Raw genomic sequence first — 72,089 nt, 5'->3', positions numbered from 1 at the left:
AGGTCTGTATTACGTCTAAAAGCTATAATATAGAAAATAAAATTTTAATATAACCATTCTATACTGAAAGTCATCAAATGCCTAGGCTCTAAGGAATTATTTGGAAATCCTTTACAAAAGTCATAAAACATTAGGAGCCTTAAGGAAGACCTAAATCAGAGGAGGAATACACAATGTTCAAATACAGAAAGACTGAAAATTGTGAAGATCTCAAACCTCTCCAAATCAATTTATGGTCTTAAAGCAATGTGATTTAAAATGCTAGTAACTTTTATCATGGATTTTGACAAAATTATTCTAAAATGTTCAAGATGCAAAGGGAAAAGTGTATCTAAGACACTCTTGAAGAATAACAAGAAATAACGATTTAGTCTCTCAGAAACCAAGAAGTATTTTAAAGCTGTTTGAATGAATACAGAATGAAATTGGATGAATATCAATAAGGGCAATGGAATAGAATAGACCCACACATATGGATACTTGATTTATGACAAGATGGATATTGGATAATATTAAAGGAAAGATGTTTTCTATTAAAAGGTTTGGATGAATTGCATCCCCTTGAAATAAATGGAACTTGACCTTTATTCTCATACTATCAACAAAAATCTGTTTCCTGTTGATTGTATATATAATATACAAAAGGCCCAACATTAAAGCTCTTAGAATATAGTAAAAAAAAATCTTTATAAATTTAGGATAAGTAAACAGCACACAATAGTCTTGAATATAAAAAACATTAAGTTGGATAATACTGTGTTTATAAAGTGGCCCATTAAAGGAATGGAAAAATAAAGCTCCAGAGAAGAAAATACTTCAAGAAATAGAACCTACAAATGGTCTATATCCAGAAACTGTACATAACTGCTATGCATCACTATTGAAAAGACAGACAACCTAATAGAAAATTTACAAAAGGCAAAGAATCACCAAAAACTGGCATCTAAGTATTCAATAATGTTTAAAAACTAATCAAGTATTAATAATGGAAAAATATAAGTAAACATGACAATGAGATATTCTAACAATAGGACTAAAACTAAAGGAACCACCACTACATTCGGCATGGTTTTACCTCAAAGCTAATGTTGAGTAAAAAGTCAGACCTAAGTACGAATATTGCGGGACTCCATTTGTAAAATTAAAATAGGCAGTTTGGGAGGGTATATCGTTTTAAAGATTTTATTTTTAAGCAATCTCATCTCCAACATGGGCTAGAACCTACAACCACACAATCAAGAGTCTCATAGAATTTTAAAAAGGAGGAAGACCAAGAAGAGGGACTTAGACGAAGAGAAAGTTTGCCACACTTTTACAGATTTATGTGAAGAAATTTTAAAAGGTCTGCATAATTCTCAGTGTATTAAAATCAAGAGAAGCTCTCAAATACTTCAAGACTGAAGAGGACTACAAGGTCAGCTCCAAAGAAAGTTGAGACCTGTTTTTTCTTTTTCTTTTTTTTTTTTATCAACTTTGAATTGTAGAAAAGCAGAATAAGCTCAAATTTCTAAGGGAAAATTATATTCAACCTGGAATTCTACAATGAAACAAACTGTCTCATTATAGATGCAAAATACATTTTCACAAATGACAGCACCTTCAACAAAGCAATGAAACCCTGGGACAATGGTTGTGTAGCAGGCTTTGTGTCTTACATTGTTTGGGTTACTAGAGCAGAATGTAATAGACTGAGTGGCTTGGCTTATCAATAACAAAAATTTGTTTTCCAGAGTTCTGGAGTTTGGGAAGTCCAAACACCAAAGTACTAGCAGATTCAGAGTCTGGTGAGAGCCTACTTCCCAATTTATTGATAGCCATCTTTTCATTGTAACTTCATGTGGCAGAATGTGCAAAGGGCTCTTAGAAATCTCTTTTATAAGGGCACTAATCACATGTCTGAGAGTGGACCTAATCAACTTCCAAAGGCCCAACTTCCAACTACCATCACATTGGGGGAAAAGGTTTCAGCATATGAATTTGAGGAGAGACACAAATATTCAGTCTGTAGAACTTTAAAAGTAGTTCTATTAGGACTGAACTTCAGTGGCTCCAGAATGGTTATTTAAAAAGACATTGGGTAGTAGACATGTTATTGAATGAAGAAAAAAAAAAAAGGGGGGGGGGAGATTTTGTCATCCATACAATGAATTGTCTTTTATTATTATTATTATTATTATTATTACAAGATAGAAGAATTTACAATTAGGAAATTAAGGAAAACCAATTTGAAACAAAAAAATTCAAGTATTAGAAAGTCAAGGAATACATATGAGCCAAAGTAAAATATGTCATTATTTGGAACAATTAATGGAATATAATTTGTCCTTGATGTTAGAAACATTTTCCTACGTTTTTTGTCCTTACATAGGACCTTAGAGAAACTAAAAGTGTTTTTCATTTCTGTATATTTTGCAATGAAAAGTATTTTGTCAGATTCACGTAAATTCTTAGTTATTCTTAAAAAAAAATTACCCTGAGAAATTACCCTGGGAAACTACAAATGTTAAAAAATGAAGTGGGGAATGGTGTGGAAATGTGGAGCTGTTACAGGTATGTTAATATTCATACCTGGTCAGTAATTAAGAGAGAATGAGGGAAAGGAATCCAAATGGTGGTATAGAAAGACCATGAACTCACCATCTCCATAGACACACTGAATTTACAATTACAGAGCAATTCCTCCTGAGGAAGGGCTGAACAGCTGACTACACAAGGATAGAGGGATGCACAGAGAACTGGAGGCCAGACACAAAACGTGGTAATGACAGGACCACCACCTTCAACACTGCGAACTGCAGTAGGGATGATAGCACAGAGGGACCATGAGTCCATTTGCTTACCCTGAGGCATAGGGAAAAAAGCTGTGATTTAAAGGGCAACTAGACTGGAAGTGAACTAATTCTAAAGTATCTGCTAAATGACAGGGGAACGGCTGTAACATTCTCCAGGGTTGAAGGTGCTAGTAAATGGTATTGTATACATTTCCCTGGGATCTAAGCAACCATTTCCCCAAAGCAGGTTCCCCCACCCATTCCCAAAGTCCAGCCATCCTACCAGAGGCTCTAGTGTGGCATGCACCAGGACACCCCCAAACCAAGCCCATTACAGCTTCAGCTGTCTCAGCAAGGTGGCAGAGATACAAAGCACCCTGGGATACCTCAGTCCAGCACCCACCTTACTTCCATGTGACTAGCCAGGACAACCCTGCAGAGAGCTCATACCTGCTACAGCTCCAGCTGTCCTGCAATGGCACCCCCTGTACAGAGCACCCCAGAACCCCTCCAGCCAGTGCCAAGTTCAGCTTTAGCCAGGGGTCTATCCAAAAAGAGGATAGAACAGTAGTAAATACCTATGCATTCAACATAGGGGCACATAAATTATATAAAGCAAGTATTAAAGACAAAGGGAGAAATCGATAGTAATACATTAATAGTAGACTTTAATACCCCACTTACATCAATGGATAGATCATTCAGACAGAAAATCAAAAAGGAAACATTGGCTTTGAATGAAACATTAGTCCAAATGGACTTAACAGATATTTATAGAACATCCCATCCAGAAACAATACAGTAGTACATTCTTTAAGTACATAGGAAACAGTCCCCAAGAGAAATCACACGTTAGGCCACAAAAACAAGTCTCCATAAATTTAAGGCCAAAATGTATGAGGCATCTTTTCTGACCACAACTGTATGAAACTACATGTTACAAGAAAGTGGAAGAAACAGGCTAAGCATGTAACTAAGTAACCAATGGGTCACAGAAATCAAAGAGGAAATAATAAAATACATGGTGACAAAAATAGAAATAATGACCTAACGTCTTTGAGACACAAGGAAAAATAAGATGGAAGTTTAGGGTGATAAGTCCTGCTTAAACAAATTTCACTTAAACAATCTAACCATACCTCTCAAGGAGCTAGAAAAGAACAAAGCCCAAAGTTAGTAGAAGGAAGGAAATAATAAAGATCAAAGCAGAGTAACTGAAATAGGGACTAAAAACAAAAACAAAAAAGATGAATGAAACCAAGAGCTGGTTCTTTGAAAAGATAATCAAAATGGAGTAACCTTTAACCAGACTCATCAAGGGGAAAAAACAAAAGAAAGGACCCTGAGGGGGGCCTGGGTGGCTCAGTTAGGTCATGATCTCACAGTTCCTGAGTTTGAGCCCAGCATCAGCCTCTGTATTGACAACACAGAGTCTGCTTGGGATTCTGTCTCCCTCTCTTTGCCCCTCTCTCTCACCTATTCTCTCTCAAAAGTAAACACTTAAAAAATATTTTAAAAAATGAGGCGCCTGGGTGGCTCAGTTGGTTAAGCATCCGACTTACATTCAAGTCATGATCTCATGGTTCATGACTTCCAGCCCTGCATCGGGGTCTCTGCTGACAGCTCAGAGCTTGGGGACTGCTTCAGATTCTGTGTCTCCCACTCTCTCTGACCTTCCCCCACTCTCTCGTTCTCAAAAATAAACATTAAAAAATTAAAATTAAACAAAAAGAGGATTCAAAATCAGAAAACAGAACACCACAGAAATACAAAGGATTGTAAGAGACAAAATGTGTATACTAACAAATTGAACATCCTAGAAGAAATGGTTAAGTTCCTAAAAACATACAATCTTCCAAGACTGAGTTTGGAAGAAATAGAAAATCTGAACAGACTGATTGCAAGTAATGAAATCGAAGGGGTAATCAAAAAACTGAAGAAAAGTCTAGCATCAAATGGACTTACAGGTGACTACTATCAAACATTTAAAAAAGTTAATACCAGTCTTTCTCAAACGACTCCCAAAATAGAAGAGGAAGGAATGCATCCAAATTCATTCTATGAGGCCAATATTACCCTGATACCAAAAGCAAAAACACTACATAACAAACACTACAGGCCAATATCCCTGATGAATATAGATGCAAAAATCTAACAAAATATTAGCAAGCAAATTCAACCATATATTAGAAGCATCATCCATCATGATCAAGTAGGAGTATTTTGGGGATAAAGGATGGGTCAATATCAATAAGTGAACATGATATGCCACATTAACACAATAAAGGATAAAACTATAGAATCATCTCAACAGATGCAGAAAAAGCACTTGTAAAACTATTAGTTCATGATAAAAGCTCCCAACCAAGTGGGTTTAGAGGAAACATACCTCAGCGTACTAAAGGTCATATATGCAAATGCTAACATCAGCTAACATTACACTTGGTGGTGAAAAATTGAAAGCACTTCCAAGATAACAAGACAAAGATGTCCACTCTCACCACTTTTATTCAACATAATATCTTAAGTCCTAGCTTCAGAAGGCAAGAAATAAAAGGCATTCAAATTGACAAAGGAGAAAACTTCCACTATTTATAGGTGACATTCTATACAGAAAACCCTAAAGCCTCCATCCAGAAACTATTAGAATAAATCAATTCAGTAAAGTTTCAGGAAAAATCAATATACAGAAATCCATTGCACTTCTGTACAATAAAGTAGAAGAGAAATTAAGAAAATAATCCCATTTACAAATGCATCAAAAAGAATAAAGTGCCTAAGAGTAAATTTAAAAAAGGAGATGAAAAACTGGTACACTTAAAACTAAGACAATGGTGAAAAAAATAGAAAAGGACAAAAATGCAAAGATATACCATGCTCATGGATCCCAAGAATATTGTTACAATGTCCATGTTACCCAAAACAACCTAGAGATTCAGTGCAATCCTGATCAACAAGCCAGCAATATTTTTCACAGATCTAGAATAATACTAAAATCCGTATGGAAATACAGAAGGTCCAAGTAGACAAAATGATTTTAAGAAAAACAAAATTGGCAGTGTCACAATACCAGATTTCAATGTATGCTACAAATTTATAGTAATCAAAATGGTATGGTATCAGCACAAAAATAGACACATAGAACAGTGGAACAGGAAAGGAAGGCAAGAAGTAAACCCACGTTAATATGGTCAATTAGTCTGTGACAAAGGCAGCAAAAACATAGGATGTGGGAAAGATTCTCTTCAGTAAATGGTGTTTGGATAACAAACAGCTACATGCAAAAGGATGAAACTAGACCACTTTATTTTAATACCGTACACAAAAATAAACTCAAAATGGATTAAAGACCTAAATATAAGATCCGAAACCATTAAATTCCTAAAAACATCTACACAGGCTGTAATCTTTTGGACATCAGCCTTAGCAACATTTTTCTAGATAGGTATCTTCAAGCAAGGGAAACCAAAGCAAAAATTAAAAAGTTTCTGCACAGTGAAGGAAAGCATCAAGACCAAAAGGCAGCCTACTAAATGGAAGAGAAATGCAAAGGATATATCTAATAAAAGATTAATATCCAAAAACATAGGAGCTAGAACTCACCCCCACCCCCCAATAACGCAATCAAAAAATGGGCACAGATGCCTAGGTGGCTCAGTTAAGTGTCCGACTTCAGCTTCAGGTAATGATCATGAGGTTCACGAGTGTAAGCCCCACATTGGGCTCTGTGCTGATAACTTGGAGCCTGGAGCCTGCTTCAGATTCTGAGTCTCATTCTCTCTCTGCCCCTCCCCTGCTCATGCTATGTCTCTCTCAAAAATAAAAGTATTTAAAAATTTTTTAAGTTTAAAAAAAATGAAAAGATCTGAAAAGACATTTTCAAAGACAACATGCAGATTGACAGCAGACACAGGAAAAGATGTTTATTGGTTATTAGGAAATACAAATCAAAACTACATTCTCTCACACCAGTAAGAGACTACCTTTATGAAATGTGAAAACAGCAAGTGTTGGTGAGAATGTGGAGAAAAAAGGGAACCCTTGTGTATGGTTGGTGAAAATGTCAATTGGTAGAACCACTGTGGCAAACAATACAGAGATTCCTCAGAAAATAGAAATACCCTACTATTTAACAATTCTGCTAGATATTTACTCAAAATAGAAATGCTACTTAAAAAATATATATGCCCTTATTTATTGCAGCATATATTGTATAATAGCCAAGATATAGATTCTACAGAAATGTCCGTGGATAGATGAATGGCTTAGATGTGATAGAAATAGTACTCGGCCACAAAATGGAATGAAATCTTGCCATCCATAGCAACGTGGAAGGATCTAGAGGATATTGTGCTAGGGAAAGTCAGAGAAAGAGAAATACTGTATGATTTCACTTATATCTGGATCCTAAAAAGCAAAATGGGAAAAATAGACTCATAATTACAGGGAAATTGGAGGTTGCCAAAAGGAAGAAGGGTAGGTGATGAATGAAATAAGTGAAGTGGATTAAGAGGTACTTTTGGTCATAAACTAAGCGAGATGGAAACACATCACAGAGAACACAGTAAGAACTGTTGCAATGTTGTATGGTGACAGATGGTAACTAAGCTTGGTGAGCATTTGGGTAATGTATAGAATTGTTGAATCACTATGTTGCATACCTAAAATATAACACTGTCAACTAAACGTAAATACAAAGGATGTCTAAAGGGAGATTAAACTAGAAACAGAATACGTATCATTTACATTTACAAACAAATCAATCGAAACCCTAAAAGTGATTTTGGTTGAGTGGGTATGAGGCAAGAAGCCAAGTGGCAAATAAAGAGTTTCACCCTTAACTTTCATAGGAGTCAAAAACAATGTACAAAATTATGAAAGAGCTCTATATGCATATATTTTTAAAATAAGGCCATTACCATCAGAGTAACCAATAACAGATATGGTTAAATGACACTGCCTCTGGGTACTCAAAGTTATAAAGGGAGTGGGAACTACAGATTTTCCATGTAAATTCTTGGATACTCTTATTTTACATACTAAAAATATTTAAGTTTGTCTGTGTTCTCTTTAATTGGAATCATTTAATAGTACCTCAAATAATCCTGTCTTTTTCTGTTTTTATTTTCTCCGAAATTACCAATTTTCACTCTTAGGGTGGTAACAAGATCAGGTCCTTGGCTGATCTTAAGATCAGCCAAGGACATGACCCCAAACTCCTTCAATTCCCTCTCCAAATTAGCTAATCATCTTCATGCTTTAGGAAAATTGTGCCATCCTCCTTGGTAGTTTTATGAATGGCCTTTTGGCTCAATTAGCACCTCTATCCTCCCTTAGTCCCCATTGGGGGGTAGAGGAGAATTAAAGTCAAAAGCTAAGACCTCTGAGTTTGCCAATTCTTGTTTCAACCAAATGATTATGATTTGATTCTCTGCTTCCAGCTGCTGTGATGGCCCTTTTTACTAAATTTAATCAGTCAGACCTATCAATTAGTAGTTGATGTGAAAACGGAAACTGAAAGGAATCATTTGAGATCCACTAAAGCTAAACTCCTGTTCATTATAAGCTGCTTCTTCCTCAGTATGAGCTGGCATTCCACAAAGCAATAAATGACCTGTTTCTTCTGTTTCACCAGTCAAGAATGATTTGTCTATAAATTTCCAGTAAATAAGTTGCAGTTTAGAAGAAACCAGGTAGAATTTATAGTTCTAAGAATAAAATATATGCAGCAGCTTACCACATGAGTGCCTGGTAGATCCAAAGGATAAGACAACACCATTTACTAAAATGGTTGCTTTCCTTTATGTATCAGGAGATGTTACATTGGCATATTGCTTCAAAGATAATGACACTTTCTCAATGAAGGAGCCATTTTTTAATAACATGGATTTTACTTAAAACTTTTACAGGTCATCTGTTTTGCTTGCTGCAGAGGTAATTCTTGGGGTCAAACACAGTGTGATAGTGATCAATGGCATTTTCAACTAATGTTGTAAAGTGCATTTCTGACACATTTCCAGTTGTTTCCATTTCATATAATAGCATCATGCACATTCAGCATCAGAACAGATTGCTCATTAAATGGGCTATCAATCTTTGGTTAGGTACATTTAAAAGATGTTGAGGAAATTGCATCCATAATGATGTAATTTCTCAACTGTTACTTTTCCTCATCCTTGTAGCGCTACTAGTATTGAAATTGGCAGAGTATTTGCATTGTCCACACATCCCATAAGATAGGACCCCTCAAATTGAAGAAATCACACCTAACATGTTTATAAACTGATGCAGGACTCAAGGAGAGAATTCAACGTTTACTATTAATGTGCATTTTACCAAACTCCATTAAGGTGTCACAATGCAACATAAAGCAGCCCAACTTATTAGAGCTAAACAATTCATTGAAAAATGGATAGACTTTAAACTATGTAGTTCCAGTTATTCATTTATTGAGCTTAATTCATTCATAGCATAATGGTTAATAGAAATGACTTGTCTAAAGGTATCTGGGTTTGAATATTGGCTCTGAATTACTAACAGTGTGGGCACTCAGTTGGTATCACCTGTAATAAGGAGATAATTTACCTATGTCACAGGTTTTAATATTAATATGTAACACCAGGTAAACCATGTAGAATAGCACATAAGCACACGCTCTTATTCTTTCTTCATTCATGCTTTCAAGTAGTTATTGTGAATCTACCATTCAATGATTTATAAAAATTTCAGACATTTCAAGAACTTCAAGACATGCTTGAGAACATTAGATTTAAGAAATAACCGTGACAGCTGTGTATAAAAACAGGTATTTCAGGTATGTAAAGATGTGGAAGATGTACTGTGAAACAAAATATTGCTGTATCATGTAAGTGAATAGAAATATAGCAAATGTGAAAAGAGGTTAAGGGGGAGAAAGCAACACACTACAGGGGTATTTAAATAAGGTAATAATGACTTAGTTGATTCTATGTCTCATTTCACCATTTTTCAAATGACTTATCCACTGTGTCTTTAGTGAAGATTCCCACGAACCTGGAAAAAAATTGGATAAATTCCTAGAAACATAACCTACTAAATCATGAATAGAAATCTGAACAGACTAATAACTAATAAGGGGATTGAATCAGTAATAGAAGACATCCCAAAAGTCCAGGACCAGACGGTTTCACTGGTGAATTCTACCATGCTTTTTAAGAAGAATGCTAATCTTAAATGTTCCTTAAAATATATATTTAAGAGGGAACACTTCCATATTCATTTCACAAGGCCAGTACTAGCCTGATACCAAAATCAGACAAAGACACCACAAGAAAATTATAAGCCAGTGTCCATAATGAACACGCCAAGATCTTCAATTATCAAAATGAACTTAACCACAGATTAAAAGAATTATACACTATAATAAATGGGATTAATTTCAGGGATAAAATGATCCACAAAATCAAATTGATACACATTTACAAGAGGAAGGATTAAAAATGATAGCAAATGATTTTTCTGCATCTATGGAGATTCTAACATTCAACATCCATTTATGATAGAAAAAATTCTCAACATATGTATAGAGGGAATGTACTCCAACATAATAATGGCCATATATGACAAGCACACAGCTAATGCATACTTAACCATGAAAAGCTGAAAGCTTTTTCTCTAAGATCAGGAACAAGAAAAGGATCCTAACTTCCACCACTTTTATCTAGCATAGTACTGGAAGTTCTAGCCAGAGCAATTAGGCAAGAAAAAGAAATAAAAAGAATCCAAATTGGGAAGTATGGTCACTATTAGCAGAGGACTTACAGGCATACTCCTTTTCCTTGCACTTCACTCTAATGTGCTTCATAGATATTATGTGTTTTACACATTGAAGGTTCGTGACAACCCTGCATGAAGCAAGTTGTCACATTTCGTGATTCTTGAAGCATTTTAAACTTTTTCATTAACATATTTGTTATGGTGATCAATGAGCTGTGTTCACTCATGTTATAATCGTTTGGGGGCACCACAAACTGTACCCAGTAAGATGGGGAACTTAATCAAATATTGTATGTATCCTGACTCTCCTCCAACTGGTGGTTCCATCGCTCTCCCTCTCCTTGGCCTTCCCTGTGCTCTGAGACCTTCTAATATTGCAAGCAGGCCAATTAATAACCCTATGATGGCCCTTAAGTGCTCAACTAAAGGGAAGAGTTGCACCTATCTCCCCTTGAATCAAAAGTTAGAAGTGTGGTAAGGAAGACCTCTTGAAATTTCAGATTGGCACAAGAGGCCTTTCACTCTAACAGTTGGCCAAATTGTGCTTAAAAGGAAAAGTTTTTGAAGGAAGTTAGGAGTGCTATTTCAGTGAACAAATGAGTGATAAGGTGAAAAAGCCTTATTGCTGATAAGAGAAAGTGTTAGTGGTCTGGATGGAAGATAAAATCAGCTACAAAATTCCCTTAAGCCAAAGCCTAATCCAGAGAAAGGCCCTAAGTCTAATTCTATGAAGGCCGAGAGAGAGGACAAATCTAGAGAAGAAAAGTTTGAAACAGAAGGTGGTTCATGAGTTTTAGAAGAAACCATCTCCACAACATAAAAGTGCAGGGTGAAGAAGCAAGTGCTGATGTAGAACTGCAGCAAGTTATCCAGAAGATCTAGCTAAAATAAAGAACCAAAGTGGCTACACTAAACAGTTTTTCAATGCAGACGAGGCAGCCTTCTGCTGGAAGATGCCCTCTAGGACTTTCATAACTGAAGAGGAGACGTCAATGCATGGCTTCAAAGCTCCAACAGACTGCCTGACTCTGTTAGGAGTTAATGCAGCTGGTGACTTTAAGTTGCAGCCAATGGTGCTCATGTGCTATTCTGAAAATCCTATGGCCCTTAAGAATTATCCTAGATCTACTTTGCCAATGTCCTATGAATAAAACAAAGCCTGAATGACAGCACATTTGTTTTCAACATGGTTTACTAAATATTTTAAGCTCATTGATAAAATCTCCTCAGTAAAAAGGTTCCTTTTAAAATATTACTGCTTATTGACAATCCACCTGGTCACCCAAGGTCTTTGACAAAGATGAACAAGGAGATTAATGTTTTCATGCCTTACACAACATCCATTCTGCAGAGCTCATGGATCAAGGAGAAATTCTGACTTTCAAATCTTATTTAAGAATTATATTTTGTTAGGCTCGAGCTGCCATAGCGATTCCTCTGATGGATCTGGGCAAAGTTAACTGAAAAACCTGGAAAGGATTCACCATCCTAGATATCATTAAGAATTGTGATTTATGGGAAGAGGTCAAAATATCATTATTAATGAAAGTTTGAAAGAAGTCGATTCCAATCTTCATGAATGACTTAGATGTGTTCAGGACTTTTGTCTAGAAGTTAACAGCAGATATGGTGGAAGTAGCAAAAGGGACTAGAATTAGAAGTGGAGCCTGAAGATGTGGCTGAATCGCTGCATTCTCATGATAAAACTAACAGAGTTGCTGCTACTTACAGACAAGCAACGCAAATGCCTTCTTAAATGAAATCTACTCCTGGCGAAGATGCTGTGAAGACTGTTGACATGACAAGGGCTTTAGAGTATCCTATAACTGTAGTTGGTAAAGCAGCATCAAGGTTTGAGAGGATTCACTCCAATTTTGAAAGAAGTTCTACTGGAAGTGTCAATAAATGAGGCAAATGCTATCTTTTAAGAAATTGCCACAGCCACCCCAGGCTTCAGCAACCACCACCCTAATCAGTTCAGCAGCCAACAGCACTGAGGCAAGACCCTCCACCAGCAAGATTTCATGGCTAGAATTTTTTAATAAGGAATTTATTTTTAAAGTTTGAGAGAGACTGAGACAGTGTGAGTGGGCAGAGGGAGAAAGAGAATCCCAAGAAGGCTCCACCCTGCCAGCTGGGGCCCAACATGTAGCTTGAATTCATGGAAAACCTCGAGATCATGATCTGAGCTCAAACCAAGAACTGGACACTTAACCAACTGAAACACCCAGGCACCCCAATAAAGTATTTTGAAATTAGGGTATGTGCATTGTTTTTAAGCATATTGCTATTGCATGCCTAATAGACTACAGCATAGTGTAAACTTTTGTATGTACTGGGAAACCAAAAAAATTAATTTGACACACTTTATTGCAGTGGTGTGGAACTGAACCTGTTAGCTAGGAAGTAACAGGGAGTTACTCAGATCAGAGGGCCAAAGGGTATCAGGAGGAGGAGGAAGAGACAAAAGCAGGGAAAGAAGGTGTCTTACAGGACACGTAGCTCTCACCAAGGAGATGTACAGTCAGATGTTCTGTCAGATACTCCTTGTAGGAGACAGCTTGAGTCTGATTGGCAATGAGCATCAAAGTTACCCTAACGTTAGCAGTAGTAGAGAGTAGTAAGATCCCTTCCTATAGGTGGATTTTTCCACTGTTGAAAATATGATATGTGCACTAGTATGCTGATATGTTAAGAATCCACGGTTGAGCTAAAGTGCCTAACAGAAAACATGTAAGCTCCTTAATGTAAAAAGCTCCCTACCCGGTTCCCCCTAATACACTGAATAAAAGCTTCCTGCACTAAACCCAAGGAGACAGTGCTTTGAGATCTCTTGGTTTTACTTGCTTCAAGTAATGAAAACGATTTGCTCAAACCAGAAAACTGGGGCTGATCTATTGGCTAATGCACCCCAAGCAACGAGCCCTTTGCATTCAGTAGCAAAGTCATGTTATCTCAGATATTATAGAGAAAACTCTAAAGACTCTACCAAAACTGTTAGAATTAATCAACAAATTTTGTCAAGTCGCAGGATACAAAAATCAATATATAAAGATCTCTTGCATCTGTACACTAATAACGTACTATCAGAAATTAAGAAAACAATCTTGTATTCGGTTGCATTTCCCAAAATAATACACCTAGGAATAAATTTAACCAAGGAGGCAAAAGACCTGTACACTGAAAATTCTAAAACACTGATTAGAGAGATTGCACAAAGAAATGGAAAGATATCCATTGCTGAGGAGTTGAAAGAATATTGTTAAAATGTCCATACTATCCAAAGTGATCTACAGATTCAATGCAATTCTTATCAAAATTCCAATAGGATTTTTCACAGAAATGGAACCATTCTAAGATTTGTATGGAACCACAAAAAAACCCCAAGTAGCCAATATAATTTTGAGAAAGAAGGCTGGAGGCAACACAATCTGACTTCATATTATATTACAAAGCAATAATAATCAAAACAGTATGGTAATGGGGTAAAAATAAACACAGATCAATGGAACACAGAGTCCAAAAATAAAACTGCATGTATGACCAATTTATGACAAAGCTGTCAAAAATATAATTGGAAAAGATCTTTAAATGGTACTGGGAAAATTGGACAACCAAACACATAAGAATCAAATTGGACTATCTTATACCACATGTAAAAATAAACTCAAAATGGATTAAAGACTTTGGACAGCAGACCTGAAGCCATAAAACTTGATTTTTCGGTTTTCACAGTAAAGACAAGAAAATGTGGGGCTGCAAAGTAAAAAGCTTCTACAGAAAAATAAGAACTCAGCAAAATGAAAAGGCAACATGTTGAATGAGAAAATGTTTGCAAGTCATATGTGATAAAGGATATATAAAGTATTGAAAAGCTCATACGACTCAATAAAAAATCTGATTAACGATGGACAGAATTACTGAATATACTTTTTTCCCCCAAAGATGACACTCAGATGGCCAGCAGCTACATGAAAAGTCGCCCATCATCATGCATAAGGGAAAATCAGGAAAGCAGGAAAAAATCAAAACCACAAGGAGCTATCACCTAACACCTGTTACAATGGCTATTTCCAAAAAGACAAATCAGTCTTGGAGGTGGAGAAAAGGGAACCCTTTTGCACTGTTTGTAGGAATGTAAATTGATGCAGCCACGATGGGGGGTGGGGGGGGGTGGGGGGAGTATGGAGTTTCCTCAAACATTAAAAATAAAACTACCACATGATCCAGGATTTCTGTTTCTGGGTATTTTTCTGAAGGAAATGAAAACATTAACTTGAAAAGACATCTGTACCCCCATGTTATTGTGGTGTTACTTATAATAGCTTAGACAAGGAGGCAACCTAAGTGTCTATTGATAAAGAGATAAAAATGTATATATAGGAGTATCGTTCAACAATAAAGGAAATCTTGCCATCTGTACCAACATAAACCTTGAGAGCATTATGTTAAATAAGCTAAGTCAGAGAAAGACAAATATCCTGTGGTCTCACACATGGATTCTCAGAGGAAAAAAAAAAAAGTCATAGATACAGAGAACAGATTGGTGGTTTCTAGAGACCGGTGGTAGGAAGTGGGTGAAATAGATGAAGACGGTCAAGAGGTATAAAATTCCAGTCCTAATGATACTAAGAATGTAATATATAGTGTGGTGACTACAGTTAATACTGTATTGTAATACTGAAGTTTGCTAAGAATAGGCGTTGACAGTCCTCACAAGAGAAAATAATGTGTATGGTCACCCATGTTAACTACACTTACTGTGGTAATCACTTCGTAATACGTACAAATATAAAATCATCATATTGTACATCTAAAACTAATATATATCTCAAACAATCCCTATTTAAAATACAGATGTACTTTATTGTGGTTCAAGATGTAATACAATGTAAAATACTGACATTTTGTAAATAAATTCCAGTTTTCTCTAATTCAACATTTCAAAACATTTAGGACTGTGAAGAACAGTTTGTTCCCAGGTGCAACTCTTTCCCCAAATGTAGGGACTACTGAAATAAATCCAGAGACTTCCAAGAAATAAATAGTAACGAAGCTCACGGACTTTTTTACATTACCATCACTAAAAATATCCTTGTGTGTTACCAGTGTATCCTTAGCCTTTTCTGAAGCACTTTCTACCAACTCTGCCTACTCCTGAGAATTTAATCACATAGCCATTTGAGGCAGATATTTTTGAGTAAACCAACTGCTGAGCTTTACTTCCACTGCCAACCTTCAGGTAGATATCTGCTCTCAGTATGTTTAATGCCACCATGTTCCAGCCAGTCTGCTCCTTAAGACCAAGAAAAGCATGCACGGTAAGCTCTGAACGCTATTCAAACACCTGGGAAAATTGCTTTAAACGTCTGAGTGATTGCTCATACCATTCCCTTGCAAGTACCCAGGATTCTCATCCATTCAAATTCTATGCAAGAGATAGTTTCCTGATCTCAAACCTCAAAGCCTTTTTAAAAAATCTCTTCACCTGAAATAATTTCCAGCTTTAGTATCCAACCATTACTTCAGTACCTAGTGTCTCTAGGACCACAAAGACGCCATTCTTTGATTCATTATTCTTGTGTAACATGGATCAAGTCTGTGTCTTATCTCTCAACTAGATCACAGCCCGCATTTTGGAAGACTCTGCAATGTGATGCAAAAAGCACAGGTTTGGGAACCAGAAACATACCACTGTACTTGCTGAGTGACCTTCAGCCAACAATTAAATATCTTTGAGTCTCAGTGTCTTACTTACAAGAATGAGGATATCCATCTCTTCATTTAGAAGGCCTCGTGTAGCCTGGATCTTAAGGGTTCAATCGTTACCTCATTCTTTGAGATCAATGACCATATCTTGCATTCCTTTTACTCCCCATAGGTAGTGACTTGTCATTACTTTCAAACTCAAGCATTTGTAATTGATTTTTTAAAAAAAGGAAATGTGACTCATTAAAGCATAGCAAAGGAACAGAGCATTTTTGTATAGAACATGATGCAATGCCCCATTGCTATTTATTGCAGGGAAGCAGCATTGGCCACTAGATTGTCATGGTGCCCATCAATCAGAAATGGGCTGAATTGACTAGATCAAAAACATTAGGCAGCCAACGAGGAAAAAGGCAGAACATTAAATTTAGGTTTTGCCAGTAGTATTTCGAGTCTCCAACTGGAGGACAAATTACAAGTATTCTCACTGGCAAAAAGACCTTAAGTCATGTAGTTGCCTTTTAAGCCTCATTTATTCACACAAGTTGTGCCATCAATGATAATACCATTGCAGGAAGAGAAATGTAGATCTTTAAAAGCTGAAGTATATTCCAATGAAAGTAAAATGGAGCTTTGCCTTATGCAAAACAGCTTTCTTGATACAGATCATGCTTCTCAATCTTAGATTATATATTTGTGTGCTTGAGATACTCAACTGGAAGGAGATATCTGTGATTCTGGAGACATTGAGAAGTGATGTAAGTAGGATGTGAAGCAAAATTATTTTGGTTTGGGATTCAGTTCTCCCAAACAGGAGGAATTGTTTTGGATGCAAACAAGAGATTTTCCCCTCCATTTTACCCATATTGCCTGGGTAAAAAATTGTTTGACAATTATAAGAGGAGCCCACTGCTGATCAACAGCAGATACTGACAACTTGTCATTAGACATCCAACTGAAGTTTTTCTCCTCCCTTTCCAGCACTGATTGCTGTGTAATTGAATTTTTAGAATAAGGAAAACTGTTAGGTTGGAAAATAAACACGGACCCTTTTGTATGTTAAGGTGGTTTTTAAACATCCGTAGGCCAAGATAATACACATCACAAGTACCTTGCATTCTTCTCACCCGCCCTGGAGTCAAAGCAGTTACAATATGTTCTTTAGGCAATATCTATTTTGTAAGTTTATTTTGAGAGGGAGAGAGAGAATACAAATCCTTAGCAGGCTCCACACCGTCATCCGGGAGCCTGACTCACGGCTTGAACTCATTAACCATGAGATCATGACCCAATCCAAAATCAAGAGTTGAAATTTAACTGAGCCACCTGGGGCATCCCAAGGGAAGATCTTATTTTCAGAAGTAAAACTAAGTTATTGTGTGCATCATGCATTTCTCTAAAGCACATGTTCAGCATTAAGATCAATAGGCATTTTGATAAGGCTGACAAAGTTTCGTGTGATCTCAGACTGGTGAACATTGTGGCACAAATGATGGATGAACCAGAAGACCTCTGATTTCATGGCTGGAGAAGGGTGAAACTAACATCGTTATTGGTAGGGTAAGACTGGATAAACAACCAATGTTCTCTAAACTGTACAGGACTGCAAGAATTTCTTTGTTCAGCAAAACTGTGTGTAGTCAGGGGTGGTTAAAATATATTACACTGAGATTCTAGAAACCCAGGTTCTATTCTTTGCTGGTTCTGCTAAGTGGCAATGTGACCTCAGCCAGCTCAATTAACCTGTCTGTATTTCTTTCCTTGCATATAAAACAGGCAGAACAATACCTGCCTTTTCTAACTTTCAGGATTGTTTTCCAATTAGATGGAGATAAAACATGTACAAGTGTTTTTGCAATGTATCGTGCAGCATACAAATGAAAGTTAATAATCATTGCCAACTCTGTTTATGACTTTTTTTTTTCCCAAAGGCTGTCCTTGCTCAAAATGAGTCATTCCTCTTACTGCAATTACTTTGAGCTGATTAGGTGTCCATTTTTATCCCCCAGCATCCCACAACCACACCACATCTGCTGTGGTCCTTCCACCTGTGTTTCTAAAGTTTTTTTGTAGACTGCTTTACATCTGCCCAAATTTACCTGTCGTCCATGAGTTGTTTGGGGACATAGATATTGGCCATTAAATAGGTTTTTCTCTGCTCAGCACAGGTTTCAGTAAATGATTTCTCTATATTTGACAATGCACTATGTTCCCAGATCTTGTTCTTAGCCATATGGTGTAAATTTACTGAGTTATACAAGGCCCATAGGTGATATTAATGAAACTGTTTAAGAAATTGGTTATGGTTGTTGTAGGAATTCCATGTCTGAAAAAACTTAACCCTATTGTAACTGATCAGAAGCTTGATACCCTTTTTGATTACCTTATCCTACTTGGTCCCTGGAAAACCAGGCCAAGAAACATACCTCACTGTGCATTATTCCAGACTTCTAGTGCCTCCAACCCTCTCCAGCTACATTTCCATATTTGACTATTGCTCTTGAAAATGTTACATTAGCTATGGGGTAGAACTTACGTACTTTACAACACTAAATATTTACAACATTCACTGAGAAAAATGGAATTTTTCCAATGATACACCTAGCAGGGTTTTTATGCAGATGGCCTAGTTCTTCTCCCTCTCTCAAGTCCATTTCTAAAGCCTTTAGTGATTCAGGATAACTTAAAAGGTCCTGCTACAAAAATATCTGGCTCCAACTTGAGTGGCAGGTCATGAATGATGGTGGCCGATGCTAAGTGTGTCTACGATATAACAGATCCTAGGAATGGAAGTCAGATAGAAATAGGTGCATGTGCTTCACCTATTGGTCATTCACTAGAATTACTTACCCCACCCTAGAGCTTACCCATAGGTGGCCCTGCAAATTCCTTAGAAACAAGAGGCAGGGGGATCCCCTGTGTTGTGGGATTGTAACTATGCAACTGACTTCATGCTCGGTTCTCAGGGAAGGCACAGTGGTTTTTAGATCAACACGCCTATATCCTCTGGTAAGGTGTTTTCAACTTTTCAACCTCACCTGCCATGCCCTGGAAAATATAAGAACAGGGAGTTTATCTTGTGCTAAGACTATCATGGTCCAAAATGCTGATGAGGAATTTCTGCTGGCTCAGATTTCATAGCTCATTATCCAGTGTAGGCTGCAAGAAAAGAGATTCACAAAAAAAGTTTTCAGCAAGTCTTTAAACTCATTTGAAGACAGGAAAGCCATTACTATAACTTACAATATAAGGTCTGACTGAGAAATGATCTTTGGACTCAAATACCTGAGCTACTCAAAAACCCAGTGAGCCAGATTTTCAGTGACTGAGTACCCTCAACATAAAAGTATCTTCTCTGGAATTGGTTTCAGATAGCCATGTTTGGATGCCTCTAGAACTGACTGTAATAATAGCATCTCTAGGCATTATGGAATACCGTGCTTATAAGTCCAAAGTCTAAGTACAAATGTTCTTGGAGACCAGGGTATTGAGATTAACAGATGGAAATTTTCTTAGAAATTGCACCACTGGGCTCCCATGAGTGTACAAGTATTTTTGATATTTCATGGATTTAAGATCTGATACTACTTTTACAGATCTTATTGATACCCTAAAGAAAGGGAGAGGTGTTTGTCTGAACTTAGAGATATCCAAAGTACTTTTAGGAGCAAAAGGTCTCTTCCTGTCAAATGAGAGATGAGACTTCTCACATTTCAAAATTCACAGGGAAATCAGAAAACTTGTTTTTATCATCTCCAGCATGTGGGCAGTCTGCATTTGCTTGCTGTCTCATCCATTCTGATTAGACCCATTCCATGTCTCAGCAAGAGTGCAAAAGAAAATCTGGCAGAGCATATTCATCCTTCCTTGGTCACCATCTCATACCCACCACTGGAGATCATTTATACTATTATACTGAGAATGAGATATACAAGTTTGGGGGCAAAAATATATAATTTTATATGTCAACTTGGGTAGACCATGTTATCCAATATTTGGTCAAACATTACTATAAGTATCTCTATAAAGAAATACGTGACCCAAAATATAAAGATATTTTTAGAGGAGATTAACATTGAAATCAGTAGACTGAGTAAAACAAATTACTTTTCCTAATATGGGTGGGCAATTTCTAATTGTAGGAATAGAAAGACTGACCTCCTTGGAAAAAGAGGAAATTCTGTCCATCTTTAGCAGAATTTAAGTCTGCCTTTATACTGAAACTGAAACATTGGTTCATTCCTGACTTTCTAGCCAGCTGGCCTACCATGCCGATTTCGAAATTGCCAACCTCCATATTTGTGTGAGTCATTTCCTTAAAATAAATTGGTACACATGCATATATACATCTCTTACTGGCTCGGTGTCAGTGGAGAACCCTAATACATCCATGTGATTTCAGAATTATGCACACATAATTTTGTTTATAGTTTTAATGCAACTAGGTCCGCTTTTCTACATGAGGCAAGTGAAGATTTGGTCCTTTGTAAGGAATGTGTTCTCCCACAAATTTCTCCATTTTTTAGCTTGGCTCTGTCACCTCTGTTTACCTTCCTTACTGCAGACAGGACTTCACTTATAGTTAGGCTTAGATAGCCAATAACTGGCTCTTTTGTTTAAAAAAAAAAAAAAAAAAAGGGCTGGGGGGGGACTTCATTTCTTGGGTCTCTCCTGGGTTAATGACTTCAAAGGTCTTTTCAACTCCTTTTACAAGGATCCAGAAGGATACTGAGTTCCAAGCCATGAGCAAGTTTGAAAGTGGGTCATTTAATTCTAATTCATTCTTCTCAGTAGTAAGAGCTCTGAACATGCCAGTCCTTTTAGTAAGTGACCTTTTCTGAAAACATCTTTCCAAATACTTTTTTTTTTTTTTTGGTCAAAAAGATATAGCCTATTTCTATATTAAGAAGACTATTTATAGAATTAATAGGTGCTGGATAACCCTTTACAATGAATAGATCCCCGATGCTCAGTTCAGGATACATCTACACACAAGGCAGTTTTCAATGGCCATCTTTTTATTGCCATGGGGATGGAGAATAGTTTTATTTTAACCTCCCTCTGATGAAAAACAGGGTAGATTTTGTATGTTCTTACCATAAACCTTTCCTCCATCTTGCCTTACCCTTAGTTATCACAAGGATTCTAGTAATAAGCATGCTTTATGAAAGGTAACCATCTAAGTAGCAAATTGTTCTCTTCTTTCCATATTTATAAGGTGGTCATTAGGATATCCGAAAAGGAATGCTATTACTATTACTGATACTATAATCTTAACACAAAGCTGTGTTATGGGACTACATCGTATAACATCAAGTCCAGACACAGTTATTATACCCATATTTAGAGCTTGCTTTTCTGGGGCCATCGTCTCAAGTTGTTGGCCTCTGCCATCATTTTCCAGCTAGCTCTACTGCAGTATATAGTGCATCGCAGAGATTCAGTACTACCAGAAATAAACATTGCTCACACACTTCCCCTCCTCTATTCCATTTACCCTTGATAAGTTACTTCATATTCTGACATGAGAAACTCGGGTGACACTTTCTATGTTCTATTAAATGTACATTTAGTAATTCCTGTTTAGTCCTCATTCTTAATAACTCCTGAGTATTCCCATCTCTACTGCATCCATTTTTTTTCTAATTAAAAACCTTTTTATAGAGCAGTTTCAGAACAAGATTGGGTCATAGCAAAATTGAATGGGAAGAGTTCTCATATCTCTTGTCCCCAGATACCCACAACCTTCCTCACTATGGACATTCTATAACCACAGTGGGACACGGATTATGATTGATGAACCTACATTGGCACATTATCATCACCCAAACTCCACAGTTTATGTTAGGGTTCACTCAGGTTTTAAAATTAAATGGATTTTGACAAATGTGTAAGGACATTTATCTACCGTTACGGTATCATACACAAGTTCTACTGCCCCAAAAATCCTGTGCTCTGCCTTTTAGTCCCTCTCCCTTAATCCCTGGCAAGCACTAATCTTTTTACTGCCTCCAGGTTTGCTTTTTCTTTTCACTCAGGATATGTAACACCCGTTTTAACAGGTCTCCACCTCTCCTATCAAATCTTCCCTCCTGTTACAAGTTTTCCATAAAGGTTGATCTGATGTACAAGTTGATCATACCACTGTCATATTTAAATGACTTCTCATTGCCTCCAGTCTCCAGTCCCCATTAGCAGATCTATAGCTTTCGTATCTGGCCCCTGCTTACCTTCCTTCATTTCACACAATTTACCAGCTTGCATATTCTAATCCTGCAATAGTAAAGTACTTATAGTTTACAGAATAAACTGTATTCTATCTCATCGATATACACTTAGACATGTCTCTCCCATTACCTGGATATGTTGAACATGTTCAAGTCTTGATATAGTACCTTCCTCTCAAAGTGAAGATAACCTAACACTAAACTCTTATGTAGCATTCTGCATTAGGTCTTCATCATGGTAGAAAAACCCTCCATTTTCACTCAGGGTTAAAAATAGCTGCTTTCCAGCTGGCCTTCTACATTAGGTAATGAAGTCCTTGAAAGCAGAATTTGTACTTTGCTATTTAACTACCTTCTTGATGTTCATTATTTCTGTACATGCACATTTTTCTTTGGTCTCAGTGAAATTCAAAGCAGTACTCAAACTGTGGGAATAATTTACCTACGGGATGGATGGAAATAGTCAAATCCCCTTATATCGAAACACTGTTAGGTTTTGTACTTAAGTGAAAATGTTCTAGACTAGAACATGATTTCCTTCCAGGAAGTCAGATCTTAGAAAACAATGGGAGCTTTTCAATAAATAGAGATATAGGTAATTGTTTTACATTGTATCTTAACATGTGAAAAAAAATCCTATAATGATATCAGCCAGGTTGAGGGTAGGACTTCATGTCCTTTAAATTCTATGGTTCCTTACAGAAACAAATGCCACAACTACAGAATGAATGGATGTAACTTGTAAAAAGATAAATACGTTAAACAAGTAAACGTTTGGTAAGAGAAGTGCAAATATCTAAATAGCTAAGTTCCTTAATAGGGATGCCTGAAAGCTCTGTCAACCCTTCTCAGTCGTACTGAAAGCTACTTGGTTGAATTGGAATACTTTACAGCAATTGAGTCCCCCCCAAGAAATCAGAGACATAATTATTCCAATTTTCCCAGTGAAGAGAGCTAGGAAGTTGATTGAACTGCTATCCTTTTTCATCATCAAGAGTCAGGTCCTCCCTATCCTACTTCTTTCTCCCTACTCATTTCCTTTCCCATTTAGGTTTCTTCTATAACAAGTTTAACAAATACCCATACATAGGTGTCCATTTGTATTCTTTCATATAAATGATCTTGAATCGGTCATTCCTTTCCCTAGTTTGTACTAAGATTTTTTGTCAAGTTCAATGTGTCTTTTTACATATCAAATTGCTGAAGAGGATTTCATAGAATTGTGTGTAACACTTTCATGTCCTGAAAGACCACTTCATTCCAATTCTTCATTGCTATAAATAGTACTGTCTTTACATTCTTTCAGATGTGGATTGCTGAGTTATAGGGAATGCAGTCCCTCACTTCCATTAAGCAATTGCAGACTACAATCTGGAATGGCTACTTGGTTCATATTCCTATCAGAAGGAAATGAAGATTCCTATTTCCCCACATGCTTGACAATGTTTTGTAAACACCATTCTTAGCGCATGCTTAAAAATTTTAACATTCTGTGGCATACATCTATTATAACCACATTCCTCAGATCTTTTTGGTCTACTTCGATTGTACCTCTTTCACGCCCTTGCATTTTAACATCTAACGTATCACATAATTTTCTCTTCGTTTGCCAAATATACACACAATCTTCCTTAGGATTGAAACTATATATTATGGATTTTTTTTTTTTTTTGCCCACACCACTTAACAATACATTAAGAAGTTCTATCATCTTTTCTCTTCATGTAATTGCTCACCAGCTTTGAAATAAGTTATCAGGAATTCAGTTTTATCCTAACGGTTGCACAGAGAAGTAAAATTTTTTTCCCCGACTTTATACTGCAGACCATCCTCCTCAAAACTCATGATCTTTCCGTCAAACTTACTCCTTCCCATCCATTGACCTGATTTAGAAGTCACACATACACAGTGTGCTTTATGTCCTTGGAGGGAATAATATTGTGTTCAAAGATTTCCATGCATTTTTTATGTTTTGACATTCACTTCCCTCTCTAATCTTTATCTCTCTAATCTTGTGAGGACCTAGGTTAAAAATAATGGCAATGTGTGGGTTCTTACCCTTTTTGGTCATTCTTCAAATAGTGGGTGTGTAATAACATGCATTCATCTTTTCCAAAGTAACTATAGAAACAAGATTAGTGTACAATGAGCTTTAGAATGGAGATGATAGAAACAAAAACATCTCCCGCATCAGGAAGGACACTTAACTTTTTACTCCCTCCAGTGAGGTAGGAAGGTAGCTTTTGTCTACAAGATACATAGACAATTTTTAATTATGTAAAAATGTTTTAAACCCAATGAGAATAGGAAACTTGATTGTACTGGCTGGTATCAAACCCCCCTACGTTAGCAGTAACTTCAGGTTAGTGGTTATAAAGTGGGAGGTTTTAAGAAATAGAAGTTTAATATTGAAGTGATGAATTACCTTTCCAAAAGCAGTTGCTAGAAAGCACTATAATTTGTCACAATTTGAATCAGTAGCTAATTGGTCCCAAAATAAGAATAGTTATAAAGCTCAGCCCTAGGCCTTCTGGCTGCCCTGCCATTGATCTATACCAAACATTTGCTTTGCTATAGAATGATTTTATCCAGAGGAGATTCCACTATAAGCTTTTACTAACAGTTGATTCTCATTAACCAGAAAACATTCAGAATACTGGCTTAGTTTTATGCTAATGACCAAGGTGTAAGTTTCGGTATGTGATCAAGAACTGAAAGCAGTTCGTGTGCTAGTGCATCACAGCCAAGCCGCCTCTCCTTCCAGGTAAGCATAGAGCTGGTCAGAAGTAGACGCACCCAGGACACAAGGGAAAAACCTCTGTCAAAGTGAATGCAAGTGTAACCATGTGGCTCCACTACCCTATGAACATGCCTTGTTCAGGCAACACCTCAAGCAAGAAAGCATATCTAGAAATGTGGAGGAGGAGGTAGATATTAAGTAAAAGGCAGAAAAATACTGTCAGCAACCACAGGTAACCACTATTATTTTAGTGTCTTTATATTCACAAAGAGGAAGGCAGACCAATACATACTTAAGTGGACACCATTCTCTTTTTGATGTGGAAGATATAGCTTTGCCTTTTTAGTTTCAACATATCAGCATTTAAAGATAGTTGTAGTAGAATGTTTTATTTTGTAGATTTCATCTGATTTAAGTAACAGCCTATTATTGGAAGTTTAATGTTTCTAATGTTTTAATGCTGTGATGAAAAGTTTAGGGATAGGTTTTTAGACCTTTGCGACTATTCCTTAGAATATCACAGCAATGAGGGGCACCTGGGGGCTCAGTTAAGCATCCCACTTCGGCTCAGGTCAGGACCTCATGGTTTGTGGGTTCGAGCCCTGCTCCAGGCTCTGTGCTGACAGCTCGGAGCCTGCTTCGGATTCTGTGTTTTCTTCTCTCTGCCCTTCCCCTGCTTCTGCTCTCTCAAAAATAAATTAACATTAAAAAATTGTTTTAAAAAATCACAGCAATGAAATTACTAGGAAAACTAGTTACATTTTTAAATATTTGATAAATGTAGACAAGATTTTGACCAACAGTCTGCTTTTAAACTTGAAACACTCTGGCAACCGGTGTAAGTAAATAATGATCAACTGAAAATAGGTGTATTCACAGTGTTGACATGAGGACTGAGGCACAGAATAGTTCTTTCCTTAGTGACAGAACAAGGAACTGGTGGAGCCAAGGTGAAGACTGAACCACATTTGTTTTTACTGTATGTATAAAATACTACAAACATACACATCTACATATACGTAGGTATGTTATATACATAACTATGAATATGTTTTATGTATAATTCATACCCCATTATATAGATTGCCCTCCACACACATACCACAGACATTTTACTACGAAGGGTGTAACCAAAAAACATTCTGATCTTTTGGCTTAGTACTTTTAGAGGGAGTTCCAGATCAGTATTTGCATTTTTGTTGACAAACGCATATTATATCTCAATGTAAAAATTGTAGTTTTTTCCCCCCATGCTCTTAATATTTAAACCACTTCCAGTCTTGCTATTTCAAACAACAGTACAATTCTTTTTTTATGGACATGCATGTCATTGAAGATTTTAAAGCATTAAAAAAATTTAAGCATTTATTATATGGTTTTACTCAGTCATGTTTATAAGGAAATATAGATGCACAGTTTTAAAAGTTAAATAAGCATTGGGCCCTTGAGTAGCTCAGTTGGTTAAGTGTCTAACTCTTGTTTTTGGCTCAGGTCATGACCTTGGGTGGTCGGGAGATTGAGCCCCACCTTGGCTCCATGCTGACCTTGAAGCCCACTTGGGATTATCTCTCTCCTCGCCCCTCCCTGCTTGTGCTCTCTCTCAAAATAAAAACGAGTTAAATACACATAAGCAGTCCCTATCTTACCACAACTTTACTCCAAATTTTCAATACTCAGACTACTATAATCTCTTATGGAAGTAAATATATCAAGTATCCCTATCTCCCATTAATATGTTTATACCACTCACACTATTACTTGATTTCTTACCCTGGTAAATGAAGATTTAAGTTTCTGGCCCTTCATGCTCACCACAGCACACACCCTCCCCACTCCTTAAGCACATGCACATATACATGCCTCTGTTCTTAATCTTCTAATAGTTCACAATATTTTGTTAATATTCCAATTGTAACAGCTAAGATGTTTAGGTTGGAAGGGTTTTCTTGGACTTCTTTATCAGCTCAGTTGTCAAGGTAATTTACCACTAATGGTTCTGATTTCTGAAAGAAGTCTGGAACATCCTTCTCCATGCTGGCATACTCAGTTCTTCCCTTAAGGCTCTTATCTTCCATTCTGATCTGGATGCTTGCACTGGAGGCCTCCTGCCTGCTTTCACCCTGCAGAATCTGTCTTGCTCCTGGTTTGGATCCCATGATTCTCTCCGGGCACCCTCACCTCAAGTAGTAAACTGAGAAAGAGTAATCTGGAGGTACTCTGGTGTATTTGTATTTTTGAAAATGTCCTTTTACTATCTTAAACTTTCATTAATAATTCGGTTTTGTAGATAAATTCTCTTTCGCTTCAAAGTACCTTCACAGGGTCTTTAAGCTTCCACTGTGTCACTTCATAATCGGATGCCTCTCTGGTTCTCAATTCTTTGTGCAATTTTTGTTTTGTTTTGTTTTTTAAAGATCTTGCTCCATTGTTCCCCTGTTCACACCAGAGCACACAAACTGTAAAACCTGAGGAGTCTTCCTTCCTGGTTTTACTGTGGCCTGGTGAGCGCTCTCAATGCAAAATGGAGTATCCTTCAGTTCAAGGTTTTTATATTATGTCCCGTAATTTCATGTGTTTTAATTCTTAGTGTGGTATTAACTTTAGTGATTATTTTTCCTCTTTGCTCCATTTTTTTAAATTGGTCTTTGATTTTGTTAAACAATTATTTTGAGAGAGAACAAGTAGGGGAGGTGTGGAGGGAGAGAGACAATCTTAAGTAGGCTCCCTACTCAGGACAGAGCCTAATGTGGGGCCTCAATCCCATGACCATGAAATCATGACCTGAGCTGAAATCAAGAATCAGAAGCTCATCTGGCTGAGCCACTCAGTCACCCCAATTTATCTTTTAGTGTTCTGAGCATTATCAAAGTCCTATTTTCTAAGCAATTACCTCAATTTATTCTTACATTCCCCCTTTCCCTATTTTCAATATTCAATCTTTTTGCGTATGTAAACACTTTTCTATTTCAAGAATATCAACAAAAAGTAACATAAGCAACAGTAGCAAAGGATTTTCAATTTCCATTTATTTCCAATGACTCAACCTGTTTATCCTCTCAAACTGATGATCATCTGTTGATAGTTTACTTTCAAGATACGAAACTCTAAGGAGGAATAACTTTAGGGGGAAAATTAAGAATTTGGTTTGTCCCAATTTAAGGTGGCATCCTGAGAAACATAGTACCTCTCTTTGTAAGCATGTCTGTTAGAACTGACAGTGAAACCAGGCAGCCCACTGAAGCTGTATCACGTCATACGGGTGCAGAGCTAACCGGAGCTAATGTCAGATATCCCAGTTGTATCAAGAAGGTAGTTGAGAACACTTAGGATCTATTCTCTTAGCAAATTTTAAAGTACACTTTACTGTAGTTACCATGCTGTACATTACATCTCTAAAACTTAGAGCAGAGAGAGTTTCTATCCCCTGACCAACATCTTCCCCATTTCCTCCACCACCTCCAGCCCCTGGAAACCACCTTTTTGTTTCTCTAAGTTCGATTGTTTTAGATTCTACATAGGTGTTCTCAATATTTATCTTTCATGTGTCTGTCATATTTCACCTAGATAATGCAGTCCAAATGCATCTATATTATCGCAAATAGGATTTCTTTTTTAAGGCTAATATTCCATTGTAGACACAGAACAATTTCTTCACCCATTTAGCCACTGACATTTAGGTTGTTTCCATGTATTGCATATTTTGAATAATGCTGCAATATAGAGGGGATTACAGCTATTTGAGATATGGATTTCAATTCCTTTGATCATAAAGCAGTTCTATTTAATTTTTTGAGCAAACTCCAGTTTTCCATTACAGCTGTCAAAGTTTACATTCCCACTATAGTGTTCAAGGGTTCCCTTTTCTCCACATCCTTTCCAACCTAAGTATTCTCACCACACATAAATAGTAATTATGTGGTAAAGGGTAGGTTAGTTTGTACTAATCACTAAAGGTATACTTACATTAAAAACCACCACATTGTATACCTTAAATCTACACAATGTTTTTTCGTTTGCATCTCAATGCTGGAAAAACTAAAACTAAAAAAAAAAAAAAAAATGTAGCTGAGATCCAAGTGCATCACAATTTCTCCTAATTGTCCTTAGAAATGGAAGTTAAGATGAAGACCATCAGAATTATTAAGTATTGACCTTACGTTGACGTTTTGGAGCCATGAATCCAGATACAGAAGTCAACAGAGGAGATGTGCTTTTTATTTTCTCTCATCTTATGAATTCTGTCAGAACATGAGAGGCTCTGCAGCTTTTATTGATCTTTCCGTAGATTTGACCCTGAGAGACAACCAATACCTAAGTTGTTTGGTGTCAACAGAGACACGAAAATGATGCCAATAAAAACCTTAAAACCACCATGGTGTTCGAGGTCAATAGCAACAATCTCCTGGAAGCCAAATAAATTTGAGAGGCCAAAAACGTTTTAACTTGTACCTTCATGATTTGATAATTTTAGATAGTCTTGATATAAACATGCCACCCATAAATGCACATATAGAATGTATATGTACATATATGTATACATTTCTCTATTTTGAGGGCTGGCAAAAATCAAAAAAATTATTTTTATGCCCTTCTGGTTTTTTAAAACTTAAAGATGGAATCATTGGTGACCATTTTAAGTTTTTGTAGGAACATTTTATTATCAAGTATTTTAAAGTTATTTGTACATAGTCCTTCCAAAAGTTATTGATCTTTTAATAATTGTAATGTATCAGGTTAATTCGTTCACTTAAATGTGCGTATGAACCCACTATGATTGCTCTGGTTGTGTAGGCTCCATTGAAACTTTATTTTACATTTTGTGGCCATATTAGGCAATCACCCGTTTTTAAAGTTTTAAAGACACAAACTATTGTGCCCACACTTCATAGCACACCTTTGTGACCCATCCAGTTTTAAACTGATGACCAGATATGCTCATAAGGAAAACCTTAGCTTAAAATTGTACACTGTTCCTCTTTAGCCAAATACCCTTGTTAGTTCCTACATAATTTAACTCAAATGACTTGTTTAATGTGCAGGTTTTATAAATTAATCAGCAAAATGGTATGCCTTCACTCATTTATTACAGTTGAATATGATTTCAAGGTCTCTGGCAGTCATTTGTCAAAAACTGACATCTGAGAAATAAGAATACAGTCAACCTTGTTTCTACAGATCAGTTTTATCCAGTGTTAACAGCAACAATTTAAAGAACAAAGATTTAGGCAACCAGCCCTAGCCTGAATCAGAGATGCAGGGATCAAATACTAGAAGTATCACTTTTTTATAATCATTTCATGTAATTCTTATGCATATTAAATTTTGGAAGTTTCTGCCTTGGGTAATCCAAATTCTGTCCTTATATCAAATTAGATGATAAAGCTGCACACTGGGATTGCTGTCTTTAGCCTTCGTGTACTTCTGCTGTACTGATACAGATAATTGACCAGGTATCATCTGTTTCTGTTGACAGGGGATAGAAACATAGCCTTATAAAACACACTCTTATAATTAACCTGGAGGATATTATGGATAGTGAGAAAATATTTCTCTTAAGTTCCCATAAGATTTAAGAGGGCTTGCATAACTTGTCTACACATTTTAGATTTGATGTATATTTAATCATTTATTCCGCAAAAAATTTTTCTAAATATATATGGTGGCAAGGTGGTATGTTAGGTGAAATTTAAGATACTTCTGTTACAAGCTAAAATAACTGGTCCTATCCTGCCCTTTCCCCCTGTACTACCTGCAGCCACATTGCAGGTAAACAAAGGGGTTCTGATACAGGATAGAAATTCTGGGATTTATTTTTTATACTGAGGGAAAGCAAACTTGTAGAAGGCCATATTCTATTTAGCACTACAATCAAACAATAAGCATTATTTTGGAAACTAGGATGAGACATTTTATTTCAACAGTAGTCTCTGGTACCCTCCCTTTCCAAGACAGCTTACATAGACAAACCCAGATTACAGTGGTACTTTTCTTTCACTTTCACTGTTGTTGGTGTGGTTACTTAAGAGGTTTGATTTTCAAGAACATACAGATCAAATCTGGCCATTTTTTTTTAATCTGTAAATATCTACATGCACATCAGGCAATATGCACACTCTTGCGCATGTGCATAATCACACGTAATTGGTTTCTAGGCTTCTTTTGCAAAACTCTTATTCTTTGTGAGAAGGTAAGTCCTAATCATGTGTGAGGACTCTAGGGCTTGAAAGCACATGCATGTGTGCACACACATGCACAGAATTTTCACATTTGAAACTCAGGTAATCTTAAGAGGAATTTTGAGTTTTCCACAGTTTCTCAAAATTACATTATGGGTGTATAATCTGTTTCAGCTAATTACAACTTCTGAGTTTCTCTGCATACTTCAGAGTCTATAAATGCTGACCTCTTTTCTTAATCTACGATTTTCCACCTTATGAGATTTTTCACTGTTTTTCTTTAGATTTAAAAGGCAATTGTGATGTTTAACATCTTGAAACAAAGCTTGACCATGACCACTCCATGGAAACCGTGTTAAGAAAGACATTTCTTCAGTTGTCATGTGTGTTGGTGTTTGTTCTTCACATATACGTACACATAAGGTTTTTTTTTTTTTTTTCCCCCAACAGCAAGCTAATCATGAGAGCTTTAAAATTTTAGTAAGGGACAAGGGCTCATGAGATTACCAAAGATACCCTCAGATGATCATACTTGTCCTTTTCTGAGACACATAATCAAAAAAATTAAGCCCCAAGATTCACATAGCTGTAAGAGCTATAACATAAGTATTGGTTCTCTGTAGACCCTTTGTTAAATATTGACAGTCTAGAAAAATAGAAAACAAAGCTCTTACAGAGTACGTCTGGAATGTTTGCCTTACATTGGAAAATACTTCTAGCTTTATGAACTTAGATTCTCTAAGGTATTATTTGAAATTCTTTCAAATGACACACTTGTGCAGTTGGTAGCATTTCATATTATAAAACGCAATAGTATAGAATATAAACATGTACGTGTTGCAGACTTGACAATAAGTCAGTTTGCTTCTGCTTAGATCAAGTGATATGGACACAATATTCTAGGTTAGATCGTATGTTAGTTTAGAGATTGTAATAGATTCTAAAGTCCTTCTAAAAGACTTTGCTCTGTCTTTGTGGACTCAACAATGGCCACAAGCCCCTGCATGATACTTGGACTACTTAATTTAGGATTATTCCATTTTAAATAACGAGAGTAATTATTGCCAGTGTAAAGAAAACTCCACTCATTTACTCAGGGTTCCTTCTACCAGTTACTGAGCATCTTTAATATGCCATACATGGGGCTGGTTGCTGAGTAACAAACAATCCCTGCTTTGTTAAAGCAGCCTGAAGTCTAGGATGCTATGGTTAGGACTTCTATCAACTTCTCAAGTATTCATTATCCCTGCTTAATAACAGTTGATTTTATCCAGGACATCATCTTTGAGTAAAATATCATATTTCTTATTGCTGTTTGTAGCTATGAATACCAGTTTGATTGCACAGATGTCACAGGTTCAGGAACCCAGGGAATGTCTTTGAGATGACGACTTGACCAGGAAGGTATCTTTTCACCCTTGCTATTCCTTACATGGAGATAGGTTAAGCATCCATCCTATTACCTTCAGGATGAAAGCCATGTTCTAACAATTGAACAGATAGGGTCTAGTGATTTGGGGATATTTTGCACAAGCACTAGACTATTGGACTTCTTTTAAGTGAGAAAATAAGATCTTTATTTGTGTAAGACACCATAGCATGTTTTTGTGAGTTTTATTTCTTCACGCTATTGTAGTTTCCTTTCCTTTCTGTAGGCAACTACCAGGAAAGCAACTGCTTCATCAGCAGCTTGACAAAAATGACCAAGTCTGGGGAAGAAACGATTTAATCATTCTCAGGTCCTGAGCAACAGTTGATCTAGTCACCTCTGCTCTCCCAGAAGATGGTAAAGCGCTCATCTGGTCCCAAAGCATTCCTGTCTTTCCTGGGAAGCCCTGTAACTGTTTGGCTAAGACTAGGCTCCCGGCAAGTAACACTAATACTTGAGGACAGGGGAGCTCTTCATGCATAGGTAGGTTTTATTCACATCTTTTGTAGGAAATTTGCCGCACATATTTATAAAAACTCTGTACCTTTTGACTGTATGTTTTAAAAAAAAAGACATGGATATAGAAGAAAAAAAAAACCCTTATATACAATCAGTGGGAATGTAAATTGACATAGCTATTATGGTCAGCATGGAGAGGTCTCAAAAAGCCAAAAATAGAACCACTACACGATCCAGCAATTCCACTTCTGGGTATTTGAAGAAAATGAAAACACTAACTAGAAAACATATGCATCCCATTTTCATTGTAGTATTGAAAATAGCCAACATATGGAAACAGTCTGTCCAGTGATAGGTGAAAAGAGAAAACGTATATATACAATAAACTATTCAACCTTAAGGAAATATTGCCATCTGTGACATGGATGGACATCAAAAGCATCATGCTAAGTCAGTCAGACACATACCATATAATCTCATACATAGAATCTAAAAGGTAAAATCTCAGATCTAAAGAACAGATCATTGTTTGCAAGAGGCAAGAGGATGGAGGGGGGAGAAATGGGTAAAGAGGTCAAAAGTACAAACTTCCAATTTATGAAGTCATAAAAATGTAATGTATTGCACATATTGTTAACACTGTATTGCATATTTGAAAGTTGCTCAGAGTACATCTTAATTTGCCACAAGAAAAACATTTCGTAAATATGTATGTTGACGGATGTTCTATGCTTCGGCAGGTAAGCATTGGTAGAATAAGCCTTCTGGGCTTCTGAATGTTTTCCTAATTTTCAAACTGGAGTACTATTTCATTGCATTACTTTGTAAGTCAAAAAATGAAAAATAACTGAAGGTGAACTTTTGCACTCATTTAGCAGTTAGGTTTCGCAAGGTAATAGTCAAGTGGTATTGTAGGAAAAGACATTGCACTTTCACGTTCAACTACATGTGGGTGTATGGAACTACACAAATATGCTGGTTACCCTTGTAAAGCAATGGTTAAGTCTTTTATAAGTGTCTAAGCACAGTTTTCCTTAGTCATTGTTGTAGTGCTCTTATAAACATCTATTCCAAGTGTTAATTCTATACATGCATATATAGTATTCTAAGTTGCTCTTTGGTATGAATACCATGATGTATCAGTGAATGGAAGTTATATACATCAACATAAATGGTCTTACTTCCACACGCGTTGCATAAAGAGGTTTCTAAGAATGCTACTTGCTAACTCTCCAGAACAGTGTTGTATCAAGCATCCATTCTTCATTGAGGCACTGATCTCGTTGTTTTAACCGTGCTTGAAAGTAGTGCCAGCCATGTTCTACAGTTGCTCATGTTGCTGCTGGAGTAAGTGCTGCCAAGGGTTGTTACAACTAGCTCAGTTATGTTTTAATTTTCCCCCTGTATTTGTTCATGATCCTATTTGTCCCAATTAGGAGGAATACACTTAAAAATAACTTTTTAGTCTATTAAACTTCAAACACACTATAACACATCAATGAAGTTCAAGGTAAGAGACCATCAGGAGTTTTTGTTTTCCAGAAAGTAACTAACTTCGGTTTCCTTCTAGGAGCTCCTATTCATATTGACCTGCAATCTCAAGTAGACATAAATCTTCTGGAAAACAAGAAATGAGGATGAAGTTCTCTGGAAAAACTCCTTCAGTCTTTCGCTTCAAGTTTTTGTGTATATGTTTGAGTTTTGTTTATAGGCCCCCTTCCCTCTTTTTTCCATCAGAGTATAGAATAACTTAATCAAAAGCACAACGAGGTACCAGTTCACCCCTCCCAGAACGTCTAAAAAATTAACACCACAAGAAACACGTTAGTGAGGATGCTGAGAGAGGAACCTTCTTTCACTGTTGGCAGGAATGAAAACTGGTGCAGCCATTATGGAAAACAGGATGGAGGTTTCTCAAAAAATTAAAAATAGAACTACCCCATGACCCAGAAATTGAACTACTAAGTATTTATCCAAAGGATACAAAAATGCTTATTCAAAGGAGCACATGCACCCCAGTGTTTACAGCAGTGCTATCAACAATAGCTAAATTATGGAAAGAGCCCAAATGTCCATCGACTGATGAAGATGTGGTGTGTGTGCGCGTGCATGCGCGCGCTCACACAATGAAATACTATTTGCCAAGATTTCATTCTTTTTGATTGCCATTTGCCAACAATGTGAATGGAACTAGAGCATATTATACTAAACAAAGTCAGAGGAAGACAAATGTCATGATTTCACTTATATGTGGAATTTAAACACAACAGATGAACATAAGGAAAAGGAAAATAAGATTTAAAAAAGAGGGAGGAAAACCATAGAGACTCAAATACAGAGAATAGCCTAAGGGTTACTGGAGAGGTGGTGGGTGGAAGGATAAGCCAAATGAGTGATGGGTACTAAAGGGCACTTGTTGGGATGAGTACTGGGTGTTCCCATTTAAGTGATGAATCACTGGGTTCTACTTCTGAAACCAATACTACACTGAATATTAACTTACTTGAATAATATTTTAATATTTTAATATATATGAATAATTACATTAAAAATAATAAAATTAAGAAAAAAAGTCCTAGCTAATGTTTCAAAGGTGGATATGAAGTTTTTCCAGTAGATATATATTAGAGGAATTTTCATATGCATTAATTTATTGAAATTATACATAACTTCTATGTGGATCCATGAAGACCTACTACCCATTCTAGTATCTTGAAATCTGTTCACCTTGAATGGTTTTCTATCAGTAAATTTTTTTTTTTTTAACACCATATGATATTGACCTTAACTTTTTGTTAAGAATTCTATTTGCTAAAATAGGGAATTTTGATAGTTTCAGTCCACCTAAATGGGATGTAACTTGTAGCCTAAACCATTTTTTAATGAAGTAATGGATTAGAACAGTGATTCTCAATTGGGGAAATTTTTCTCACCAGGGGACATTTGGCAATATCTGAATGTGTTTATATTGCATAACTGTACACATAGGTGTATGTATGTGCTGACATCTAGTCCATAGAGACCAGGGATGCTGCTAAATGTCCTCAAATGTACAGGTAAACTCTACAAAGTTGGTTCACAAATGTTGACAGTGCAGAAGTTGAGAAATACCATATAACTATTTGGATATTAAATGGAATTTAAGTTTTTAATTTATAACTTAAATATTGTCTTATAGAAAATTTACAACATATGTGTTGTGGCATGAAAAATATTCATTCGAGTGCAGATCTAATTGTTTTATTTAATGAATTCATACAGAAGTATAGCATAAGGATAAGTCATTTCAACAGGATACTCTAAAGACCAGACCTCTTTGACTTGGAAGTTGGTGTTATGGAAAAAGGTATTTCCCTCCCTAGTTAACACTGAAAAAAACCTCCCCGAAGACCACAAACAACAACAAAAAACTTCAAAAGGTATTACATATTTCTCTTTGTGGCCTAAGAATATGTTTTAAACATTTATTGACACATCATGGACTAAAATCTCAGTTTACAGAGCACAAACCCTAAAACGGATAAAATTTGAGAAGATTTAAAATCATCCAAGGGGTGCTGGGTGGCTCGGTTGCTTAAGCAGTGGACTTGAGATTTCAGCTCAGGTATGATCTCACGATTCAATTCATGGGATCAAGCCCTGTGTCAGGCTCTATGCTGACAGCACACAGCCTATTTGAGATGGTCTCTCCTCCCTCTCTGCTCCTTCCCAGTTATATATGTGTCATGCTGCCTCAAAATAAGTAAAGTTAAAGTTACTTGGTATCATTTGTCAATAACCCTGAAAGTAAGATAAAGTATCTGCTCAATCTTTCTTCAATGAACTTATTAACTGATTATTGCTTAAAGTGTTAAGTACAGGGAAAGAAAAGGGAAAATAAGGTTGCAAAACTAGTTTTCATGATTTTGAATTACTTTTGAGTTTAGATATTAATGATTCACAACAGTCTTGAATTTCACACATGAAGTAAAAAATTTATAGGCTGTATCTTCTGTCAAAAAGAACACAAAGATAATTGCTGTGGAACTGATGGATTGCCACCAAGTCACATGCGTATTTATTTATAGCAAATGAATAGATTTCCAAGAACTTCTGGTATTAGTTGTTATCCACATCTTCCCAAAATTCAATCAAGAACTATTATGGCAGCCACATTATAGTAATTGTTTCTGTATTAACTAAAGCATTTATATCTTCATCACAATTATACGGCCAGCTTCACAGTATTGTAAACGTTAGTATTTCAGAAGGAAAAAGATCTCCTAAATGTTAGCTGCTAAGATGTAATCAAAAAGTACCCTCATGCTGTTAATTATGTCCTTTCTCTACAAAGAATCATGATCCAAATGTGATGTTTTTGCCAAAGAATAAAAGTGAATTTTCTGGTGCCAGTATGAAACTCCATTAAATATTTCTCTGAAGTGACTGGATTAACATGCTTCCTTCAATGGAAAAAAGCAGTTACTTCTACACCGTAACAGGGTATTTTATTCTCTTGTTCTTTTTTCCTTTAGCATAAAAGAGTTTTGCATTGTAGTGTAACAGCCAATTTCTGAATTTCCATTACTGGACCATGTTAGCAGAGTAAGCTATGTTTCAATGCTATTTGTCCAAGAAACCTAGTTGAAAAAAGTAAATTTCTATTGAGAATCAAGATTACAACCACATGTAGCCAACAGAAAGGGATCTCAGGAAGCAAAGTTTGAAATTATAAGGAAATGCTCCTTCCTCTTGGCATTATAATCTGCTTAACCAGTGGTTTTCATTTTGAAAGCAGGGGAATGCTTTATCAAATGCAATCTTTCTGAAGTTTCGGTGTATAAATTCAATGATCAGACATACACATCAATCTTCTCCAATCCTCTGTCATTCCCATAGCTATACAAAAGAGGTCTAGGAAAGCTTTAGAGAACTGGTGCAAGTGGAATTATCTTAAGAGTTTCTAAAGAAATACAGAGCTATATGGTACACCTAGAAAGTAGATGTGATCTTTGTCCATTTCTTACATTTTAGTTTCTTCAACTGATATATCAAATTTTCAAATTTCTAGCAGACCACAATTAAGTTGCTGACAATATGTATATTTAGGATCACTATACTATTCCTGTATTAGTCTTCATTAATACTCATAACTTTAGTCTGAATTAGAGTACATGCACCCTAGAAGGGTGTCACATGATCCATTTGGCTTCTTAATTTTAAGATTTCTATGTATTTTTAGAGAATTCTTTAAAACTTTGGTTTTACTATAGACATACATATATGTTCACATATGAATACACATAATGTATACATTTGGGGATACACTCAGTAGGAATTTCATCTGTGGATGTGAATGTTTATGCCAGAATTCCCAGTGCTAAATGTAAACGATACATGAAGGAACCTAAGCCTATTTTTAATCTGATCTCTAATCTCCTGGATGAATTCCTTGCATATCTGAACACATGCTACAATTTAAAACTTCTGTGGTTTCCCTAAAGCTGTTCGCTCAGCTTGATTTGTCTTCATGTCCATCTTTTCCTGCCAATTTTTCCTATCCAGTTTTCAAAGCTTACCTCAAACCGTATATAATTCCTATAAGGAAGTTGAAGTAGCCTCAGAACCATGGTAAAAACAAACATTTAGCCCAAAATCTTGTGCAAGTTACATTTGGCTGTAATTCGCCAAATGGATGGACTTTCAACAATGAGGACTGAAGAATAGCCAGGAAGTTTAGTGTGTGTGGCTTCTTGAACATCTCCTGTTCCTCACTAGACACACACTTTGTTGGCCATGGAATTCTGCCTTTCAGATGAGCTCCTGCCAACTTGAATAATGTGAGCGGGCACATACCAAGGCTTTTCATGCATTTCTGATCAAGACAAATCATCTAGACCTAATATTGAGTTCCAGGTTCAGTCTCTTACCACATCACCGGTAGTGATTCATGTTGAAGGTGAAAGTAAAACTAAGGATACATTATGAGCACACCATTCTTTTCCTGTTTTCTAGGCTTACATCAAATCCTCTAACGCTCTTTTTAAGCTGGAAATCCTTCGGATATTGTGTACACTTTGTCAATGTAGTCCTATACATGAAATTAAGTAGAAAAATTGTCTGCATCTAATATAAAAGGTGATATTATGCAAAGAATTGTAAGCTCAAAAGTAGAAAAATAGTATTTCATACTTTGAGATTTTTCCCTTTACAGTACCTATTCTGATAGGTTACAGCAGCTAAAATCAAAAATGCTATTTTTAAGAGGAAAATTATCAAGTTGTTTTTACTAAAGATTTTATGATTGTAGATTTCAATATTGAATTGCTCACATTTCAGTGTTTACTAGAATATAGTCTCTACATAGTTACAGGTTTGATTTATTTGGTGTGACTTTTCCCATCCTTCTTATTGTTAATGAATTACTGCCATTTTTGGAATAGATCTAACTTTGGCTTTTTAGAAACAAGGAAACCCCTCAAACCCTACACAGTAACATCATGCAAGAATGAAATAAAAGCAAACTTTGGGGGAAAAATGGTGTAACTTTGAAAAACATTTGCTTAGTAAAAAGACTGAATTACAGAATAAGTTTGAAAGCTTTCAATTTCCATACAGTAATTCACCTTGTAAAAAAAGGTTGTGGAGTTGGGAGGAAATAGTTTGACATTCACAACTGACATACTGTTTATATAGGTCAAGTGCTTAATTTATTCTCTTGAATAGGCATAAGTATATTCAATATTGTGCTTTATATTATCAGGTTTTATTCTAAACCTCGGGTGCAGAGACTGAGTCTTCAGTCCATGTCACATCATCCAATATAATGTATAAAAGGGTTTCTCTTGCACCCCAATGATACTTTATGCTCCCTCACAGGCATCTGCTAAGCTTTTGAAGTCATATAGTGTGTCTAATATAGGTGTTACATACTTTTAGCCTATAAATCTTGTTCTATTTTTATATTTCAATAATGTGTTTTTAAGGTATATCCATATTTATTCATTCACAGCTGGTCTATTTCTTCTCATTATCCCATGATTAGAAATATGCATCTACCATATTCAGTCTCTAGTGATGGAAAACAAGTGGGCCCAAGCTACCCAAGTGCCACTGCAGTGAAGATCCTTGCATGTGACCTTCGTGAGTTAATCTCTGCAGCCACACTATAAGACAGCTGGGCCCCAAGATCTGCACATTTCTAATTTCACTAAATACTGAGCGATTGCTCTGTAGAAAAGGTGATGCAATGGAAACTCCCATCACAGATATTCCTCCAGATTTATTATTTGCTGTTGACTTTTAAGTTTTGTCCACTTTACAGGTTTAATATGGTAGTTTATGTTGTCTGACTTAGCATTTTCCTAAGTTTTAGTCTTTTGGATTTAGCTGCATATTGTCTATTAACTCCCTCCATTTTGGATTTCCTGCCTTTTTCTATGTGCAGCAATTTCTTCATATACTTCTAGACATTACGGACTGTAGGGTGTTGTAAATATCAGTCATTTCCATATACCTTATAAATATGTTGAGGTTCTCATAACAGGGATTTCCAATTTTCTTATAATGACATAATTTTACTCACATGGGGTGATATGTGACAGAATCATGGCTGACTTATCTATGTGATGCTCTTATCGTCTTTCTTCAAACATTTCATCATTGCTTGACATTAGCTCCTAGATGCCTTACAGAATCACAATGGTGTCCTTTAGCTCATGAAAGTATCACATTGACTATCTACCAGGAAAATTGTGTATTTGGGGGTGGGCGGGATCATAAAACAAAAGCATCTTTAAGTATTTCTCATTTTTTAGCAGAAATCAAAAAACCTAGATATGCTTAGTATAATCACTAGGGTGGCCTTCTAATGAGGAGGCCAAAAATCCACTAGTAGCTTGAGGTCTTTCTGGAAACTACCACAGATTTATATGCACTTTTTAATCAATCTGTTAAGAACACATGTAAGTAATACGTCTAGATGAAATTTTATTAGACTTTGTCATTCTTTTATTCTCGGGTAAATGCAATAAATTGTAAAGCTCAAATACATAATTAGGCAAGTACTTTTCCTTTGTTATATGTTGAACCTGAGTCCTCACATAATCTGCTAATAAACTGAAATTAACTTTTTCCAGCTGCCTGTAACATGTTATTTTACTTAGAACATCTTAGTGTGCTAAAAACTAGGATTATAATAGGATTTATAGGTATAGCAGAAATATTACTTAAAGTCAGAAAGATGTAAAAATTTCTATTAAATACCTGATATTCAGTAAGTTGGAACGTTTCATTTCATAGTTTTCCACTGGTAAAGTCAGAAACATGTATGTAGTTATTTGAATTATACCTAAATTTTCTTCAAAGACACTAGTTTTACAGAATTTTGTACTTTGACTTCTGCTACTTAGACATCCAATTTATGCTTATTAAACATTTAAGTTGTTCATATGTCTAAAGTAGTACATTTAAATTAGAAATAGATTTGTTAGAGAAATCACAGAAAATCTAAAGGATTTTTTTTAATTACTTAGGAAGTTATAACTTGCCTTTTAAAGTAGGACAAAAAGTGATTTAAATAGGATGGGAGGCCTTGGGGGTGTAGTGAAAATTTTAATTGCATATTTAATTAGAAATATGCTAGAAAGGTAGTGTTTAGCTGAAGCTCATGGGCCTTGGAAAAATATTTCTAATATTTTCTTTTACCTTTTTAGAAATTAGATTCAGCTGAATAGAATTTTGTTGCTATTCATTATGAAAGGATTAGAACCTTTTATTTTCTTATGAAAAATAAGCTTGACAGGTTTATTTTAAAGGCTTTTTCTTTTAATTATCCTTGAAACTTATTTAGTACCTGAACATTTGCTTGGCAGTTCAGGAAAGATTAAAATAGTACCTGGATGTGCAAAATACAATGTCTTTTTCAGGTTTTCATCACTTGACACACAGCTTCAATGTCCGGGTGATACTGCCATTAAGAGTTTAAAAACATGAAACATAAATTAACTGGACTGTACTGCTTTATGTGAAGGAGCTGTATTATTAGCAAGGAATAATATGTTTATCACACACACACACACACACACACGTATAAGTTTTAGTCCCATGATGTAATATGCTCAAGATAGCCTGTTTTCTGCATTGTTCAATACCACCTATTTAAATGGTGAACAGAAGCTAAAGTACAGTCCACCTCTGACTGCAGAGTTTTACTATCACAGTGTTTTCAATTCTGGGCAGAGGAAGTTGAAAGCCTGAAACTACTCAAGGGGCTCTAGATTGTACCCGGCCGTACATTCTTTTTGTTGTCCTGAGACTTAATCATTTACTGAGGCACCTGTATCAACTTTTATCATGATGGTCTTTCAGAAGGTGTTATCTTTTCAAACGCATTGCTCATTGTCATGAGATACTGATAGGCAACTGGGTGAATGAGAACATACACTTTCTTCCATCATTATTGGCATTCCTCTGTCTCTAGAAATAAATGTGCTCTTGGAGAGTAAACCAAGTTAAATAGATCTAGGAAGCATCAGAAAGGAAATTTGAGAGGTAGAAGGCATAACTATGGTAGAACTTAAAGAATTTGGCTCATTTTAATGGACTAAATAATGGGTTTCTGGGCTGAGAAGGCATTGGGGGGTGTTTTATGTTGAATGGCATGTTAGATTCCTATTTACCACCTTGAAACACCTGTTATCTCAATTTTGTAGGTCAAAAGTATGGTGTGTATGTGGGTCCTCTGCCTGGGGTCTCCCAAAGCTTAAAAAAAAAAAAAAAAAAAAAAAAAGTCAAGTTATTGGCTGGACTGTATTCTCATCTAGAGCTAGGGGTTCTTTTCCAAGCTCACAGGGTTTTGACAGAATTCTATTCAAGTAGGTAGGAATAAAGTTGCCTTCCTTGCCATGTCCCCCTGCCCCACTTCATTTTAAAAGACGACAAGTATCTCCCTTACGCTTAGCCCAAATCTCTCACTTCAGAATCAGTCTTCACAAAGAACCCAGTCCCTTTTAAGAACTCATCTGATTAGGTCAGGCTCATATATGGCTTTGGCCTTCTTAAAGTCTATTGTGATGTAACATCCTAATTACAGGAATAAAACAATCCCTAAAGAGGATATAGGCCATGCACAGCACCGGCAGCAATTTTGAAAGCCATTTTTAGTATTTGTTGTATGAATTTAGGCTGATTGTATGAAATTTTAAGAAGCTATACTTTTTTAAATATTCATTTTGAGAGACAGACAGAGACAGAGACAGAATATCCCAAGTAGGCTCCATACTGTCTGCGCAGAACCAGATGTGAGATTTGATCTCATGAACCACGAGGTCATGACCTGAGCTGAAATCAAGAGTCAGACGCTCAACCAAATGAGCCACACAGGTGTCCCTAATGAACTATACTCATCCATATTCAGTGAAAGCACTTAAAATGCATGCATACATTTAAAGGGATGAGAAGGAACTCTTAAAAAGACAGAATTTTAAAGTGTTTTCTACAGACCCATGAGCTTCAGCTAAACTAAACTCTGATACTATTTGACACTTATTACCAAGTTATAATTTTCAATACATGGTACTTAATACAACCTAGGATCAGACTCTTGAAAATAATTTTAGTATAGGATAGCAGTCACACCATCAATCAGTAGGATAATGGGACTGAATAATCATAACAGGACTCAATTCAAAACAAGCATGCAAGCTTGTACTGAACCTCTGGCACGTTTAAAACTCTGCTAATACTGTAAAGATACAAAGATCCAAAGAGCCCAAGTCTTGACTGTTTAAGAAATTCATGATTTGACCAGAATAAACCATCTTTCTATCAAAGTCACAAGTGCCTAACTATGCAGTGTTCACTCTCAATGCAGTGTGGAAGTAGAAAAAGAAAAATATTAAGGATTGAAATAATTTTGTTTCAGAAGCTCTAGAGAATAAAGAGTGTGACCTGGGCTTTGAAGGATGACCAGTACATGAACACAGGCAGTGGAGGAAGGACAGTGTTAGGGATTTTAGTCTGAACCCAGACATATAAGTTTCCAAAACTAATTTGGACAGAGGGTGTATGTTGTGGACAAGTGTGTTTGAAAAGAAGGAGTAGGGAGGATTTATCGAGTACTTTCAAGATCCTAAGAGGCACTGTACACAGAGAACAGCTAGAGAGTGACATGAGAAAACTGGTGTCTCAAAGATCATTTTGGGGTGATGTGTAGGTTACACAAGATTATGCAAGTGCCAGAGGTAGGAAAACTAGAAGGCCTTTTCCATAATGCAAGTTGAAAACTCTCTACTTTGGTGGTAAACTGTGGAACCAGAGGAGACAAACATCAGCAAGACTTGCTCCAAAAAGAAACCGTTGGAATTGGGACATCTGGTCTTTCGCCAAGTTGGAACACGTTATCAGCATCTTCCTGGTTTTCAACCTGGTTGATTAGAAGATGGTCAGCACCTTAAAAAGACCTGACAAGCTCCATTTATAAGCATATTGACCCTGAGAGGATGGCTCTATGCTCAAATATACACTAAGTTTCAAACAGCACCAGAAATAGCCAAGTTCATGATTAAAAGATTTTTAAATAATTTGACGAGAAGCCACAGGATGAAAGATTTCATGGTGAGTGTAAGTGAAAGGAGATACCATTAAAGGTTGAAGGAAAGGGTTTTGTGGGGCTATTCCGCTACATCAAGAAGGATCAAAATTGAGGAGAGTCAAGGTAACGGGCAAATAGAAATCAAGAGATAAGACCTATGGGAGAGAAAGTAGTTCATCATGAGATGCTGAGAGAATATGGGAAGATAAACCATTTGTTTCAGGTATTTAAGAAAATAGAAATTTTCATCTTCACTTACTTAACATGTATTAGATTCTTGATATCTACTACATATGTTCCAGATTGGGTCTGTAGATGTTCAAGGAACATACAAAATTTAACAATGATTTCTCAAAAAATCCTAGAAGTGTTAAGAGCTTGAGGTAGTAACATGTACCACATGGCATTTTTTCAATTTACTACAACAAAAGATCCCAACGTTACAAGCATATTTACTAGACCTGTGTTTGAACTTTGCTCATTCTAAGAGCTTGGTTTTTTTTTTTTTTTCTTTAAGTGATAAAAAGTGATACCACACCAAACATGTAGAACAATGTTAGGTTTTTAGTGACCATGAAGCCGCAAATGAAATTTTTTTTTCTTCCATATGTTTACAATTTTATTTGAGTACCATAAGCTACATACTTCATCAGGAAGTGCAAAGATCATTTTTAAAGGAACTAAATGCAAAGACTAACTAAGGTCACAACAACAATTTTTTTTTTTTTTTTTTTTTTTTTTGAGAGAGAGCACACACATGCACACTCACAAGGGGGCTAGGGGAAGAGACACGCAGAATGTGAAGCAGTCTCCAGGGTGAGCTGTCAGCACAGAGCCCAGTGTGGGATTCAGACTCACAAACTGAGATCATGACCTGAGCCGAAGTCAGACACTCAAGCAGCAGAGCTGAGCAACCCAGGTGCCCCAAACAGCAAAGTCTCAAGGCTATTCAAACACACATGTAAAATTTGTCCTAAGTCTGTGTGCAAATATGTAGGCCTTGTAATTATAGTAATGATTAATAGAAGTTACGGAGCAAATAGAAGTTGTGATTTACTGTTCAAAGTCCTCTGCATGTATTTTAATTGAATCCTTGCAGTTACATTAGGAAGCTGTAATTATTGGCACTTTTATTTTACAGATAAGGAAATTGAGGCAGGTCACTCCAGTGCATAAAGTAGGAGTCAAGATTTTAGGAGTTTGTTCTGATTAGTATTAGCTGAAGGACATTAGATATCTTTGTTTTCAAGAAGACTGCCACTTTTGGGGTTCACAGAATACTCAGGATGAATCTGTAAATACTACTCAAATTAGGATAAGTTTTATTACAATAATTCAGTCCTTCCTTTCACCAGTCCCAGGGGGAAGGAGTGGGATTACCTAGTCCAGCCTTGACGAGGGATAGAACTGACAATTGCTCTTTTTCTGGTCTTAGGCTTCCCCCAGCCTCTATCCCCAAAGACCAAGACCTAGGGGATTATCAAGGTCTAAGGAAGATCTGTCTACCTCAAAGTAGGATAGCTACAGAAATTCTACTACAGAGGAGCTGGCCTTCCAAGCCGTACTACACATGCATGCGGGCGCGCGCGCGCGCGCGCACACACACACACACACACACACACACACACACACACTCACACATCACCGTTTTCCATTTCTCCAAGTAGCCATCCATCCTGAGGGAAACTTACACTTGCTGAAAACAACTTCTGCACACAAAGCCTAAATATGGGGGCTTTACCTTCAGACAAAAGTTTTCAGTTTACAGCAAAGGGAGGAGAAAAGCGTAGAAAATGGTCTATTCTAGCTCTGGCAGTTTATATTGGAGTTTTTGTTGTCACATGTAATATCAAGTGTCAACTGGATCAGCTTTTCTAAAATAGAATCGGATGTGCTTTTTCCTAAAAATTTAAAAGCCATATTGTTACCATTTCCCCTGAGGTTATCATAGATCAAATAGAGAAATGAAAGTCAAAATAAACTTCATTTCTATTATCGCCTAGCATTGTAAGGAATGTATATATAGGCTGGAATACCAGGGGAAAAGCCTGTAAAATTCCGAAAATAGAGTAACTGATGACAAATGATGGCTGTCTGAAAAAAAAATCCTATGATGTTGACTGTTCTCACTTTTATAGTTTACCCTAAGTTATTTTTTTCCCCTGCTCCCTATTCTCTTTCAATTCTAATTCAAACTAAAAGAATAGCTATTTTCATTTCAAGGTTTAGAGCATCAAAAACATCCAGTTTCCTATTTGAAACAAGATAGTTTTATATTCAAAATCTATAATTTAGGCTTCCAACAGACTCCAGGCAATATACATGCTATTCTTTGCTCTGAACTCTTTGCCCCAAATTTGGCTTTAGAAAATTAAGTTTTCCAGTGATGTAGACAGTCACAATGAACTTTAAAGTAGTACTTTTTTCAGGCAACTCTGAGTGCCTGAGAAAAATCAGAACCCTACTTCTATCCACTCAATGGGTTTCCAAAAAAAAGTGTCAGATATGGTGTCATTCTAAATCTAAGCCATTGCAGCCCTTCTAATAGGCTTTTGTCCTTTGACCCATTCCAGCCAGTTATGCAGTGAAAAACATTACCAGTATGATCTTGGAGATGCCAATCTAAGAAAGCTACTGCTAAATTGTTCTTATTCTTATAGGCTTTTAAGTATAGATCAAAGCCTGTGGGCCATTCTCACTTCCAAAACTACACACTGAGTTCGTATTTCACATAACACAGAGACTTCCTTCAGGCAATTAAGGGAGTCTGTATCCTGAATAATGACAAATGCTACATTTCCAGAACTGGAATCACTATTTTTACAGAGAAAGTTAAAATACGTCATGGGATGGTATTAAACAGCATTCTGTAAAAGCCATTTGGGTGTTTCTATGGGAAGGATAAGGACTATTGTCTGATTTTGTTCACTATATTCCTTAAATAAACATGTTAGTGTTTCTAAAACTAAAGTGTTATTAGAGAAAGTCAAAATAGGTTATGATTTAGCAGAGTTACTATTGGAGAATTTAATGTTACATATTGTAGAAGAAATTTTATCAAGTAGTTTGCAAATATAAGCAGCTAAAATTTGGACTAAGGTCCTTTACCTTGGTTTTCAAAATTGCAATGCTACTATGATGATGGTCACAGTCGTCACACAACAGTTGTGCTGATAAAATCTGCTGAATCAATGTCCAGATAACTAACGAAATGACTAGTTACTAAGCTAGCACAACAGTTCTCAGTTTATATCAAACTGATCAGTTGCCACCTGTTTACGACTCAAAACGACCCACGACCCACTCAAGTAGTTTATGTTGCTGCAATTAAGCTGCGTGTGGTGTGTGAATGTTCTGACTCTATGAAAAACCTTACAGTCCTCAGTTTCCTGGCAATTTTGCGAGGAAGAATGGAACCTGGATTAAGCCAATCCTTGGGTTCAAAAATGTTCAAAGAAAACATTTTCTCCATTCAGAAAGTAATTAAGCAATTTTTTGATCAGACTTCTCCTTGACAGGCAAAAAGCCTACCTCTGAGGTAACAGGCATTGGATAGGAATATGGATAAGATGCTTTTCAGAAGGATTTCAGTAAAGGAGATTTAAGTGAAGCACATGCCTTAGGTTTCTGTTGACATTCCTGTCCAATAGAAAGCCTCACTGGTCTAAGGATTGGCTGTCTATTAAATTGAATTCCAAGTTACAGGAGGCACTTTTTAACAGCCAACAAAACTTCACGGCTTTTTTACCCTGCTTCTACCAGTTTTGTTGAAACTAAAAATTAAAGAGCTGACATTCATCGCCTTTATGTTTTACAATAGAATGGAAGTACTTAAAATTCTTGATGCCAACAGCTTTGAAACTTTTGTGTTACCCTGGCAATGTTCATGTATTTGTAATGATGGTAAAGAATTACCAGCTAGCTATGTCTGGAGGAAAAGTCTCTGGCTTGAAGACCTTTCCAGAAGAGATTTAGCATCATTATTTCTGAAATATGACCTTCCCCAGCAGCATTTCTAATTATACTCCCAAATTAGAACTAATACACTGTGAAGACCAGACTCATCCTTGTGACTTACACCATTCAATTCTTTTGGAAAGTGAGCACTCATTGCAGCAAAAACGGTGTTAAGAATTGTGGACTGAAAAAAGGCAGCCTTTCGAATGCACCAATTCCCCTTGTTAGTAAATAACAGTGGCAGTAATTATGGGCCATAGAGGGCCACATTCTCAAGCATGCTTTGAGAAAAATCCATCACTGTCAGCACTCCTGGCCTTGGTTATGTTCTCCTGAGCATCAAAAGAAGGAGTTTGAACAAAAGTCATCTATAGAACCAGAGTATATGTTTAATAAAGTTTCAAGCTGCTGGATAGCTTCTCCAACAGGTTCCTTCAGAAAGGAAAATGAAGGACACCAATACATTATTTAGATGTTTCATAAATTTGCAGTCCTTGGCAACATACATTTGAAAGGATGAGATTAATAACCAGAATATCCTCACAAATGGGCTTTGAGAGCTTTGGTGTTTATAAGATCTCTCAATATTGTCCTCATAGAATTCTGGAGTATTTTTTTTTTTTAATTCTTTTCAACTCTCCATTAGTCCCAAGCCTCTTTTTGGCTACTTTTTTTGTATTTCACTAACTTTCATATGTATGTGTTTACTCAGGTAATTTACGTCATGAAGAAAAATTGGTGTCAGCAGAACACAGAAAGCAAAGGAAAAGAATAAATCTAAGGGTTTCCTTGGAAATTCTCAGTGCTTTCATGAATTGTGTGTCTGGGCCTCATTCCAGTATTCTGATGTACAACCATGACCTCAGACTTTACCAGTGTTCAGAGCGTTTTCAAAATGTTGATACAACCACTCATCTTTCAGAGCAATAGAGGAAGGTAGAGGATTTTCTTTATGTCATGCCCTTTGAAAACACAACTACTTGTAAGCCCAGAGGAAGATACTCAGCTGCTTGATAAGGACACCAAATAATCAGCAACTGCTTAGCACTTACTGTATACTCCCACTCATTTATTGGATTTTCACAACACTGAGGTAGGGATCATTGCCATTTTTCACACGGGGGAAAGAGGCACAGACAAGGTAAAAATTTGCCAGAGGTTACACAGCTAGTGAGTGGTTGAAGATTTCAGCCATCTGTACCTATATCTGGAAACCCTATGTCTTGAACCCCCTCAGGCCATCCTTGCTTGCCTCTGAATATCCCTTGATTTCCATCAAAATGATCTTCACGCCCTTACTTTAGGACCAATACCCATAAGCCTATCAATCATAATTGGATATTATGTCCATTCTGAAGGACATCCTTGAGCTACTCAATGTCAGAACACTTTTCTTGAGATTTTCTGGTATGTGGTAGGCACTCTACTGAACATACAGGGGATAGAAAACTAAAGATATACAGTCCTTAACCTCAAAGGCTCTTGTCCCAAAGACTGTAGAGTCTCAGCTTTAACCAGCACATATCAGAACCATCTGGGAAGCTCTTAAATATTTGAGAGCCAGACCCATCTCAACATAATCACATCTGATCATCCAGAATCAGGATTAAGTAACTAGAATTGGCATGAATTTTTGTAAAGACCCCTGATAACGTCCTGTGAAGCTAACATCAGATCATCTTCCAGTCCATTAGTAAGACTGATGATCTAGTCAAAGCAAAAACATAGCTACAAAATTTAATATCAAGTATGAAAGAGTGTGAGGCGTAGCTTATAATAGGTTTGGGGATGGATGTCAAAGAGATTTCTCTGGAGAAGCATCAATTAAGCTAATGCCAAAATAACGAAATGAATTTAGGAAGATGAAGTCACTCCTGTGAGCATTCCTGGAAGAGGGGAACATGTGGATGCCCAGGCCTTAGTGTGTTCCAAGAACAGACAAGAGCACTGTTGCCGGAGTATAACGTGGGAGGTATGAAGCCACATATAAAATGAGTCAGGGTAAATATTCATGGCTCCTGTTACAGTCTGATAAAGTAAGGCAGAGGAGAACCTCAGCTTTAGTGTCTCTCCCCTGTATTTTTAGTTCTCTTTTCCTATAAATTCTGTCAACCGTGTGCAGAAAAATAAAACGTAACAATTGATGCAGTCTCAGATGAGCACACTCAGTTTTCCTTGTAAAATAGTCCTCATTGGGCATTTCACAGATTCTGCTTTGCAGGAAGCACAGAGAGGTAGCACAAGGGATCTGTAACGAGATCACAGAATCTTGGGAGCAGCCTGAGGGGCTGTAAACCAACAGTCAAGGGCTAGTATCAAATAGCCTCTATGTGGACTTCTCTTTTAGTTTTAGTCTTCAAAATGATTTCTATTTATTGAAAGCCCCTACACAGCAATAGCCATGGACCTTATTGCTTGAATTATTGTAATCACAGTCCTCTATCTCTCAGAAATCCCATCGTTCACTGAAGTATAAAGTTACCTCCCCCTAGAGTTCACCCCCCAACCAGGTGACTGGGAAAACCTTGCATTAATTTTGGTCATGCACTAAGTATTCTCAGCCTCCTCTGGGTCTTGCCACATGACAGAGGACACCATTCCTCCCCTATGAGCAGTGGGGACACATTGCAGAAAATCACTGGCCTCTTGTGTAAATCTTAACTATGGCAGGCAATCACAAGTCACCTTGACATTGTATCTTTAACTGATGTGCATAATCATTTGCAAGTTAGATACCATTTTAAAATTTAGAAATTAAACTTTCCTTTATATCTTATAACTATACATATGTATAATATACATACATATCTATATATAGGTAGAAAGTTCAGTTAATAAAAAAAATGATGTCAACAGTTAAGTTAAAAAGAAAGGAGCCAAGCAGCAATTCCATAAAGAAAGGGTAGAATTGGCACAAACTCCCCTGAGGTCTCACATACCAGGTAACTCAAAACTTGAGGCCAAATGGGCAGGATGTAGGTCTTTGGGGCTCTCACCTGCTCTGGCTCCTCTGTAGTCAGTGTTTCTCAATGACCAGAATTCACAGTCTTTGCAGGTAAAACTTCTGGGCATGGAGCCTATCAACACTACCATGACACATGAGGACTAGATTCTGAGCATTTGAGGAAGAACTCGGAGAGGTCTAGAGAGAGGCTTTAAGCAAATAATCCTTTTGGCCTGTAGGCTTTTGCCTGGGAACTCTCCAATCTTCTCCACCCTTCTCAAATTCTGTCTCCTTTCTTGTTCATTTAAAATGCACATTCCTTCCATTAGGAAGGTGCTTTAGATCATGGACAGCCATACCTCTCAGGAATTTCAAAGATTGCAAGAAAAAAAAAAAAAAAAAGAAGACAGGGTGACTCTTCTAGGTTGAATAAATGGTTTTTCCTTTGACCTAAATAAATGGAAAAGTAACACTTCATAAGTTTCAAGTTGCTGTTAGTAAAGTAAGAAGGAGGTTCTTGACATTTTCCAAGTTCTATGGTCCAATTTATCAATTTTTAAAATAGGAGATTCAGAACAGCATCTTTACAGATAGAGATGAAGTATTTATAGGCATCTCAGATTAGTGTGTATCTTGAGATCTTGAGGTCAGAATAAACTTGACCCCCAAAACCACTGCCTTTTTTATCCATACATGAAGTCATAAGTCGATTGATGGTTCCTGACCTAATTAGGGCAAGAACCTAAGAAATACAAGAAACATCCAAGGCAAGAAGGCAAGGGACTAAAAAATCATGAAGTACAGGTATACTGACACCTGTCCTTCTCAGGTTCCTCCTGATGGCCTTGAAGGTCCTGTCAGCTCACTTTGAACATTAGAGCATATGACAAAGGCCTATTTTTCTATAGCCATAAACTTTTTGAAAGAAAAATGAATCTGCTTACTTGTTTAGAATACCAGTTCTTTTAGGATACTTTTAGATAAGATTCTATACTTCAATTTTCAATTACCCTTTCAGACTTAGTCTTTTAGTGATAAGACTGATTACATTAGCTAGAATTTCAGAGAAAAGCCATATCTTAATCTAACCTGCATGATTTTTAACAGTCTAATATTTCAGAACCATGCCTGCAAATAAAGGTTATTTGATACGTACTTTTTAGTATTGGTCTGTTATGCAGAATTAAAGAATTTATACTGAAACATTAGGCAAGTGATTCAGAGGTACTGGGCTAATTTTCTCCCCCAAATATGTATGAAGTAGGCCCCCCCACCTATATAACCTATATAACCTATAATTACCTGGTAAACAAGAGTGCAAATTTTGTTTTTAAGGTTTTTTTTTTTTTTTTTTTGGGGGGGGTGGGACTGAGCATGAATTGGGGGTGGTGGGGGAGGGGAGAGAATCTCAAGCAGACTCCATGTTGTCCTGATGCAGGACCTAATCCCATGAGCCAGAAGATCACGACCTGAGCCAAAGTTAAGAGTCAGACACTTAACCAAACTAGCCACTCATATGCCCCAAATTTGATGTATTTTAAAGGCAAGGATATAAAAGATGTACAAGAAGCAAAACGCTGTCAATTTATCATTGTTAGCATGCTTAACAGTTCACAATCATTCAATATGCAGACCTCTAGGATTACAGTATATATTAAAAAAAAAAGTGAAAAGTTCGGCCGTAAGACAAATTAAAGATTTACAGAGACCTAGGACAAGTCATTGTCCTTAAGTAGTTCAGATAGAAGACACCAGCACTTATTAAGAGATCTACTATGACATTAAGAGGTTGCCAGAGTGCTTTAGGGGACACTATGGGAGATAGATTAGTGATCTTAGAAATGGGGCCTAAATGATGAAAGTGCACTCTGTCTCAAGAATACTGCTTGGCATCAATTGCTTGGAAGGGATCAGGAAAAGAATGAAGTTCTTGTATATAACCTTCCCAGTTACCCAAGATGTAGTAGGGATAATTTTCCTTCACAGATGAGAACATGGTGGGGATAAAGCTGGAGATAATCAGTATAACAGAACTAGGGAACAGTTTATAATTCACCTCAGATCAAAAGCTAAAGTATATGCTTCATTTTACTTTACATTACCCTAAAAAAGACAACTGGAGATAATGCTGAGAAAGTCGGATGGGGTCATATTATAGGTCATCTTGAATGCCTTTTAAGAATTTACATTTTAACTTCAAAGTAATATGGAGTCACTGAAGGTATATCAATTTGGAAGGATCAAATAAATTGCCTTTATTAAGTACCAAAGTTCAAGAGAAAGGTGTTGTCTTCCAAGCTTCCCATTCTTTATTTGGGGGACACCGAGATTTTTTTTCATAGGTTTTTTTTTTTTTGGGGGGGGGGCAGGGGGACAAAATATATAACTTAATTCTTGAGGCATTTATTATTCTCTGGTTTGAATCCTGATTAAACTGATTTGTAGGACTTCAGATAAGTTGCCTCAGTTCTCTTTAAAATGCAGATAATACCTAGTTTGAGAGTGTTGTATGAAGATCAAATAAGCTAGTATGTATACTTTTATTCTTATTTTTATATTTAGTATAATTATCTTGTTACATTTCAAAAAAAAGATCTAAAACACCTGAAAAAAGTAATAGAAATTCTGGCATATAGGGTAAGGAATTCTAGTAATAGCCATTACAAATCAACGCTTAAAACAGCTTACCTCTGCTGTTAGGATTGAAATAACCTGGTACAGCTAGTATAAAAATGAGTTTAATATTCTTAATGGGAGAGACATGAATTGGTCAACAATCCTTTTCAAATCACCATTTTTAGCATTGGCAAATACTGGTATACAGTTTGTGTTTAGGCAACACAGATGAACAAAATTCTAACAAAAAGTAACAGATGTTTTTGGTTAAGTTGTGCAGTCAAGAGAGCTGGAGCTAATGCACAGTTTATATGAATCTCAAAACTTTTATATTACATTTTCAAAATTAACAGAACTGTATCCTAGGACAGTACATGTCATTTCTGATTTTATGAAGGTCATTTTGACAATGACAAAAATATGTCCAGTGTGTTTTGAAAGCATGGAGTAGGGAGACCAAACACCAGTAAAGTCAGAGACGACTATTTAGAGACAATCTGGCAGCTGCCAATGCAGCAGTAAAAGTGGGATGTAGAAAAAATACATACGTATATAGATACGGCAGGTATAGTTTTGACAGTAACCTATATGTTCAGAGTTTTAATGTGATGGGACAGACGAGTTTATAATGATCTTTTCTCTTGTTCATTAGAGTTAATAACCAAGATGTGCTTATTCAAAATTGAGTAGTGAAATGCAATTGAAGACCTCCATATTTGCTTTACATTTGGGAATGCTTAAAATGAGAACACTGGACATTGTAGATTTGAAGGAATGGAAGAGGAGAAACACAACAAAGGGGAGAGAAGTGAGGACAGATGAGCCAGTTGGCAAACCTTCACGAAGTTTAAGAGGATTTGGGAAACACCATTATTTGCATACCAGCATCCATTCCTCATTATTGACAAATAGATTCAACCCCAATTTTGTGGAGGTGGCAATATATTCAGGGGAGGAAGGCTTCTCTAGAGCTCCAGTAAATGAATCAGTCAGTCAAAACTGATCACAGTTTAGTGTTTAAACTAATCACTTCCAGTAACTGGTTTTTGGAGTATACTTCCCCGTCCTGATCAATGAAACTTAAGAGTCATTCTGCTGGGAACATAAGGAATGTGGCTTCCATTAAAAAAAAACAAAAAAAAAAAAACAAAAAAACACAACACCACCATGTTCTCCCTCTCCCACTCCCTAAGGAGAGACCTGCAAGAAACTATATGTTCTTCCTTTAGATGGTCCAAAAAAAAAAAAAAAAAAAGATTTGGCCATTTTGGCCATAACCCTGGAAGCCTGAAGATTCACCACTGCTGGGCTATCTCATTTTCACCAAGGTTGTACAAAGTTCCTAGCAAGCTACATTCATAGTGAAAAGCATATGAAATACTTCTCAGGCCACATTGAAAAGTTTAAACTTTCTACTATAACCATACAGGAATCACTAGATTAAATACTTGAAGTGACATGGTCAAGGTTGCACTGTAGACAGTCCAAGTGGGGACTAGAAAGGATTCATAATACTTGTGTCAAGAAAAATCAGCAAGGAAGAACATAAAACACCACCCAAAATTTAAAAATGGGCAGAAGGCATGAACAGAAAATTTTCATCTATAGAGGACCTATAGATGACAAACAGATGTAAAAAGATGCTCATCACTTATCAGGGAAATGCAAATGAAAACCCCAATCTCACACCTGTTAGAATGGCTAAAATTAACAAGAACCAGGAGGTGGCAAGGATGTGGAGAAAAAGGAACCCTTCTACACTGACGATGGGAATGCAAACTGGTGTAGCCACTGTGGAAAACAGTATGGAAGTTCCTCAACAATTTTAAATAGAACTACCCTATGATCTGGCAATCACACTACTGGGTATTTACTCCCAGAATACAAAAACACTAATTCAAAGGGATACATGCACCCCTATGTTTAAAGCCACTTGATTTACAATGCTCAAGGTATGGAAGCAGCCCAAGTGTCCTTGAATAATTGATAAAGAAGATGCGGTGTGTATGTATGTACACACACACATTTAGTGATGAAAAAGAATGAAATTTTGCCATTTTCAACAACATGAAGCTGGAGCTTATAATGCTAAGCAAAGTCAGTCAGAGAAAGACGATACCATAGGATTTCACTCCTATGTGGAATTTAAGAAACAAAAGGAGCAATGGCAGGGGTGGGGGGGACAAGAAACAGACTCAACTATACAGAATTGATGGTTGGGGGGGTGGTCCATGACTGGTGGTCCATGACTCGTAGCCCATGAGTTCAAGCCCTGCATTGGTCTCTGTGCTGACAGCTCAGAGCCTGGAGCCTACTTCAGATTCTGCCCGCCCCCCCCCCCCCCCTTCGCCATTCATGCTCTCTCAAAAAATGAACCTTTAAAAAACTTTAAAAAAATAAAAGAAAAAAGCAAATCGTTAACGTAGTCAAATATCAGGACATAGAGATGGGGTGGAAAAGGGCAATTTTATAGAATGTTTAATAGTTGCATTTAAAAGCAATTGGTGTTATCACAAATAAAGATGGAGTTAAAAATTTCACATTTAAATACTTTTTCAGGGAGCACTTAAAATTACAATTCCTAAAAAAAAAATCACTTTTATCTAAGACACACACATTATGTATTCAAAATTCAGAAGTCACTATTTTAAGATGTATTTTTCCCAAGAAATCACAGCATGCTATATTGAATGAACAGAGAATAAGGCCAAATTAAAGTTTTGTGCAATGGATTTGTTCTTTTATCATTATATGTAGACTGAGGGGGAAGTTGTTTTCTTGGAATTACCTACACTCATTTTTTAAAGTGTAATGTTTAATTATGTAAAGAATCTGGATTTATCTTCTGATTACAATACTTAGAATTCATACCAATGGAATACCATTAAAATACTTAGGAATATTGAGATAATTGTGTTTACTTCAAAGTATTCTCATTTTAATATGTGAAAACTACGCTTTCATACATTTTTTATACTTTCTTTAGCATGCAATAAAGAGTTCCTTTCAGATGCTAAGAAAATCATACTTTTCAGTGCCAAATGAAAAAGTTGGATCTTAGATGCCAACAGAAGTTTTAGTTAACGTAGAAAATTAAGTGTTGCTCATTTAAGATGTTTTCGATTTAAAGTAGGTCAGAAGTTTATTAAAACAGATCTCCTTTAATACCGATCAACATAGGGGGATTCACAGGTGGCTGAGAGAACTCAGTGCTATACTTGCAATTAGAAGGATCCTGAATATACAGGAACAACTTTCAGACAATAAGATATTTAAGAATTATGACAAGACACACTCTACAAAGCTGATTTTTTTATGTTAGTTTAATAAAACATCTCATTAACTGATACCCAATTAAGGTTTATCCTCATTTGTCTCCCAGTGGACTATTTCATCTGTCAAACCACACTCTGGAAGAACCATATACATTTACTGGATTGTGTAAGCAATCCTGTGTGTTTGTGCATGTAGTTTCCTGTGCAGGTTTGTAGATTTGCATGTGTGTCAGACTTTTCTGTACTCAGTACTGTGCTAGCATGAAGAGTAATAAACAAGGTAGACAGGGACGGTAAGCTCTCAGGGCAGGAGCCAACAGGGGATATGGATATCAAAGGGAGGGTTATAAATATGATGGGGATATATGGAGCTAAGTGTTTTAGGAGGATATATTGTTCTGGGATCAGTCTTTTCTGATCAAGTTTAAGGATTAATGGAACAAACCAGAAAAATACACGCAAGAGTGCATTAGAAACGGGATGGGAGGCTACAGGATAGAGGACACAGTATTTAATTCCAGTAGCTTCTGCAATCACTGAACCCTGCCTGCGTGTAGAGGACACAGTATTGAATTCCAGTAGCTTCTGCAATCACCGAACCCTGCAGGGATACCAGCCAGTTATCTGCAAGTAGACCTAACAATGCTTTGCCTCACAGACCAACCATGCAGACTTGCTTCCTACTCCAGTTATTAAAGTTTTAATATGCAACACTTGCTTACATATACAACTGGAAAGTGCAAGGGAATTCTAGTTTTTCCTCCTTCCTTGACCAGATAAGCTATCCTGGAAAGCTGTTGTCTTTCAAAAGACAGTCTGGCAATGGCATACAGTCTTGATAGTAAAGTGTGGCCGGTTAAGTAACAAGCTATTAAATCTGTTCCTCTTCGTATCTGGCTCACTCTTATGTGCTTGCTTTCTGCAATTCACAAAAACACAGAAAACTTTTCCTCAGGCTTATGGTTTCTGGGAAATCCAGGCACGGTATTCTTTCTTCCCCCCACTATGTGGCCTTAGCATAGGGTAATGCCACTAGGTGACTCACTGATCTAGTAGAAATTGGGATGTCTTTGTTGGTGTTAAATGGGCAGTGATGACTGTAGTGCCATCATAATAATTAAGACTTTTACTAGTGCTTCTGGTTCAAAGTGGTGACATGAGAGAATCCTGAAATCACTTGCTCTCATGGACATGAGGCGGCTTCGGGGTGATATTGGGGTTCGTGGTGTCTGGAGCTGATGGCCATGAAAGAATTCTTGAAGAGGTCTTTGGTGGAAAAAGTGATTTTATTGAAGTATGGGGACAAGAAGGCGGGGGGGGGGGGGGGCAGAAAGAACTCTCTGCAGGACCCTGTGGAGAGACTGCTTATATAGTTGGGACCTAAGGGAGTGAAAATCCAGGGGGGAAGTTTCCAAAGAGATTTTCGTATGCTAAAGGTGACTCACAGGATACTGGAGGCCTAGCTATTGTCAAGCTAAGGTGGTTTTTCCTCTAGCAAAGCATTAGCATTAAGACAGTAGAGAGTTCCTGGAGAAACGTTTTTACTCTGCCAGCCTCGTGTTTGTCAATGGACTGCCAGTTATAAGGAAACAATTTTATCTGCCATTTCCTTCTGCCTTTGTTTCCTATATCAGGTAGACCAAATGTACAACATTATAGGAAACAAATTTCTTCTGAAAGAAATCCAGTAACTAGCTGAGCCACTCTTACACTAGGCAAATGAGGGAAACACATCCAAGTGGGTAGGAGAGGCTAAGACACAATCTCGGGACCAACCTCACCCCCTGAGCCCCCTACACGGCAGGCCACAATTGGTAGGGGACTTAACTTCAGGCTTCTCCCTGGGAAGATAAAATTTGAACCTCACATCTGTCACTCCAACTTCTAAGACTTGAACTGGAGAAATGAGACCCCAAAACAGCTAGTTTTGAAAGCAAACAAGGCTTGCACCCATGAGACCCACAAGGTTATAACAAACGGAGAAAATGTTGTAACAAGGCTCATGTGAACTCACCCACTCAAGGGCCCTGCGTAGAGGCAACCACTGAAAGTGCCTACCCTTTTTTGTGACACTTGATTGCCCATCTTCAAGGCTTGGCCTCAGGGGCAGGCATCTAATTTAACACAGGGGACTCTAATCCTCCCCAGAGACCTCAGAGGGCAGGCACTGTGATTAGTCTTCCTCTGCCTTGCTCCAGGTCACGATTATCTTCTGAAGATGACCTAGTAGACATGTGATACTCCACTTTTTGCCACATGGTCACAACTTGATCACCTGGCTCTGATGGCCAAGTAGGGCTTACATCTGTGGACCCCACAGCACTGCATCAAATGGAGAAAGCCCACCCTCAGGGCCCAGCACAGTCACAGCAGATTGAAATGTGCCCCCAGGCATGCTATTAAAAAGGCTGATCAGCTTACTTTCATAGCTGTCCTCTGGAGGATCAGGCTTATTAAACACATCTCAAAAGTGACTCAACTCTTCAGGGATCAGAGACATGAATAGGTACCACCCTGGCAGTCTCCCTCTGCCCTACCGCAGGTGGCAGGGTGTTTGAGAAAGGAGCATGCATACACATCAGGTGCCCTGGCTTTTGTGGCTACTGCCCAAAGGACACATCCCCTAATAGTCTGGCTCTGGTGTCTATGGAGGCACAGGGCTTATATTCACAGGTTCAATGGGACAGTGGCAAACAGTTAACTGGGTACTACTCCAGAACTTCAAGCAGAGGCAGCAAACACACACCATCAACTGGTCTTCCTCTGAAAGATGTAGATTAGCATACTTTAAGAGCTACTGCCTGAGTGTCTAGAACTCAGAGGTCCCCTCCCCTTTGGGACACTGACAGGTATTGGCACATCCTCAACTACTGGGAGACACTAAGAATCAGGTAGACTTCTTAGGCAATGAAAAAATGTTTGAGAGTCAAGAGCTAGGGCAAAGTTGACCAGTAAAGTCCATCTCCTACACATGACCACTCCTTCAAGACCAGGAGATTTGGTTGTTTTACCTGATGCATAGAAACCAACACCATCAAGCAAAATGAAGAGGAATAGGTTCCAACTTTAAGAACAAGATAAAACCTAAGAAAAAGACTTTAATGAAAGACAGATAAGGAATTTACTGGAGTTAAAAATAGCACTTAGGTGCTCCCTAAGATCAGGTAGAGAAGAATTAACCAGAATATAGAAATATCAAATAGAAGTCCCAAACTGAATAGATTCACTGAATTAAATACATTCAATAGATTAAAAAAACAGACTAGATGCAGGAAGGGGGAAAAAGCATCACTGAACTCCAACACAGGGCAATGGAACTTGCCCAATCAGAGTAAAGAGAAGGTAGCTTAATAGGGATTTTCAGGAAAACATCAAGCAGATTAACATTCATATTATCAAGATCCCAGAGAGAAGACAGGGCAGAAAATTTGAAGAAATAATTTCTGAAATCTTCCCTTATCTGGAGAAAGACATCCAGATCCAAGAAGGCCAGAAAGCTCCCCATAGGTGAACCCAAAGAGACCCTCACAGAGACACATTATCATTAAAGTGCCAAAAGACAAGGAATTATTTTTTAGGTTTAGTTTTGAGAGAAAGAGAGGGGAGGGGCAGAGAGAGAGTGAGAGTGAGAGTATGAGGGGGGGGGGGGGGGGAAGAGGGAGACACAGATTCTGAAGCAGGCTCCAGGCTCTGAGCTGTTAGCACAGACCCCAACAGGAGGCTCAAACTCACTAAACCATGAGATCATAACCTGAAGTCAGAAGCTTAACTGACTGAGCCACCCAGGTGGCCCCTCTTCCCCGCGCCCCCCCACCTTGGAAGTTTAAAAGACAAGGAATCAAAAGCAGTAAAAGAAAAACTTGTTACATACAAGAGGACCCCCATAAGTCTATTAGATTTTTCAGGGAAATTGTGCAGGCCCAGAAGAGAGTGGCACAAGTATTCAAGATGCTGGGGAACAAAAAAACCGCCAAATAGAACTTCCCAACAAACTTGCCCTTCAGAATTGAGATAGTTTTCCAGACAAGTTAAATAAGTTCACCACTAGACCAGTCTTGTAAGAAATGGAGGGACTTTGTTTAGCTGAAAAGAGCACTAATTAGAACAAAAATTGTAATCTTTAGTGGTAAAGATATAGTTAAATTTAGAATAATGTTGTCAATTCAATGGGTTAGTTACTTATAAAGCTAGCATGACATTTGAAGATATTAGCAAAAATAACTATAGCTGTAATAACTGGTTAGTGGTTACACAAGATAAAAAGATGTAAACTGACATTAAAAATAAACATGGTGGGAGAAGTCAATAAAAATACAGATCTTTATAACACACTCAAACTTAAGTTGTAATCAACTTAATACTGTAATCAACTGTAATACACTGTTATATAGAAGTTGTTTTACAGGGGCGCCTGGGTGGCTCAGTCGGTTAAGCAGCCGACTTCGGCTCAGGTCATGATCTCGCGGTCCGTGAGTTCGAGCCCCGCGTCGGGCTCTGTGCTAACAGCTCAGAGCCTGGAGCCTGTTTCCACTTCTGTGTCTCCCTCTCTATGACCCTCCCCCGTTCATGCTCTGTCTCAAAAATAAACGTTAAAAAAAAAATTTTAAAAAAAGTTGTTTTACAGAAGCCTCATGGTAACCACAAAGCAAACCCTATAGTGGATACATGAATGACAAAGGAATTTAAGCAGCCGGCTACAGAAAAATCACTCTAAAGGCAGAGTAAGAGAACATTAAAGGAATAAAGAAATTACAAATAGCCAGAGTGTAAGATCAATAATTATGTACTTACTGCTTTAAATGTAAATGGATTAAGTTCTTCAATCAAAGATAGTGGCTGAATGTATTATCCTCTCTATGTGTGGTCTGCAAAAGACTCACTTCAGGTGAGAAATAGAGAAAAAAAAAAAAAAAAATCAATGGATGGAAAGTTATCCCATGCAAAGAGAAACAAAAAGAACAGTGGGTAGCTATACTTATACCAGAAAAAAAACAGACTTTGAAACAAAGACTGTAAGAGGTGGCAAGGTGATTCTATAATAAAGGAGTCAATCCAGAGGGTAACATTTGTATTGAAGTACCCAACAAGAGCCCTTAGATCTATACAGCAAATATTAATGCACCAACAGGAGAAATAGAATAGTAGAAAACTTAAGTACCTCAGGTCAATGGATATAGCATCCAGACAGAAAAATTTACAAATTAGGAAATATTGGCCTTAACTGACACATTGTATCACATAACCTTAACAGACATACACAGAACATTCCAGCCAAAAGTACATTCTTAAGTGCACATTGGCCCTTTTCCAGGACAGAAATGTTAGGCCATAAAACAAGCCTTAAGAAGTTTAAGGTTGAAATACATCAGGCATCTTTTACTAAGCACAATGGTATAAAGCTAAAAATTAGATATAAGTTTTTGGATTTATGCTACCAGCAAATGAAACTAAAGAAAGTAGGACCCCAAACTAAAGTTTCACACAATGAAAGCCAAGAAAATTAAAAGGCAACCCCCAAATGGGAGAAAGTGTCTGCAAATCTTCTAATACCCCAAACATATAAAGAACTCCTATAACTCAAAAATACAGTTAATAAATGAGAAAATCTGAATAGACTTTTTTCCAAAGACATATGGATGGCAAACAGGTATGTGAAATGAGGCTCGACATCACTAACCAGGGAAATGCAAATCATAACTGCAATGAGATCACTCTACACCTGTTAGAATGGCTATTATTAGAAAACAAGTGTTGGGGAGGATGTGGAAGAATGGGAACACTTCTACAATGCTGATGGGAACATAAGTGGGCACAGCCACTATCAGAAACTTTATGAAAGTTCCTTAAAAATTAGTACTCCTATAGGATCCAGTAATCTACTTCTGGTTATTTTTCTGAAGGAAATGAACACTAAATGGAAAATAGACCTGTATGTCCTTGTTTATAATAACCAGGAGATGGAAGCAATCTAAGTGCCCACTAATGGATAAAGAAAATGTGATCCACACAGAATATTAAACCATAAAAGGAAATCCTGCCATTTCTAATATGGGTAGACCTTGAGGAAATTACACTAAGTGAAAGAAGTCAGAGAAAGAATTACTGTAGGATCTCACATGCAGAATAAAAAAGAGCTCATAAACATAGAACACTTTAGTGGTTGCTGGAGGTTGGGGTGAAGGTAGAGAAATAAAGTACAATCTTTGTTATAAAACTAGTCCAAGGGATGTAATGAAGAACATAGTGACTATAGTTAGTACTGTATTGTATAATCAGAAGTTACTAAAGGTAGATGTGAAAATTCTGATCCCAAGAAAATAAACAACAAGCAGGGATAGAGGTTAAGTAGACTTTGTGGGGATCTTTTAGCAGTATTTACAAATATCAAATCATTATGTTGTACACCTGAAACTAATGCAATGTTGTCTGATTATAGCTCATTTTAATAGAAAAAAAAAATCACAGTGCCTTCCTGTGTGCTAAAACATGTCACAACCAAGACGACAAAAACAAACCACATAGCTTTGTTTAGGTAGTGGCATATTGATTGTATGCAAAGGATCAGGTAGCTTTTCTGCCCACGGACGCCACTGGCTGCCTGAGGAAGCATGGTCTCCCCACCCACTCCCCATCATTGTCTAAGTCAGGGTCTCCCAAAGAGCCTGAACAGCTGAAGAAGCTCTTCATCAAAGGTTTGAGCTTTGAAACAACTAATGAGTCTGAGGAGCCATTTTGAGCAATAGGGAACGCTCATGGACCGTGTGGTAATGAGAGATCCAAACAGCAAGTGCCCCAAAGGCTTTGGGTTTGTCACCCAAACCCACTGTGGAGGTGGTGGGTGCAGCCACGAATACAAGACCACACAAGGTGGATGGAAGGGTTGTAGAACCAAGGAGGGTGGTCTCAAAAGATTCTCAAAGACCCAGTGCCCACTTAACTGTGAAAAAGGTTGTTGGTGGCCCTAACGATGACCCTGAAGACCATCATATAAGAGATAATTTTGAGCAGTATGGGAAAATTGAAGTGATTGAGAGGACAAGTGGCAAGACGACAGGCTTTGCTTTTATAACTTGAGGACAGTGACTCTGCAGGCAAGATCGTCATTCAAAAATGCCACACTGTGAATGGCCACATCTGTGAAGGAGAGTCCTAGTTAAGCAAGAGATGACAAGCACTTCTTCCTTCTCAGAAGTCATTCTGGAAACTTCGGTGGCAGTCATGGAAGTGGTTGTGGTTTTGATGGGAATGACAACTTTCATCAGGGAGGAAACTGTGGTAGGTGGGGTGGCTTTGGTGGCAGTGGAGATGGTGGTGGATATAGTGGGAGTGCAGCTGGCTGTAGCAGATTTGGTAACAATGGAAGCAATTTGGGAGGTGGCCGAAGCTATGATGATTTCGGCAATGACAACAATCAATCGTCAAATTTTGGACCCATGAAAGGTGGAAATTTAGAGGCAGAAGCTCTAGTCCCTATGGTGATAGAAGGTAGTACTTTGCCAAACCACAAAACCAAGGTGGCTATGGTGGTTCCAGCAACAACAGCTGTAGCTACGGCAGTGGCAGAAGGTTTTAATTACTGCCAGGAAACAAAGCTTAGCAGGAAAGGAGAGCCAGAGAAGTGACAGGGAAGATACAGATTACAACAGATTTGTGAACTCAGCTGAGCACAGTGATGGCAGGGCCCAGCTGCTACGAAGATGCCATGTTCTAGGCAATACCTAGGTGTCTGGGCAAAACCTGGAGAACTGTATTTGTTATGGTTTTATAGGTTATCTTAGTTTCTGTTCTGTGGAAAGTATAAAGTATTCTAAGAAAAGGTTTTAATGTAGTTTTTTTGTGCCTAAGCTGTTGATTGCTAAACATAGTGGTCTGATCATGATGAATAAGTGTCACCAAAAAAAAAAAAAAAAAAAAAAAAAAAAAAAAAAAAAAAAAAAAACAAACAAAAAAAAAAAAAACAAACAACCAGTAGAGTCGATAGTTATATTGTAACCTGTACTTCTGGAGTATACCAAAAAGTACACAATTCTAAACCTAGCACAGAAACCCTCTTTGTGAGCATGAACCAGTTATATACTTATTGAAATGGCTTTAGGTATTTTTATTTTAATTTTTAAAAATTTTTTTAATTTGCAATTCTGATCATTTTAAGCCAGCATGGTTTTAAGTCCAAACTAGGTAAGGACCCTTGATTTTAGCAATTCAGTATTACTAATAACCATATATTCTTTTTTCCCTAAAAATCAGACTAGATGTTTCTATGTGGATAATGCTGTCATTATGTTGGGCTTCCAGGAAACTTTGTTACAGGTCTTTAATCTTATGTGATAGGCTTATTTTTATTTTGAGCAAGGAAACTAAATGTATCAAGAGCCTTTCATTTCATATGTATGTGCTGTTAAGCAGAATCAGTAGTTCAGCATTCCTAATTAGTTTTGGTGTGAAAATTTTCAAGATTCTGTAAGACATACTTTGAGTAAAATAGGTTTTCTAAATTTGTTATTCAAGTTTATAAAATGATTATATACTTTTTTTCTGCTTTTAAAGATCTCATTTATTCCAAGTTTTATCCATACTTTCTTTAGCATCCTTACTCCAAAAGTAGATTTATGGTCAATTAATCTACAGCAAAGGAAGCAAGAATATACAATGAGGAAAAACATCTCAAATGGTGTTGAGAAAACTGGACAACTACCTGAAAAAGGATGGAGTGACTGCTTTCTTACACCACACACAAAAATAAACTCAAAATGTATTAGTGACCTAAATAGGAGACCTGACACCATAAAACTTGGGTGGCAGGGGGGAAACAGGCAGCAATCTCTAAAGCCTAAGCAACATGTTTTTCTAGGTAAGTCTCCTCAGGCAAGGGAAAGAAGAGCAAAGATACATTATGACTACACAAAAATGAAAACTTTGCCATGAAAGGAAACCAACAAAATGAAAAAGCAACTTTCTGAGAGAAGGGATTTGTACATGATCTATCCAATAGGGGGTTGATATCTAATATGTCAAGAATCTATAAAACTCAATGCCAATAAAAGTCTGATTAAAACACAGGCAGAAGACCTGAATAGACATTTTTCTAAAAACATACAGATTACCAAAAGGCATATGAAAAGATGTTGCACATCACTGATGCTTCACAATGCAAATCAAAACCACAATGAGGGATCACCCCTCAGTCAGAATGGGATCAAGAGGTAGGAGGTACAAAAAGACAAGAACAAGTGTTGTTGAGGATGTGGAGAAAAAGAGGAACCCTCATGCACTGCTGGTGGGAATGTAAATTGGTGCAACAATATGGAATTTCTTCAAGGTTTCAGAGAAATACCATATTATCCAATAACTACACTACTATGTATTTACCCAAAGAAAACAAAAACACTAATTTGAAAAAGATACATGTACCCGTGTGTTTAGGGCAGCATTACTTACAACAGCCAAATTACAGAAGCAACCCAAGTATCCACCCATAAATGAATAAAGATAGATTACACACAGACACACACACACAAATGGTAGATTAGCCATGAAAGAGAATGAGGTCTTGCCATTTGTGGTAAGATGGATGGAACATAGAGGGTATTAGGATAAGTGAAAAAAGTCAAAGATAAATACCTTAGGATTTTACTTGGGTATAAAATGTAAAGCACAACTAAAGAGAACTGGTGGTTGACGGAGGGGGGATGGGGTAATGGACAAAACAGATGAAGTAGATTAAAAAGTCCAAACTTTCAGTTATAAGCCAGAGACGAGACACGAAGGTGTACAGCATAGGAAATATGGTCAGTATTGTAACATTGTGTGACGTAACATACGGTGACTGACAGATGGGGACTGCTCTTACCGTGGTGGGCATTGAGCAATGTATAGAGTTGTTGAATCACATTCTTGACACAGATCATAGGTCAACTGCAGTGAAAATATTCAAGTCAAGTATTTAAGATAGGTTTAAAAGCAACACTGCCCAGTTATAGACATTTCTATACAAATATCAAAATATCAAATCACATAACTATCACAAGCACATAATATGTAAGCGGTTTTAACTTTTTCGTTTAGTTTTATAGGCAGATAGAAGTAAAATAGAGGTTTTAGAATATGAAAAATAAGGTGTTCTGTTTTCACACACATGCTGTAAGTTTAATACAGTAAGGTTAATACTCTATCTTAAGTTTATGTGAATTACTCATTGAACATGTTCTTTCTACTTACATTCAAAAACACCGTAGCATTTTCTTAGCCTATAATGAAAATCAGCTCATTCATTGGATGGTCTATTCCATTTCAGAAACAAACAGAATATTCTCTTTCCCAAATCAAAACAACTTTGGACAGAAGCCAAATTACCAAGACCTAAAAAAGTGTTTTGTCTGAGTCCAAGGGTAGATGTTGGATATAAATCTTGGCATCATTTCTTAATGTTTTTGATTTTTGTTTTTCGAGAGACAGACCATGAGCAGGGGAAGGGCAGAGACAGACACACACACACACACACACACACACACACACACAGAATCCAAAGCAGATTCCAGGGTCTGAGCTGTCAGCACAGAGCCTGACATGGGGCTCAAACTCATGAGCCACAAGATCATGACCTGAGCCAAAGTTGGACACCTCACCAACTGAGCCACGTAGGCACCCCAGCAGTATTTGTTACTCAATTCCATTAGTGTGTATTCCAACTTATTCCTTATAATGACTAAACTTACAACTTTTATTTGGCAAGTGAATGATTATGATGACTTAATTAGGAGGGAAGACCACTATCCCTCTACAAGATATCAGAAGGAATGCTGTCACCCATGAACAATTCCCTCTGATGCTCTTAGCTAGGCTTCATACTATCTGAATAGGTTTTAACACTTTGCATATGGTTTTCATTATAGTATCAGTGCCAGCACACATGGAGGCTTTCTGAGAATGGAGAAAAGCCCCATGCCTGTGTCTTTGGATATTGGGCTTGAAAGGATTAAGACATATCTGTTATTACTTTTAAACCACCCAAAAGCTATGGCTTACAGCAATCACCACCCACCCTACCCTGATTCTGTGGGTTGGCTGGGCAGTTCCTTATATGGTTTACTTTGCCTTCCCTCGAGACTGCATCTAACTGGCAGATCAGCTAGTCTCTCGCACCTGTCTACTACTAAGTGCTGGATGTTGCTGAGGACACCTTGTTTCACATCTTCATGTGAGTCTCTCATTCTCTCAGAGCCTAGACTATTTTCTTTACATGGGGATCTTAAGGTAATGATTCAAGAGGCCAAGGGGAAAAGCTACAAAGCCTCTTAAAGCCTGATTTTATAACTCAAAATGTCCCTTCCGCCACATTCTAGATTGGTCAAGCCAATACACAAGGAAAGCCAAGATTCAAGGTTAGGGAAACAAACTCTACCTTTTGAAAGAACAGCAAAATTATGCTGCCCCACTTTTAGATTTGTAACCAAACTCTTTGAGGCTGACACAGCATTGGGAACTATTGTTCATTTCAGAAAATGATGCGCCTTCCTCCAAATGTACCCAGCTGTACAGCAAGGTAGAAGAATGAAAAGTAGAGGGGAGAAAGCTGCAGTTCTGAATGTCTTCTTAGCTGGACAGATTCATTCAACGTACAACCTGTACAACTGTATTTGATGGATTGGCATGTTACTAAAAGTCTTAATTCCTAAAGTCTTCATGGATAGCGTTCAGATATTTTCAGGAGGATAACTAGAGAACAAGATGACTACCATAAAAGCATCTGGGTACAAAGAAGCTGATAAACTAGAATTTGGAGTAATATTGTCTATACACATAGGTGTCAGGTTTTCTTTACATGTTTGAAGTACATCACTGGAAGGTATTCCAATATGAACTGCAATAATTGAAAGTGTTAGATTTTATAAAACATTCAAGTGGCAATGTAGCGTAGGACTTAACTGACGTGAGATTTTAGGAAGAGTCATTACACCAATCTGTGTAGCACATAGATTACTAAGAAATGCAAAGTAAATGCATAGTCAAGTATTTGATGTATATGTTAAGTGTTAAGTTAGTACTGGAGGACTGAACTGGTGATGGATTCCTCAGCAACACAGATTTTGATTCAGCACTTTTTACATGGAATAACCTTTATAAAGATTATTGGACAATGATGTGGGGAAGGTGGTTTCCCCGACACCATCATATGAATATTTCAAAGGATGAATTGGTTATGAGATAACCTACATTTTTATACTCAGTTTCTCTAGAAGAATGACCAAGAAGCTCGTAGAGCTGTTAAATTTACACACAGAGGGAACTGTGCGGGCAATAGGAAAGAAAGGGTGAAATAATTTTCACATATACTCTGGAAACTGGAGTTTTGTTCCATAACAGAAGTACACATTTATTGAGGCAGTGCAGAGGCTGATTGGGAAAACAATCGCACTGTGTTTTTTCAAAGTGTTTTAGCTCTTACATTTTCCAATTTACACCTATCCAGCACAAAAGCAAATGCCTAACCTCTTCAAGGTTTCTTTTACTTAAGAAAACTGGCCAACATACAAGACAACATGAACTTGAAATCCCCCCTCACCCCACTGCTTCAGCTAATGGTGGAAGGTTTCGGCTAACTTATCGCATCCTAATTAACTCCACCTTATAAGTTTTGGCCTAGGTAGAAACCCAGTGGGCAGTCATGGGATGATGTATTTCTGTGCATCAAGCTAATTGGCGTGTATGCTGCTTTACTCTCTGACCCTAGTCTCATTAGAGATGATCTCTAACCACCTTAGTGGGTTGGTTGCTGCTTATCAAGAGGAGTTCCACCTTTTAATGCAGAGAAGTAAAGAAAAATAGTTCTTGACTTTCATATGGGAGATAATGGCTGGAAGAATAGGTTTTCCCAGAATAAAAATATTTCCCCATGAAAGCTCAGATATTGAAGGATCTCTAAAAGGCTACCAAGAAGATAGGAAGAACCCAGTTTCCTCTATTTAGTACCCATGCCAAAAATAATTTAAGGTCCATTTGGAGAGGGTTGAATTTCTACTCTTTTCTGGATACCTTGTCAATCCAGATTTATTCTTTGATTTTAATCAGCTAGCTCAGTATCTTCTTAGTGATTACAGGTTATACAGTGACAACAGAGATGTCAACCTAACAAGTTACATACCTACGGTGAATGTTGATAACCACATATCACCATCCTTCTTAAATATACAAAGTATTTTTTCAAAGGCCAAACCAGCTCACGCATATACAAAATTCAGAATACCAGTTGTGTTTATATAGCCAGTATAGAAAGCTTTAAGATCAGAGAATTTAGAAACATCTTTTCCATGTTTGCCCAGAGTCCAAACCCACTGTATGAAAAGAGCCATATAACGTAGAACACTAAAAAATAATCACAGTGATAGTATTTGGGAATATTTTACCTACTTTTTCTGATCAGATGTATAGATGTAGGTGGTAGCAACAGGAGCAGTGGAAGCAATTTTGATAGGTGTATTATTTTCGCAAAGCTCCCTTACATTTCCACTCAGAAGTATTCAGCATTTTTGCTACAGGGTGCTAAACACTTGGCAGGGGAGAGCTAGTTGTGGAGAAGTTAACTACATTTGCTATTGTGCAGCCTACACTACAGTCATTTATTGCAACAGGAAATCCTTAAAAGTTGATCAGAGACCTCTAAGTTGATCACACATTAAAATCCTCTGCACAGTAGCAATAAACCAGAAGGACAAGCATCAGCCTAGAGCCTCACACCATAAAAATGTCAATTCCAAGACAATCCTAGGCTATAGTCCTGATACTGTCATTTACCAGGTACATAATTTGAAGCTTTTTCTTCTCTAAGCCTTACTTATAGAAGAGTATATGCTTCAAAGGGTTGGTAGGCTGATAAAGCATTTAAAATGCTTATGTTAGTATCTGGCTTAGTAACGATTAGTTTTTTCTATCATACTGCATAATCAGATATTTTAAAGGTTAGAGTGAACATCTTGTACTTTAATAGCATAGCTGGATTGTTTATCTCCTTGGCACAACACTGTAGACCTAGGTATCGCAAAATGGAAATGTGTGAAGTTGGTGGTTTTCGTTTCCATTTCTCTACTTGTGAGGTAGAACATCTCTTATTAGCTATTTAAGTTTCTATTACCATAACTCAACTCTGTATAACTTGTTTTTCTAGGATTTTCTGACATTCTTCCCCATACATGGAGTCAATTTTCGGTCTCCACTAGTCTATCCTTGCCTGAGGTCCCGCTTAATAGCGCCCATACATACACTTCTGTTCCAGGATCTTTCCAGCTCCTGTTCGAACGTTCCTGTGTTTACATAATACAGTTTATCGCTCAACTTTTCATGTCCTACCTGGAAGGACAGGTCCCTCCTATTTGTTGTTGGTTCTTTGAATTTAAGTTTATTTTGAAGGTTGAGACAGACCGAGTGTGAGCAGGAGAGGGGCAGACACAGGAGACAGAATCCAA

At 37.1% G+C, this 72,089-nt stretch overlaps 1 pseudogene; it reads left to right on the top strand.

Annotated features, from left to right (window-relative positions):
* The first annotated feature begins 28,400 nt into the window (after window positions 1-28,400).
* On the top strand, window positions 28,401-65,254 carry LOC122229425 (annotated as a pseudogene).
* Window positions 65,255-72,089: the final 6,835 nt, after the last annotated feature.

Source organism: Panthera leo, chromosome A1 (assembly GCF_018350215.1).
Source record: "Panthera leo isolate Ple1 chromosome A1, P.leo_Ple1_pat1.1, whole genome shotgun sequence".
Classification (NCBI taxonomy): Eukaryota; Metazoa; Chordata; class Mammalia; order Carnivora; family Felidae; genus Panthera; species Panthera leo.
Note: the sequence above shows the minus strand (reverse complement) of the source record. Positions and strands in the feature narration are given on the sequence as shown.